The sequence below is a fragment of the Castor canadensis genome, chromosome 14 (assembly GCF_047511655.1).
Source record: "Castor canadensis chromosome 14, mCasCan1.hap1v2, whole genome shotgun sequence".
Lineage (NCBI taxonomy): Eukaryota > Metazoa > Chordata > Mammalia > Rodentia > Castoridae > Castor > Castor canadensis.
In genome coordinates, this window is record NC_133399.1 from 11038789 (window position 1) to 11110877 (window position 72089).

At 40.0% G+C, this 72089-nt stretch overlaps 1 protein-coding gene, 1 long non-coding RNA gene, 1 other non-coding gene and 2 pseudogenes across 3 annotated transcripts; 3 read left to right on the plus strand and 2 right to left on the minus strand.

The window, feature by feature from the left end:
* Positions 1-2071: 2071 nt before the first annotated feature.
* On the plus strand, positions 2072-2198 carry LOC141417141 (small nucleolar RNA SNORA17). Its single transcript, XR_012441747.1, has one exon. It is a non-coding gene; the product is annotated as a small nucleolar RNA SNORA17 (small nucleolar RNA).
* Positions 2199-7566: 5368 nt separating this feature from the next.
* LOC141410454 (uncharacterized) lies at positions 7567-8750 on the minus strand. Its single transcript, XM_074053465.1, has one exon. It carries the CDS (start codon positions 8748-8750, stop codon positions 7959-7961), a length of 792 nt encoding a protein of 263 aa, XP_073909566.1. The 3' UTR covers positions 7567-7958.
* A 138-nt stretch (positions 8751-8888) lies between these two features.
* LOC109675135 (uncharacterized) lies at positions 8889-29584 on the minus strand. Its single transcript, XR_012441281.1, has 4 exons — positions 29370-29584; positions 10962-11088; positions 10713-10764; positions 8889-9471 (listed from the first exon to the last, which is right to left on the minus strand). It is a non-coding gene; the product is annotated as an uncharacterized lncRNA (long non-coding RNA).
* Positions 14099-14355, plus strand: LOC109675134 (small ribosomal subunit protein eS27-like; annotated as a pseudogene).
* On the plus strand, positions 24326-29361 carry LOC109680416 (lactosylceramide 1,3-N-acetyl-beta-D-glucosaminyltransferase-like; annotated as a pseudogene).
* Positions 29585-72089: the final 42505 nt, after the last annotated feature.

The following is a 72089-nucleotide window of genomic DNA, read 5'->3' on the forward strand; positions in this document are numbered from 1 at the left end:
ATTTTTCATGAGCTACTACCTCCTGACTGGGGTGGAATTATACCTTCTCCAAGTTTGAATTGTTAAAATTCTAGCTCTCTGCATAAATTTATATGTCATCTAGTGTTCCCATTGTTTTTATTTTAAAGATATTTACATGCCAATCAAAATGTAATGAAGCCATAATTTTAAAATGTTTTTATTTTTTAATGTTACATTACACAGTAATGAAATTAGGTTTTTCACCAGACACATTACTTCTCATACCTATAATTTCACTGTGATTAGAATAGCTACGTTGTGGCTCACATATACAATCCAAGCTTCTCAGGATGCAGACATCAGAAGTCTGGTGGTTCAAAGGCAGCCCAGGCAATTGGTTCATGAGATATTATCTCATAAAAAAAACCCATCAACTAAAAAGTGGTTGGTGGACAGGCTCAAGATGTAGTCCCTGAGTTCAAAGCCCAGGATCTCAAAAAAAGGAATACCTACATACAAATCCTTTGGTTATGTTCTCACATATCAGTAATACATTGTTATTAATTGTAGCCACTACACTGTTCAATCTATCTGTTGAACTTTTAACTCTTATGCAAATGAAAAGACTTATGTATTTAGTCAATGTGGGAAAGTCTTCTTTTCTTTGAGTAATACTCAGTAACTGGAACCATTTCACAGTGGAGAAGCTTTTGTGTGTAAGCAATGTGGAAAACCCTCCAGTTCTTCAATTTACATGAAAATCCGCAAAAGAATTCACACTGGATAGAAACCCTACATGTGTCAACAATGTGACACAGCCTTCTTTACTTTAAGAAATGCTTCAGGACATCCACAAGTTCACATTGAACAGAAACCCTACATGAGCCTTGTGGAAAACTGTACTTCCACTGAGTGCCTTGCAAAGACTTGAACATTTACTGAGCAGAAACCCTGTTTTGGTGTGAGTATGAAATGTCTCCCATAGACTCATGTGTTGAATGCTTGGTCCTCACTTGATGGTGCTATTTTGGGAATATGTGGAAAATGTCCCTATAAAACTGTGATCCAAAATGAAAAATTCTTCTCTTTAGGCTAGGTTGAAGTATTTCATGTTCAAGGTTTGAAAGTCAGAGGACAGTCTAGGAAACTGACAAAAACATTGTCTGAAAACAAAACACAGTATTAAATAGATAAATAAATCTTCCATTTAAACTGTGTATGTCTGATATTTGTCACACCGTCTGAGAAAAGTAACCGATACACACCTCTGGTGTACATAAAGTGTGAAGGCACGCAGGCAAACCAGTCTCTTCCTTGTGAGACTGGGGTGGAAGACAGGGCTTCATCCTTGCAAAGCAGGTGGTCTACTCCTTGATCCTCAATTCCAGACCATTTGGCTCTGGTTATTGTGGAGATAGGATGACAAGAATTCTTTGCTCAGGTGGCCTCAAAGTGTGATGCCCCCAATCTCAGTCTCCCATGTAGCTAGGCTTACAGGCATGAGCCATACACACCATTCCCTTTATAGTGTATAAAGAACTCACATGGGTGAGTGACTAATCCTGATAAACAATGTGGAAACTTCATTATCACGTAAGCTTCTAGCAAACATGAGTATGAACAGTGACAGAGCTCATATCCTTATATCAACCAGTTAATGCACCAAGCAACAGAAAACACAAATGGTTTCAAATAAGTGAAAATGAAGGAACATATGTTCACACAAAGCCGCCAATGATCACAAGTCATATCATTCTCTACAGAGAAAATTGTAAGGACCCAGAAAACAGTTCTGGAGTTAATAATGCAACGTAGCAAGATGGTCCAATATCACTTGCCTTACAGAACTCCATGACTTTGTTATAGCTTCTGTAAACAACTGGACTTGAAATGAAACAGGACAGGGTTGTGGCAAAAAGATATGGGAAGAGGTTGATGGAGTGGCTCAAGTGGTAAAGTACCTGGTAGTATGAGCAAAGCCCTGAGTTCAACACCAAGAACCACCAAAAAGAAACAAAGCAATAAAAAAAACTAAGACAAAAGGAGGGAGTGAGGAAAGCAGGAACATATAGAGAAAAATAATGTTCACTGTACATCAAAGACCTCCTATGACACACCTAGAGGCCTTGCAGATGTGGTGCTGTGTCACACTTCTGTTAGTTGGTGGCACAGAGAAGAGTCTGTGTCTATGCTGTGATTTGAACCATAAACATTCAAATGATTTGTCAACTGTCACTTGAAAAATTATTCATGCTCTTATTATATACTATAAAAACTGGACTAGAAATAAAAAGAGAAAACCCTATAGAATATAGAGAGAAGCAAGGAGAAAATGATAGACATGAACAAAGAACAAATTTTCATTAGCCATCAGAACTCAAGTAGGAAAAATGCTCAATTACAGAGGTTATCAGTAAAACACAGGTTATAGTCTTACAGAAATGTAATGTGGCTCTACCTTGGCAAAAGAAAATAAATTAGATCTTTGCCAGAGCTGTCAGAACACAAAATAAATACATCTAAAAATGTCAGGCAGAATGACTCAGGATGTAAGAGCACATACATATCTGCTATTTCCAGATTGAACTATAATTATAGCTTCTCCAGGGTTGAGATAGTGTTAGAATTCTCTCTCTGCACAACCACATGTCATTTATTCTTGCCATTATTTTGACTTAAAAAATATTTATATGCTAAGCCAAATGTAATGAATCATAACGTAGAACATGGTGCTTGGAAAAATGTATACATTACAAAGGCGTGAAATTAGGCTATTAACTGGATACACTGCTTTTCATATCTATAATTATTTCATTGTAATTAGAATACCTACATTGTAGCTAGGCATCAGTGGCTCACACCTGTCATCCTAGCTTCTCAGACAGCATAGATCAGGAGGATCATGGTTCAAAGCCAGCTCAGGCACATATTATGCATTGCTCATTAATAGCTTATAAAGAGTGTTGGGAGATGGGGACTTTGTTTTGGCAGCACTAGGTTTGAACTCAGGGCCTCAGGGTTGCCAGGCAGGCATTCTTACCACTTGAATTACTCCAACAGCCCTTGTGTAGGCTGTTTTTGATACAATGTCTCTATTTACCCAGGCTGGCTTAAAAAAGTGATTCACCTGATATCTGCCTCCTGAATAGCTAGGATTTGCAGGTAGGAGGCACTGGCGCCAATATTTCAAGTGATATTTTGAATACTTTGAATGGTATCTCTTCAACTACTCATGTCTTCAAGTGTAAAATGATGTCTCATGAAAAGAACAGTTGGTTCTTTGTTTCTAAACAACTGTATCACTGTTGCTTAATTGGTGTATTTAAATAATTCACATTTTGATATAATTGATAGCTTAATAGTAGCACATTGTACCTGTTTATTTCATTTGAGGTACTGGGGTTTGCACTGAGGGCGTCATGCTTGCTAAGCAGGTGTCTACCATCTGAACCTTGTTTCCAACCTCTCTAACCAGTTGGTGGCTGGAATGTACTGTGAGAACCCAGTAGGGCTTTTGGAGGTGAAACTCTCAAAAGTATGATGTCCTCTAACCCTGAATCTCTTCCAGAATTTTCCTATCAAACTACTAGACACCCAAGACTTCAGCAGTTTATCAGCTGCAGTTCAAGTTTTCCTTTTCTTGTTCTGCTTATGAGTTTCTGTTCCAGAAAGCTATGATTCCCTGGGTTGATCTTTCTTTCTTTCTTTTTTTGCCACTTTGGGAACAGTTGCTTGCATGGGGAACTTAGGTGTTAGGGATTTTGTTTAAGTACCCCATGTATTTCTGCATTGTCATTTTAAATAATTGAGAATTTTATAGGATTTGCTTATCTCCAGTCCTAAATGGTTGGAACTATTTCCAGGTGGTAACAGTGTTCATTGACAGCTACTTAAAATTCAGGTTAAGATACCACTGTGCTGTATGCACAGCAGGACAAACCATAGAATGTTCCCAAATCCTCTCCCCCTTCCCTGCCCCCATTCAAAATCAACACTGGTTTTGTGCATTGTGTTGCATCTTGAGTAAGTTATGTTTTGGCCATTTCTCATCACAATTCCATTCATATAGCTTAGTCTGTAAGCTAATACTTTTTTTGTGTGTCAGGACTTCCAGATTGCAAAACAGTCTAGAGCCACACTTCTAATGTATTTTCCTCTGGTTTTATTGGAGATGGGGTCTTTCAAACAATTTTCTTGGGCTGGCTTGAAACCTCTACTCGCTAGAGCTCAGTCTCTCAAATAGCTAATAGTACAGGGATGAGCCACTGGTGCCTGGCTAACTAATACTTTTACATTGCATGTATTGCAGGTATTTTTATTCTACCTGGTTGACTGTAATTTACATCCAGCAATTTTCATACATTTCATTTCTTCATCCAATTGTTATCCTTAATTTCTTCCTAATAAGAAAGTTTTACTATATCCAAAATTGATTTGAGAGTACCCTCTGAAATTGTTTTAAATTTTATCTTTCCCACCCCAACTTATAATTTTCTAAGGATCAGGAAACAGATGACAATACAGTGCATGTGCCCATGTAAGAACTACTTCATCCCTGCCTTGTCTGTTCTTGAAATTTGTGGGGCTGGTGGCTTGTGCATGTAATCTCCAGCAGTAGGTGTGGCTACCTACCAAGCTTGTGGAACCGAATTCAAACTCAGTGGCATTAAAATAAAATTCCCCACCTCCCGACACATTCTACAAGCTAATAATGAAAATACAGAATATGTGCCTGAGAAGCAGAATCTGGTCATACTAGGGAAGTATGGATCACTCAAAATGGACTTAATATGGTAAACTGTGTTCATCTTCTGGGTTTTTCCTGGCTTACTGGGACATCTTAGAAGCTGGATGGCTCCATCTCTATTTCCTGTGACAGAGTTGAGGAGCATGGTGGTGTGGAAGAGAGCAACAACAATCACTGAGAAAGACTGGGCTGTTATGAGTGATTAAGCTAAAATTATACCTGTGAGAATTTTGTGGGGTGAGGTTAGGATTTAAACTGAGGGCCTCAGGCTTATTATGCAGGCACTCTATCCTCTACCACTTGAGCAACTTTGCCAGCCTTTTATTGTAACAGAATTTTGGAGATTCTGTCACTTGAATTATTTGCCTGGTCTGGCCTGGAACTGCTATCCTCCTGATCTCTGCCTCCTGAGTTCCTAGGATTACTGGAGTGAATCACCAGTACCTGGCATCTGCGAGCATTTGTGGTAGTCTTTTCCTGTTACAACTGGGAGATCAAAGTATTTGTTTTAAATGGCAACTTTGTTTTTTTTTAACTTAAAAAAGGTTTTCATCTTTGCTGTGTTCATATATGAAGAGTCTGTAACATCCTTGCTAGTGAGGATTTTTTCACCACAGTATCCTATTTTATGTTCTTCAACTGAACAGGGATGACTAGAGCCTTTCCTAAAATGTGCATGGTAGCTACTTCCCTTTATAACCATTGTCATATCTACTAGAAAGTTCATGTGGTAATGCGGACTTCCCACATTCTGAATTCAGGAATTGTCTCCTGTATGAGTCCACACATGCCTCTTAAGGGAACCAGAACAAGTGCAGGATTTTCCGCATTCTTTAAATTTATATTTTCTCAGTGTGTATTAATTCATGTCTTCAAAGGATATTGTGCCAAATAGTTTTGCCACGTTGCTCACATACAAAGAGCAACATCTTGACATCGTTTCTGTTATCAAATGTCAATTAAAGAAATGAAGGATTTCCCACGCTGCTTGCAGAGATAGGGTTTATGCCCCTTGTTTTTTCACATTTTGAACATGAGTCAGACAAGAAGGCTTTTCCACAGTGCTTACACAGTGCTAATCCTTTCATGTATTTCCATGTAACTAGAAGAAATAAAGGCTTTCCCATAGTTTACATGTCTGTGTTTTTTCTCTAGGAGTCTTTTTGTGTATCTGATGGGAAGTGTGACATCCTAAGGTGTCATCACTATTGTCCTAGCGTCTCTCTACAGTGAGAGTCATGGCATGCTTCTGAAGTCAACTGAGAGACCTGGAGGATTGCCCACTTTCTTATGTTCATGCAGGTTCTCTGCATATTCTGGCCACTCATCTCACTTGCGTCTGTAAGGTTTCTCTGAAGTATACAGTAACTAATGAGTTTATAGGTTGCTTCCTACACAGATTACAGGTCATTTCTCCCCTTTCCCAGGCTTCCTCCTCTTGGGTTATCTTGGTCCAGCCTTGGTTATAATTGTATTTAGCTGAATCCATCCAGACTTTCCAGACCAGGAAACTGCCTCATAGCATGTATCTTGTCTTCTGCTTTCCTAAGAAATCACTACTTTTTTGAAGTTTTTGGTGTTAGAGGAATGGCTGAAGAGGTAAAGTCTCTGCCTCAAGAAAAAAAAAGTGCTGCCATAAATGAACTGGGTATTAATTTAGCAGAAAGGAATGAATGACATTTTCCTCCTGCTGCTAGCCATGCTTGTATTGCTTGAGTCAAATCTCCAGGGTTAAGTTGAATTATTCATCCCTTCTTCTTTGTTTATTGTTAACATATATCATCTATACGTATTTCTTGGATTTCTGCTTTCGTTTTAACATGTGTTTACTAGTGTGCCTTACTGTACAAGGAAGTTTCTGTGTGCTTCTACCATACAATCTCATAATGTACTTTCATCCCACATATTATACTTTCTTCTCATCCCGTTCCTCCCTCCCTGCCTTTTAGATCGATGGGCTTAACTGTGTTATTTACATGGATGCCTATAATGCAGTGATTTCCACCTCAAAATGTCCCCCTTGCACATTTGTGTAAAAGTCCTACATTATGTATATTATATAAAACGTGATATTTGTCTTTCTGAGACTTGTTCATTTTTCTTAACATTTAGAGCTCTAGGTCCATCCATTTTCCTGCAATTTACATAATTCCATTTTTCTTTCTGCATTAAAAATATTACACTACATATATACACTACACTTTATTTATTGGTATATTGGCTGTATGGCATGGAGGCTGATTCCATAGCTTGCCTATTGTCAATAGCACTGTTATAAACATAGGTATTACATTCCTTCCCACATAAGCCCATGAAAGGCAGAGCAGGAGCAAGCACATAGTGTTTCTATTGTAACTGGGATTTTTTTGGTGGTACTGGAGTTTGAAAACAGGATTCCCAGTTTGCTAAGAAGACCTTCTACCACTTTAGCCACTTCATAGGCCCTGAATGTTATTGAGTATTTTCAAGATAGTGTCTCACAGCTATTTGATCCCTCTAGCTTCAACCTCTGATCTTCCAGCTCTCTGCTCCCAAACAGCTAGGATTACAGGTGATCCCAATGGAGCCAAGATATCAATTATAAAAACATTTTAATTCCTTATTGGAATACACAGCAAACAAGTATTTGCCATTTCTGTTATGTCATCTTTGAAATTAAAAATATCACTGTTTTTTGCAGGGGTCGAGCAGCACTGGGGCTTGAACTCAGGGCCTTCACACTTGTCAGGCTGGTGCTGTTACCACATGATCCACTCTGCCAGCCTTTACAATTTATATTATACAAGCTCAAAAAGTGAGTTTTAAGTCCAGAAGCAGATTTATTAGGTGTTCCATGTCTGGAAAGGAATCAGTGCTAATTCAACCACAGGCATGACAAACTTGTGCAACTAAGTGACTGTGCCCATGCAAGGGATTGACTCTCCTTATTTTCTTTCTACATTACATAATTGCGGCTTGGTTCATGTCTTTCACGGACACTCAACTGAAGGCTTTCCCACACTGGTAACATACATAGGTTTTGCCCCAGGGTGAGTTTGTGTATGTCTCAAGAGGTTCCTGGGAGAAGACAAGGGTTTCTTACATTGTGTACATTCATAAGGATTCACTCCAGTGTGAATTCGTTCATGTGTTCTGAAGTATCTGAATGAAGTAAAGGCTTTTCCTCATTGTTTACATGCAAAGATCTTTTCTCCAGTGTGAATTCCTTCATGTGTTTGAGGTCAGTGAAATAATTAAATGGTTTTCCACATTACTTACATATATAGGGTTTCTCACCACTGTGAGTTTTTTCATGTTTTCTAAGGACATTGGACCAATAGAAGGCTTTCCCACATTGTTTACATGCATAAGGTTTTGCTCCAATGTGGATTCCTTCATGTAACTTCAGGTATCTAGAAGAAGTAAAAGCTTTTCCACAATGCTTGCATACATAGGTTTTCTCACCAGAATGAATTTGTTCATGTGATCTAAGACCACTGGGCCAATAGAAGGCTTTCCCACATTGTTTACATTCATAAGATTTCACTCCAGTGTGAATTCGTTCATGATTTTTGAGGTGATTGGATGACCTAAACGTTTTCCCACATTGCTTACATGCAAAGGTCTTTCCAGTGTGAATTTCTTCATGTGTTTTTAGGTAACTGGAAGTACTAAAAGCTTTTCCACACTGCTCACATACATATGGTTTCTCACCACTGTGAGTTTTTACATGTCTTTGAAGATTACTGGAAGTATAGAAGGCTTTCCCACATGTTTTACATGCATAAGGTTTTGTTCCAGTGTGAATTCTTTCATGTGTTTTGAGGGAACTGTACGCACTAAAGACTTTTCCACATTGCTTACATACCAAGGGATTTTCTCCAGTGTGAGTTCTTTCATGTGTTTTGAGGTATCTGGAAGAACTAAAAGCTTTTTTACAATGCTCACATACATAGGGTTTCTCTGTACCGTAAGTCCTTTCATGTTCTTCAACAGCACACAAATGTGAGCTGGGTTTCCCACACTGCTTATAAATATAGAGTTTTTCTCTGCCATGAGTCATTTCATGTTTACAAAGGCTACTCAATGGAAAGGAGGCTTTTCCATACTGCTTACTTAGAAAGGCTGTCTCTCCAGGGTGAATTCTTTTGTGCCATTTAAGAAATCTGGATTCAGGAAAGATTTTCCCAGAATCCTTACACTTAAGTGGGTTTGTTCTGTATTCCTGATACTCATGTGGCTCGGGTCCACTCTGAATTCTGAAGGACAGACTCAGGGCTGGATTCCTGATGAAGACTTCTGTACACACACAGTTTTCATTTGTTCCCACTCCACTAGGAGTATTATTGCTCATAATATGATCTGCAGTATGGCCGAAGACTTCTCCATACTGAATATCTTCTTTGTGTTCACAGAATCTCCCTACCACTTGACTTCTAGAAATAATGAAAAACACATTACTAAGCTATATTTTCAAATACACACCAGGAAAAGTAATGTTTTATGGGCTGAAAGAATTTTTGACCATGCAGGATGGTACCAGGAAATATATTATCAAACAGTAGTATTGTGACAGGTATCTAAAGATTCCATCCCAGTATTTTGCAAACACTGACAATCTACTTTACATTTAAATGTATTTGAGTATTGGACATGAAAAAGATGTGAACAAAATCAGTTAGATTTTGACGTAGTTGCATAATCCTAAGAAGCTATATTGAAGATTATAGCCCCCAATCCAAACACAGAGTTCATTTGCTGCAAATTCACCACATATTCACACCCTGAAGGAAAGAGCATATAATTATTCACAATTTATTGCATGAAAGATTTTGTACATTAAAAAGCAGATTATCACTTGGGGCATCATGTTGGTACTACACATTTCTGATATTGGAAAATTTTGGATTGGAATTTCCTTTTTCTTCCTCCCTCCCTCCCTCTTTCCTTCGCTCCCTCCCTTCTTCCTTCCTTCCTTTTTTTTTTTTTTTTGTAGTACTGGTGTTTAAAGTGAAGGCCTCACAGTTGTTACGTGGGTGCTTTACCACCTGCACCAGTCTGCCAGCCCTTTAACATGTTAGTACTACTTCACTTGAGAAAGTCTACCAGCCCAAAACATCATTTTCTTCTTTAAAAATTTTACTCTAGGGAGGGGGCAGGGAATAGGGAGCAGAAATGACCCAAACATTGTATGCACATATGAATAAATGAAAAAAAAAGAGAAGTTAAAAAAAATTTTACTCTAGGTTGGTGGAATGGCTCAAATGGTAGAGCACATATGCAGCAAGCTGGATGCCCAGAGTTTGATCCTGAGCACAAAAGAAAAAACATACAATTTCACCCTGACTCTTTTGATTCTTCTTTTTTTGTGGACTGCAGTTTGAAATCAGTGCTTCACAACTGCAATGCACGCACACTATCTTTTGGGACACACCTACAATCCTCTTTGATTCTTAAGTGACACTTCTTGTTCCTTCTCTTTTCTTTCTGAATATTTTAATTGCTACATGTATTTATACACGGGATTTCACTGGGAAATTTCTGTATACACATATAGTATATACAAGTTTATTTCATCCCCTCCACCAGTATTCCTCCTCCCCCATTCCGTGCCTTAAAATAACTTCAATAGGTTTCACTGTTCCATATAAATGCATGTACAGAAAGTACATCAAATATGGTGGGGAGTGGCTAGTTCCTGTGATCCTAGCTACTAGGGAGAGTGAGACTGAGAGGATCCAGGTTCAAGGTCCACCAGGGCAAATATTTCTCAAGACCTATGTCCAACAAACCCAGAGCAAAACACACTGGAGGGATGCTGCAAGTGTTAGAATGCTTGCCTTGCCAGTTCCAAGGTCACAGTTAAAACCACAACTCCTTACACCCCATACCCACCAATAAAAGTAAATCAACCATACCCTGCTTTACCCTCTCCCCTCTCGCTGCTGACCTCCCTTTCACATGATCTGTTTCACATTCCTTTCCTTCAGTATTTAAGTTGCTGTTTGTTGTGAGTACAAATTACCTTAGATTTCTTCTGGAATTTCTGTAAACATCTTCAATGGTCTGATCTTCCTCTGTTAATTTTTTTTAATAAAATAGAGACAGAAAAAGAAAACATTTTGAATAATATTACTATAGAAAAACTACTAGATACTAAGTAGGCTTATAGTATAATGTGCCAACACCTGGTATATTCGCTGATTTTATGGTTTCCATATTCCAAATTACTCCAAAGCACTGAAGAGCAACAAGGGAATGAAGTCATCCTTACCAACAGAGGCCAGATTCTTGAAGGTTTCTACCATCACATCCCTGTACAGTTTCTGTTGTGAAGGATCCAGCAAAGCCCATTCTTCCTGGGTGAAGTTGACACACACGTCATCAAAGGTCACAGATGCCTAAAACATGACAAGTGTATTTCAAGGAGGAAGGTCAGACTGACAATAATGAAGATCTAGACTTCAAGTGTTCACATGATACTGTGTTCTCAAAGTGTTTATTCCATATCTTGGTGATTCAACATTACTCTGCATGCAAACCCGCACTCTTTCACATAGCACTTTTAATACTAGCCTGAAAATAATTGTGAAAACAACAGCAGTAGCAGAACAACCAGAATACTCCGGAATCATCCCAATTTCTTATTAAGGAGTGAGGTTATAATTTCTGTCATAACGATGAAGTGCAATTTGGCTTGCACAAGACAACATCATTAGGGCTGGTAAGGATGTGCTGAGTTCAAACCACACTCCCACAAGGAGAAAAAAGAAAAAAACAAAACAAAAACCACTTGTCCTGAGACTATGTACTCTTAGAAATGTTTGAACACAAAGTTCAACTGTGCTTGGAACTTTGGTGGCATTAACTCATCAGGTAAAATGAAAGAGGAACTGAGTGTTTCCAAACAGTCTCCATGATCAACATGCAATTTTTTTTTCCAGTACTGGAGTTTGAACTCAGACCCTATACCTTGAGCCAACGCACCAGTCATTTTTTGTGAAGGGTTTTCCATGATAGGGTATCACGAACTCTTTGAAAAGCTAGTTTTGAATCACATTCCCCCTAATCTCTGCCTTCTTTTTTTGGTGGTATCAGGATTTAGATACAGGTCTTCTTCCTTGCAAAATAGCCTCTCTACCACTTGACTCATACCTCCAGTCCACTTAGCTCTGCTAACATTGCAGATGGGGGTCTCAAACTGTTTGGCCTGGCTGCTTGGAAACCGAAGCCTCCCAATGTGAAACTGCTATGTAGCCAGGATTAAAGGGATGGGCCATTGTTTCCCAGCAGCCTATCTTGTCAAGCACTGTAACTCTCTCTTTCTTCATCCAACTGAGACTCTCTTATGTTGTACATTTAAAATTTTTCATTTGAAACTGTCTTCCACAATTCACTCATTTTGTGGGTGGAGGATAATATTTTGATTTTCTTTTCCCTAACCTGTCACATTACGTGATCATCAAGAACACACAGGGAACATTCTAAACTGTCACCTTTGTAATACCAGGAGTCTCAACACAACCCTTATAAATGCACACTCCAAAGAGGCTTTGTGGAAATTAAAGTAGTGCTAATCTCACCGCAAGAGGGAAGATCATTAGGTGACACTATTCAGAAGAATTTATTTCTTATGACTGATGTCTTCAAGAAAGCAATAAAACTAACTGAAGAGGGAGTAAGGACACTTGCTGAGGAAGGGACATTTAAGCTGAGTCCCAAAATAATTTGTTAATTTATATAGGCAGGGGATAGGATACAGAAAACATGACAGAATAAGGAATATGATGAATTTATTTCCCCTCAAAAAAAAAAATTCACTTCCAACCCCTCTCCCATGTGGGTATTTCAAGATGCAAGAGTCTACTGAAGGGTGGTCATTTTCAGAAAAAGGACTGGATGGTAAACTATATTTAATTTCAGCCAGTTTCAACTCAGCACAGTACCAGTGACAGAATGCTGCACTTCCTTTGCAAAAACCAACTGCATTAGTTTGAGAAACCACCTGGAAGCAGAAGGTAGATTTCAGGGTGAACCAAAAAGACTCCGTTTGGCAAATACTGTGCAGCTCTCCTTCAATGTTACTCTTCACAGGACCACTGTTGCTGCTATCCCTCCAATGTTTCCTTGTCCCTGTCCTCCATCTGATGTGATTTTCAAGGAACTAAAGATAACAATCATGACTTTTATAATCATTTTTTGTTTCCCCCTTTTGCTAACCAGACAATAAATACTAGTTCATGTAACCTTAACCAAATGAACTGGGAAAATGAGAAAGTCACTATAAACACCCAGAAAAAGGGTCCCTAAGTTTCACTTCCTGCTGTTTCACTGCACAAAAATATTCCACAATGAACAACATAAAAAAGCAAGGGAGTAGCTGGGTGTGGGTGGCTACTACCTGTAATCCTAGTAAAGCAGCTAATCCTATGGGGAAAGAATATGTGAAGGCAGCCAATGAAGAACTTGGTACCAGCCACTCATCCCAGCATATTGGAGGCAAAATAAGAATTGTGAGTTCACTGTCATCCTGGGCTACTTAGGTAGACTCTATATCGAAAAAAAAATATAGGAGTCTTTGGTTCATTTCCTGGGTGGGGACAGGAAATATTTCTTTTTTTTCGCTAAACACTTGTCCATACTTCATCCTGTCATACTGAAATAAACAAATGCAACAACAAAACAAAGCCAAACACAGCAGCTCATGCCTAGAATGTATTTGGTCTATGTGGAAAACAGACCTAAATGGAAAACCTAAACTTCATAGTCTCAAAGGATATGGGAAATTATTCAATCTTTGTTGCATAAAGGAATTCAGGTATGACAAAAATGCAGGCTCCATCAAAGATTTAGATACTGCAGGTTGCTGACTCTGGGGAACCATGCCTGTTTCCCTACCTCACAGGAACAGAGCTCAAGAGGAAATATGTCCAGAGACCCTATCTCAAAAACACCCAACACAGGTGGGATAGCTCAAGCAGAAATAGTGGCTGCTTAGCAAGCTGGAAGCCCTGAGATCATAACCCAGTGCTCCATCACTATGTCACATATCCCCAGACAGCCTCAATGCAGAAGGCACAGCAGAACCTCTCAGCCCGGTATGCCTAGGAAGTGTACCTATTCTAAGGATGGAAGTAGCATGTGAGAGTGGAACCAGGAGTTTAAGAGTCAGTGGAAACAGGCTCTGATGAAAAGTCAGGGCAGGTAAATTGACAGTTGTATAGGGTTCACTTTTTTGCTATTCAAGCATCCTAAGAGATGGTATGGTAAATGATGTCACCAGGTGCTGGACAAAGATATAATTTCTACACATTGTTTTCTATAAAACAAACTCTTAGCTCACATGCTGCTTGCTGGAGGTGGCTGGTACCTGAGCGATCGAGGCACATTAGGCTTGCCAAAGGACTAAACATGCCTTTAGTTAGAGATTTCTACATCTTTCCTTGCAAGAGGAAAAGAAAAATGTTTTTAAAAAATCATTGGTTCAAAGTCCAAGTTTGTATTTTATGTATGTAAAATATTCAGGTGGCCACAAGATTACCACAGCTTTCAGCCATGTGCAAACACTGCTTCTTTGTACAGGATGTTCAACAGTGCAGTGTCAGCTAACAAGAGGAGAAGCCAGGCTCATGGAAGGTTGCTCTTTTGGAAGAAAACAACACTACTGATCTATAAATCTTTCTGAATTTATGTTTTCTCACAGAAAGCCGTATAAATTAGTGAGTATCCAAGATAATACAATGTAAACCTAGTGACTCAGGAGTCACCAATCAGGAGGGTAGCAATTTGAAGCTAGACCTGGACAAACAGTTCATGAGACCTTATCTAAAAATTCACATTACAGAAAAAGAATGGGACAGTGTCTCAAGAAGTGAGAGCACCTGCCTAGCAAGCCTGAGGACCTGAGATCAAATCAACTACAAAAAATTCAAAGAAAACCAGAATAAAAACCCACTTTAATTGGACAGGAATGCAGACATCAAGAGGATGAGGGTTGGAGGCCAATCCAGGAAAACAGTTTGCCCAATGGTATCTCAAAAATCCCCACAAAAACCACCTTAAGGTAGTGGCTTCAGGATTAGAGGGCCTGCTTGGAAGCACCGGGCCTTGACTCTCAGCCCAAGTCCCATATAGGAGGAAAAAAACACTAAGTTGTTTCTCAGGGAAGTGAGTGCATCCCCTGTGACTAAACAGAGAGACAGACATCAGATGTTTGTACTTGTGCTCTTGTAGTCTACTCTGAATGAAAAACTAGACAGGACACAGGAAGGATAATTCAGTATGCACATAAATCAAAATTATACCTTTTATTTGGGAATGGCAACATAAAACAAGGAAAGGGATAGCACATATCCTTAGAAAGAGCTCACTGTCACCAAGATTTTCAGGCTAAACAGACATATAAAATTCTACAATTTCAGTCTGGAGTCAGAGCTCAGGAGACTTTGGTTGGAAGCCAACCTGGGCGAAGAGTTTGCAAAACCCTATTTGGAAAAAAGCCGTCATTAAAAAAGTGCTGGCAGTGGATCAGGTAGTAAGAGATCCTACCTAGGAAACTTGAGGCCCTGAGTTCAAACCCCAATACAACCAAAAAAAAAAATTCTATACTTTCCAAATCACTGTTTTAAACAGCCCAAGAAACCTTAAATGTCCTAGTTATATCAAATTCCTAAAAACACTAAAGAGCTTTGGGCTAAGAAAGCTATAGATTGTCTAATATTATATAAGAGTGTCCTAGGTTTAGTAAAAAGCAACACAAAACAAATAAGGTTTAAAAACACGTGAAAATGAATATACATATTTAAAAGGAACAAACAAACATGTCAATGGTCAAAAGTGACAACACTATAAGAAGACAAACAAAAAATATGGTTAGCTGAGCTAACTGTAAAAAACAATTAACCCAACTCTCCTTAAGTTTCTTGCTTCCAGCAGACCTGGGATTTCTGACCCACCCTTGGCCTGAGCCCGCACACCACTCCTCCTGTACCATAACCTTAAGGACAGGCTGACTTCAGGGGACCATGTTACATGATCCTAGAGTTGATTTTGATCCCTCCATCATGTCCCCCACAAGACTATCTTTGAATCCTGTTTGCTCCTAATACCCTGCCTTTCCACATGAGAGAGTCTTAGGCAATGTCTGCTGAGAACAGGCAGCTGCCACTAACACAACCTTGACACGCAGGCTCAGGAGAAGCAGTTTTGAAAGACAAAACCACAACTGGCTGAAACATCCACAAAAGACAGACAATAAACTGACAGTGACCTCGAGTCTTTACATTCTTCCTTGCCCTGCTTTGAACCTGTGACACATTCTGTCACCCAGTTGTGTGAATCTCCTGCCCTCTTGCTTTTTTACTCAGGTTTAAAGTCTGTACAAAGGTGAGGCTCAGAGCTCATGAGGATGTAATTAAAGTTGGGATTTTTATGTAGGACTTCCTCACAAATCGTTGTGGTGCTTCCCAAGGGACCTTGTAAGGCAGAGTCCTCCTGAGCTTTAGCTTGCTTTTAATGATCCTCACTAGGGAAATCCCAGTGTCCCTCTAAGTCCTTTCTTCTGTCAGACAAAAAGCTGCCACACCCCATTCAAATACTGTCCCTTCTCCCCATTCATTATTTTGCTTCTTAAAACCAGGTTTAGAAACAGTGAGAATAGTGACCATGATGTCACAGAGGGTTGCAGAGTCCCTCCCCTCCATCAGCCACCCTGTATAAGGACCACCATTTGCAGGTTCTTGAGTGATGTGGGGAGAACTTGGAAATCAGGGTTTATGGCCAATGCATGGCGACACGTCCTGGAGTTTACACAACCTTCCCTCCATCTTGATGACTCAGGAAAACTGGCGCCACCGAGGAGATATGGGGATCCCACTCCACAGCGCCCCTGCACAGGAGCCCTGCATAAGGCAGGCACAGCCATGACCACCATCACCATGGTGTTGGTGACACACAGGGTCGAGCTGTCCACAGGGCATCGGGTGGCTGAGGAAGCCACTCACATCACAAAGTTGACAGATGTCAGCTCAGACCCAACCAAATCCTTGGGCCCAGAGGAGCAAGGGCCAAGTGGAGCCATGGCTGCATCTGCCAGCACTGCTTCCAACTGGTCCCCCATCATCCCCCGCTGCTGCTCTGTGACCCTGCCCAAAATCTCACCATTTCCTAGTTTCCCAATGTCATCCCTAGGCTCCTGCAGTGCAAGGACACAAAACCTCTGAGGCTGGGACACCTGGAGCTTCTCAGAACAAAAGTGGACTTTCGAATAGGGCCACTACTATACTACACTAAGTGGAGTGTCATGCTCTGGGCAGTGGAGAGGTCCATATGTCCACGCTCCTCACTGGACAGCTCCTGCCAAAGATCAGTATTCCTGATCGGTTAAGGATCAAGGCCCCCTCCCTAAACAACCTGAATGACAGAAATCAGCAACCTGACTGCAAGATGAAAGTGAAAGATTCCAATCACCATTCCCCAGTCCAGGCTTCCTCCCCTTGGGCGAACCTGACCCAGCCTTGAGTCTAATTGCATTGACCCAAACCATTCCAGACGTTCCAGACCAGGCACCTGCTTCTTACCATGTCTCAGTGACATCTTATGCTGTCATTTGAAATCAGTACTTTTATTATTTTTGGAGCTCTAGGTATGGATCAAGTAGTAAAGTGCCTGCCTGGAAAAAATTGTGCTATCAAAAATTACATGGGATTAATTTAGCAACAGAGGAATGAATTACATGTCGCCCTACTGAATACACTGTCTTTCCCACTTAATTTAGGATGGGTTTTTTTTTGGGGGGGGAGGTAGTGGGGTTTGAGCTCAGGGATTCACAATTGCTAGGCAGGCTCTGTACTGCTTGAGTAACACCTCTAGGCTCCAACTTGGATTATTTATACTTTGGCCATTTTTCAATTCTATTTTGATTCATTCTTACTCTGTATACAACTTTTATACATCCATTGGCTTCTGCCCTTCACTGAGTCACTGCTTGCCTGTGGCCTTGCTTCTTTACCCCAGCACCTTCCAATAGACCCACTTTCCACAACTGGCCAATCTGTGAACCAAGAATTCTGTCAGCTTCTTACTTGGTGGATCTGTATCAGCTGTTAACTACATCCACACCTGAGATAAGACAGAGCTCCAGAGCCCTGGGGGAAAATGACCAAGCATCTCAGTGGCAAGGAGAACCTGCTCCACTCAAAGGTAGCCCACATCACATCCCAGCTAACAACACAGATGTCTTTCCATGCACCCCTGATGGAAATAGGGAGAGGCTGGAGTTTTCCAGGAACCTCCCCAGCTGTTAGGGCATGGGGATAGACTAGGGTGTCTAGGTTACTATTTCATTTTTGAATGATTCCAAAAAGGGAATTTCAAGAGGAAGGGAACTCTTATTACATACCCTTCTAGCTCTCTTATGCACCTCCAATGGGCAGGAAAAGGAGACATCTGTACTTGAATTATGTGGACTTTTACCCTAAGTTCTCTTCCTTCACATTTCTGTCTTCCTGGAAATCTCTAAAACCCTAGCATAGTTTCCATTACTCTGTTTCCAGTGAGCTTCCTGGCCCAGACAGGGTCCTCCTTTTTAATGAGATGACTCAAGAACTTGTAAACTATCTTTCCTAGGATTCAAAGGTGGTAAAAGAGCAAAGGAAGACAGTAGCAAGTAAAAGGAATTTACACTTTGGTAATGGAAGTCACACAGCTCACTTTCTCTCTTTGTTCTTTTTTTGCAGTACTGTGGATTGAATTCAGGGCCTTCACCATGAGCCACTCCACCAGCCCTTTTTTGTGATAGTTTTTTTTTAGATCAGGACTTGTGAACTATTTGCCCAGGATGATCCATCTCCTGAGTACCTAGGATTACAGGCTTCAACCACCTGTGCCCAGCAAAAGGGTACAAGGCTGTCTGATGGAGCACTGGTTCCATGTGACATAGCAAAACTCTGATGGACTGATTATTGGTGCACAGGCAACAACAGGAAAAAGAATAAAACGGAGAAAAAATTTCACATGTAAAATATATATAGCAAATTTTCCTTGTTTATTCTCAGATTATGTCCTCACTCTTACTATCACGAATATACTTTTAGCAACAGGTTTTGTTTCTTATCCTGATTTAATAAAATAGAAAAACGTAGTCAATCTGTGTACACCCCCACTTTTTTTTTAACTTGCAGCATTTATTTGTATGCATGTTTTACATCCCAAGAAAAAGAATCCCAGGATTTTCCCTCTTGTCTTTTCATCGTTTTTTGTGGTTTGTGTGCTAGCTGAGGATATCAGTGCAATGCAATGAGACTGACAAGATGAGAGCAGATGATTCTGCCGTTTTTCTACATCTTTGAGCTGTACTTCAAATTTGAGCTGATCACTTCACATGTGCTTAATTCTCCTGAGAGACTGACAATTTTCCCAGCTCTGTGCTCATCAGTGACTTGAAATTCTGCAATGTAACCATGCTTCATCCTCACAGTTACAGATCAATGACATTAGTGTGTGGCCCAAGCAGGACCAGGCTTTTGCCTGTCTTCTCAGCATGGCTGATGTTCTTTAGACCGTCAGTCAGGAAAATCTTGCACACCATATGGCAGCACACACAGACCGCAGAAAGAGCTAGTCACGTACTTCTTAAATCTCACTTGTTCCTATAATACAAAGGTCTGTGAACCACAACAGCCTTGTACTCCATCTCCCTATCATAAGCATGAGAGGGGTACCTTTCTCAATTGCTCTGGAAAGAGTCACCCTTGCATGAGCACATCCTCAAGTTTGGGGGGGTGGGTTTGGTGGGGTTTTTTGTGGTACTGGGATTTGAATACTCAGGGACTCATGCTTGCTAGGCAAACTCTCTACCACTTGAGTTACTCCACCAGCCCTTTTGTGTGTTCAGTATTTTCAAGATACGGTCTTCCCAACTGTTTTCCTGGGCTGGCTTCAAACAGTGATCCTCCCGATCTCTGACTTTTGATCTATGGGCATGAGGTATCAGCACCTGGCTACATGCTCAGTTTTTGCACTACAAGCACAGGACAAAGAGACACCCAGTACAGGAGGTCCAGTATCAAGGTATCAATTTCAAACTTTTATTCAAGGACTGTCTTATACAGGCAGAGTGGCTAAAGTAGTAAATGGCATGACTAACAAAGCACTAGGCACAGTGTTGTGTAAGTGTCACCAAATGTTGTGACTGATTTGCAGAATAAAGCCCTTGGAAAGAATCTATTTAATAATTTTACTTGATGAATATGAAGTAATGATTGATACCAGATGAACAATACAACAAAGTTGGGTTATCAATTACCTGTACATCACTATTAGTCACATAGAGAAATGAAAGTTTGAGAAATGGCTCACTATTCATCTATAAGAATTAAAGAAAGCAATTACATTGTTGAGTCAGACTCTTCCTAAAGGTAATCCCTACTGAGTAAAGTGGAACAACAATCCATTCCTTAAGAATCAACTTTGGAACCTCCAGCTACTGAAGAGTAAAGACTACACACTAGAATACTGACTTACTGGAGTCCTTATAGTTCATTTTCTTTAGTTATTCCTGAGCTTTTAGCTAAGTTGTTTACACTTATCCATTACACTGATAATCTTCAACAGTCTTCAATTCAAATCTGAATTAGGAGAAGCAATGTACAAGTCCATGTTTGAATAAGGAGGTCACAGAATAGCAGGGTTCCATGTGCTGGCCTGTGGTTCCTGGAAGCTCTCTAACAGAAATGTGCATCTCAGGAACTGACACAAAGTCTGCAGGTACAACCACGGTTCTCCCATTAGAGATTCTCGGCATTGGGCAACTGTAGAGAAGTGGGGTCCTGTTGTCCTACACGACACCATTTCCTGTTAGGTGTTCAATAAAGAGCATGAAATTAATCTTTGAAATTGAGACCATGAAGTTGCTGGTCTTGACAAAAGCAGTTTTAGTGAAGTGGCAAGAATACATCCATTTGAGAACAGTAAATGAATTCAGCAACAATGAGAGGTAGCATTTTCAGGCCACCAGTGAGATCTCAAAAGTGTTGGGGAAATGGGACAGGAGGGGCTGTGAGGCAACTATGTGTAGAGCTAGGAAAGTTGATTTAGGCAAAAACTGACAAGGGGTAAGAGTAGGAAAAATCCAGCAGATACATTATACAGTGAGAGGGGCTGACATCTGGATGATGTATGGAGGCACCATCATTTGGATTAAGGGAGAAATAAGTCCCTCACTTTAATAGTAAGAAAGAAGGGGTTAGGTACTGTCACAAATTGGTTTGGATCTGCAATTTGAAGATGAGGAAAAAGTTTCTGTCCTATGATTTCAATGTTCAGGAAACTGAGTAATTAGCTGAAAGGAGGAAGAAAGGAGAAATTTATAAAATGTTGTTAAAACATATGGAATGATGTAGTCATATCAAGAAAACTTTTGGGGTCCAATATTTTGATTCTTGTCCTCAACCAGGTTGCCCTTTATGTAAATGGCAAGAAAACTCACATCAAAAATTAAACTTTACAAAATTCATACAGCATGGAGAGAAGGAGACCAAGAGCTTTGAGTATATGTGAAAGAGAAAAAGTGTAATAATATACCATGAAATGTAAGGTAAAAAGGAAGCGAAGTATTAGGACAAATGAGCAGATGTGTTATGGGATCTAAAGACCAGAACCCTTACAGTGGGAAGTAGCAAATTCCTGGGAAGTTGTGGAGGAAGAGAAGGGTGTGTACATTTGGGATGTGGGGTGGGCAGAGATGAAAAGGTTACTGCTACTGGAAGTGACTGAGAAGCCGAATCCCCTGATCCCTGAGAATGACAGGACTGTAGAAGGAAATAGATACTGAGATCAAATTTTTATTTCTCTCTCTCTCTCTCTCTCTCTCTCTCTCTCTCTCTCTGTGTGTGTGTGTGTGTGTGTACTGAGACCAAAATTTAATGAAAGAAAAAAATAATGGCTAGGAAAATGTCTGAAAATAACAGTCACAAGAAGGTGATGGTGGATGTGAGAGGACAGAACCTCCAAGACACAAAGAAGGAGAATTTTTGTTTGAGAGGAGCACAGTGGATAGAACAGTTATGTTTTTTCCTCAGTCCTGAAGGGCAGAGTGTGCTAAGAAAGAAAAGAGAAATTCTTCTAAAAAAGTGAGTACTTAGTACTGAGATCTTCAGAGAACAACCAGGTACCAGTTCAGGTGTGAAGTGGACATTTATTGGAAAATACACGGCTCTAATGTTTACTGTAGAAGTCAGAAGTCAAGATGTGAACATGAGGGAATGGAAAGCTGAGCCGGTGTGGTCAAGAGTCAACACTCATGGAATAGGGAATGAGAAGAAAATGTAATAGAGACATGATGAAGTGTTCCTAGGTACAGCCTGTTCTGTAAACACAGGCAATCAAGAATACTACTGAGTATCAAAAGTGTACAGGTCAGCATTTTACATACATTACCTGTTTTTGGTAGATCTAGGATTTGAACTCAGGTCTTTGTGCTTGCAAAGCAAGGAGTCCACCACTAGAGCAATATTTTCAGTCCATATTTTTCCAGAGATTTTGAAGATGGGGGTCTCATGAACCATTAGATCATTTGGCATTGAACTGAGATATTCCAACTATCAGCCTCCAAACAAGCTAGAAAATTAAGTGAGTGCCACCTCTGCCTGGCTACATTAGCAAGATTAGGATCTAGGTGCATTCTTAGATGTTGGCTAAGTGAAGACTTTGCAACATGTCATCATCTACTCAGGATTTCTCACTAGAGTAAGCATGCTAATTTATATTGAATTTACCAGGGCTCACTAGAGGCATTCCCACATAATTTACATTGATGCCACCTCCTTTCCATATGTGTGCATGGGTGTATACACAAACATTTATGTATGTTTGTATGATTGTGTATATACATACATACACACACACAATTTTTTTGATGGATGTGGGGTTTGAACTTGGGACTTCATGCTTGCAAAGCAGATACACACCTCCATTTCAGTTTGCTCTGTGTATTTTGGAGATGGGGTCTTGTGAACTATGCTCAGGCTACCCTGAACTGACATCATCTCCATCATAGACTGCAAAGTGGAGAGGATTACAGGCATAAGCCAGTGGCACGTGACACACTATTTAAACTTTGTATGCTTATATCTTAGCTAGTCATGGGCTAAACAGCTTTGAAGATCAACACTTCACAATTTCATCCACTGCACAGATGTAAGAACATGTGATTTATTTCCATCCATGAAAATCACCTTAATGTTTCTTGGACACAGTACTTGGAATAGAACACAGCTAGGTGGAGAGTTTTTCAGAACTTTATCTTCTACTTTCCCTTGGATATGAGAATTTGGTGGGAGGGGGTGGAAAGGGTATTTCAGTGTAGTCCAGGATGACCTCAAATTCTGGAGTGCTGAAATCACAAGCATGCATCACTGTACCCAGAATAACATTGGTCTTTATGAGGTTTCTCTTTTTCTACCATTTTCTAGAAGCCAGAAAGAGAAGCCATCACACAACCAACACTGCAGCTCAGATTTCTTCTGTCAAATATCCTCCTTCACTTGGAAGTTCTCCACTCCATAAAGTTCTGGGACACAAAAATCATTCAGCCAAATTCTTTGCCTCATGGTAACAAGGATGGCAATTCCGTCCCAATTTACAAAAAGAGCTCCTCACTTTTGAGGCCTCCTGGGAGTGGCCTATGCTGTCTGTGTCTCCACCAACATTCTATTCAAAGCCACTTATGTATGAGCACTCAGGCTTTCCTGACAGCTGTTCTCCCCAGGCCCCGATCAGAACTGCCCTTCCTGTTCCATTCCTATAAAAAGGCTTCTCCCATAATTATATCAAAACTGCTCCCCACATCTCTCCATAACCCAGTTCCGAAGCCACTGCTATGTCAGTGTGCTTGTTCTAATAACACCCCACTTCTTTTTTAACATTCAGATTTTGTTTGTCCACATTGTGTGCATGTAATAGAATATCCAAGTTTGGGTAAAAAATAGCTAGAATTGAGGATCAAGTAGCAGTGCACTTAACAAACCCCAAGGTCCAAGTTAAAGTCACAGTAGTGAAAAAAATTAAAACAAAACAAGACAAAGAAAGTCCTAGAAATTTCTTCCTCAAGTTTTCAGGTTGGGGAAGTCCAGGATGAGGGCATCATCACTTCAGGGGGTCTTCTTGTTCACTCCTCAGGCTCACTACCACAAGCACTGTGTACAGGGATATTAATACATAAGGGCCAGACCTCATCACTTAAATACTTCTCAGAAGTTCCCACCTGTCAACACTGTTTATAAGCTATTAATGAACAACGCAGAATATGTGTGTGAGAAGCAATGTCAGGCATTACTGTGGCAAAAATGCATCACTCACGATGGCTTTCAGATTGGAAACTCATATCTCACTTTCAGTCCTCTCACTCCTTGGGTTTTATAATTAACTATTCCCTAGTTCTAGCATAATGTTTGCTTGCCCATAAGGAGCCATGTAGACTCAGTGCTGAAAAAACAACAATGATTCATGGTAGGTTAAAGATGACTCATTCACAAAGAGCTATGAAGAAGGGATGCTTGTGCCACATGCTCACGTTCTGACCCTGTGATTTTTAGAATTACTATGACTTGTTTCTTTGTCATTCTGTACACAGGCCTGAAAATGAGCAGTGGAGTGAACAATGCTATAATTCAGCAAGACTTTGATGATTCTTTCTATGGTTTTACTCTTAAATTAATTCTGCAATTCAATTGGGCAAATAGCTTTGGTCTACTTGCCAAATTCTTGATGATAGTTGATGATGACACATTTATGCACATGCCAAATCTCATTAAATGCCATCAAGAATTAGAACAAATGGGTGTTCAAGACTTTTGGATTGGTCATGTTCATCGTGTACCACTGCCGTTATGAATAAAATCAGCAAATACAATCTTTCATATGAAATGTGCCAGCTACAAACTTACCCAGGCTATGGGGCCAGCACTGCCTATGTCACCTCCAGTGACATAGTAGCCAAAGTCTATGAGGTGTCAAAGATGCAGAATTCTAGTCTTTACAGAGATGATTAGGTCATGGGCCTCTGTGCCAATAAAATGGGTGTAGTACCACAGTATCATATGTTTCTTTTTTCCTGGGGAATGTAAAGATCCTTATCCCTGCAACAATGAAAAAATGGTGACATCTTATGGATCTTCAGCATCTCCTGAAGGATGCTACAGATTCTAATGTAAAAAGTACTTCAAAGGAGTGTTTTGTTCAAATACACTGCAGGGTCATTAAGATAGTTTTCCTTTGCAAATTGACTACAAGAATTTATATCCTTACAGGGCTGCTTTTGTCGAATGGGACTGTAACACTGTGATGTTTTCATGAAACTGAGCCAAACATGGATGAAAAACCTTAAATGTTTGTCTATATACTAAGTAAAATGAGTATAAAAGACAAAGTAGTTATTCTGAAAGCCCAATCTATCAAAAGATTTCTTTGATCATGGAAGCTGGGCAATGTAACATCTAATTCATGGCCTAAATTCATGTAAAGGAATTCATACTTTAAAATTTATGACATTATGAGGGAAAACACAACTAATGAAAAAACTCTAGCTCTCATTTAATGCCTTGGATATATTTGAGGTGCAGACAAATTATTAAGAAACCCTGATGTTAGAATAATCATTTTTGAAAAATGTGACGGAAATGCATAGAACAGCATTTCAAAGAAAGAAATGTAACTTTAGTCCAGGTATTCCAGCTTGTTTTTTCTAAAGAGCACCTGATGGAGGTAGTGGGACTGTGGAAGCATTGCCAGAGGACAAAGTACATGCATCTTGTAAAAGTCTCATCTTAGCAGCGAGAGCAGGAAACCATCTGCATTTTCATTATAAACAGCCAAGTCATTAATGGTCACATTCATGTAACTATTTACCTAGATAGTATTGGCATCATTTAAAGTATATTCGTTTCTTTGTGAAAAAAGTCATTAGCTCTGCTCTAACAGGAACATAATGTGTTTTTCCCCAATATTACAAAATGACAGAAAACATGGGCAGTTTGTTGTCCATGGGGTCCTTTTCTAGTGAGAAATTATTGTTCATTCCAATAACAAACCAATTTCAATTTGATGAGTATTAAATTGGATTTTAAATGTTAAATACTGGTTTGTATTTAAGGTAGTTGCTTGAAAATTGCTTGCAAAGAGGAATATGACAATGGAGGGTGGAGCTCAGTCCCAGAGCAATACAGCACTTGTCTAGAAAGGCCTAGACACACACACACACACACACACACACAAAACCATGAAAAGTCTCTTTTCTCTTTAACTTATACAATATTGGTATCTAAGTAATTGTACTCATTCCTACAATTAACCTACCCCCTTGCAACATCATAAACCACAGTATTTTGTTTCAAGTTCAGAGTTTTAAATTTAGAGTATTAAATCAAAGCTGTAGTTCTAAAAAATTTATTCTTGACTCAAATAGCTATCAAGACAACAGTGTCAAACATTTAAAATTTAGTTCCTTTTACAGTAGATTCAGGATTTTATATCATTATAAATTTTCTATCACTTTAAAAACTGTATAGGACAAAGATGTTCTGACAAAGCAGGCTTATAATTAATCTGTATTAGTTGATTCTTTAATATTTGTTTACCTTCATGCTATCTATAACCTGTGTATCTATTCTTGGAACTTAAAATTTGCTACTGGTTGAAACATCAGTAACTCTTGGGTATCGAAATGATCTTGTTTACAGTAATACTTTTATGAAAGTTATATCTTAATAGAACTTTCTAGATCTGTGTTCACCTTTTCTATTTTTGCTTAGAACAGAACAGGTTCTAAGAACAGGTTTGAATTTAAAGGAAATATAATGGCACTTCCTGTTTTTATAAGGGAGTTGCAGTATGATGCTTCATCAGAATAAAAGTACTGAGAAGAACATTTGTAATTAGAAGTGTCCTAGCCTTTTGAAAAGGAAGGAAAAAGCTTCTGATGTTCTATTGTAGGGCTATCTTAAAAAACAACAACAAAAAAAAGTCAACAAATGGAGGATAAACAATTAGCCTGGAGGCTCACGTAAGTAAAAGATGGCTGTACATTTAGTTGTCAAAAACCTTTTACATCACGGTTGAGTAATTTTACAGCAAAATGTTAAGTACTTTTATTACTTGACTTTTGCTCTAGTACAGAAAAGTACATAGTGGTTTTAAAAAACTGTATTTCCAACAAACAACTTAAAATTGAAAAGACAAAAAGAAAATACCCAACACAAAAAAGTGGTGAGTGGCTCAAATGGTTGAGCACCCATCTAGCAAGTGTAAGGCCCTGACTTCAAGTCCCAGTATCACTAAAAAAAAAAAAGAAAAGAAAAAGAAACAACTTGCTCCTTGGGGAACTGAACCCATCCTCAGGGAATACTGAAAAACAGAAATTGGATGTTTGTATTTGTCCTCTTATAAACTGTTACTAATGAAAAACTAGAGGACTCATGAATGATCATTCACTATGCCCACCAGTAAATATAGCTTTTACTTGGGAATGTCAACAGATAAAACAGTAATGTTTTCCACCATAATAATGGTATATGAGTTGCAATATTAATCAATACAAATTTCACAAAATCAAGTAATATTATTCTTAGTAATTAAAACTACAGTGAACTAAAATCCCACTCTATGATCTGTTGGTAATAAATCAGGGAACCCATCAGAAGACATACATGATGATTCCATGTATGTTTATATTCTCATTCTTCTTAGTATGAAACAAATAACTTACTGAAACAATTGACTTTGCTTCTTCAGATCTCATCACTGTATCCACCCAGGTTCCAAAAAAGGAAACCACTGTCTTGCACTCAAATCCTGAAAGAAGTTTCTGGAATACTTAAGTCAAGCTGTATTTTATAGAAATGAGAGTCTATGCAGGAAAAAAGAGGCAGCAGCCAGGGAAAGATGTCTGCTTCACTTGCTTTACACAGGAGAATCCACATTCACAAGGTTAAAAACATGCTAATCTTACACACAAGTCTCTTCTGAAGAGACTGAGACATTATCTCCAAAAGGCTTGTGACAAACAACCAAAGTCACCCCATTCCCAAGATTTCCAGGGAGGTTAGCATCCCCATGCCTGAAACTGAGACAAAGAAACACTAAATATTTCATGTACTACACATCTACACAAAGCCTTTTCTCCACATGGAAGAACCCAAGGGTGTCCTCTCACACTGCCCTTGGCTTTCTCAATTACCACAAATTACATTCTGAGGACACTAACTCAGTGTTGCAAAACAAAGAACTATGTCCACTTGTACCCCAAAGGTTGTAATCCTGGTAAACAGTGGTGATTAAACAAGAGTTCTCCCTCACATATGAATTATACAGCTAAAACAAATGCAGTAATATTATTGGACATGGGTCACACACTAAGGGGAGAACACGTACAGGAGGAATAGGAAAGAGAAAGAAACCTAAAACTTGAAAGTGGTTGATGTGCCCACTGTAGAGGTGCAAACAAACTAATCTTAAACTGTCAGACGCCACTATGGGAAGGTGACCTGGAATTAGTGAAGAGGTCTGGTAGAGATGAACCAATGCAGATTGTAATACACACGTGCATGGAAGCAATGCTAGGAATCTCTCTGTATAGCGATCCTTATCTCAAACTAGCAAAAAGTCTATGTCTTTCATATTATCTTTCATGTTTTCTCTTCCAAAAAATGGAGAAGAGGGCAGAACAGGTTCTGCCTGGAATCCAGGAGGAAGGGAGGAGTAGGGGGTCGAAGTAGCCCAAACAATGTAAACACATATGAATAAATGTATAAACAAACAAAAAAACAAGTCTCACCGCAGCCAAGCAATTGTGGCTCATGCCTATAATTTCAGCTTCTCAGGAGGCAGAGATCAGAAGGATCACAACCAGGCTGGTCAAATCACTGCCCGAATGCTATCTCGAAAATGCCCGCCACAAAACAGGGCTGGTGGAGTGTCTCTAGTGATAGAGCATTTGTCTAACAAGCCCTGAGTTCAAACGCAAGCATCATTAAAAAAAAAAAAAAGTCCCAAGGGCCAGAACTTTATCCTAAGAAAAAAAGAGCCAAGTGCAAACAAACCCAGTCCTGTTGCTCTTGCCAGAGAACTCCTTTTTTGAACATACAACTTTACATACACACTTTTCTAATTCCAACGTTTTGCTTTGGTTAACCGAACTGATTACAAGAAACAAAACAGAAAAAACCTGCAACCCTTGCTATTTGGGAGGCTGAGATTGGCAGGATGGAGGCCAGTATGGACCAATAGTTCCCAAGACTGGATCTCCAAAACACCCAACACAAACACAGTGGGCAGTAGGAGGCTCAAGTTGTAGAGCACGACCCTTCCTGGACCCTGAATACTCAAGAAAGAGGGCGCCAGCGAGGAGACACGGGAACAGCCCCACCCATGCGGGGGCAGGAGTCGCCGTAACCTCCATCATTGCGCCCTTGGGGACCCGGGTCCAAGCCACCCACAAGTCTCTGGACGGCCAACGTGGCCGCTCACGTGACAAAGGGGCAAATGCCAGTCCCGGCTCCGGCCCAGCCCCACCCTGCGGCCCAGAGGAGCGAGGACGAGCAGAGCCGGGGGAGGACGCACAGCACATAGGGGCCACCGCAGCATCTGGCCGGTCCCCGCCGCGGCTCTGCCACCCCGGCTGAAATCTCACCATTTCCCGAGACACCCGGCGTCGTCCTTAGGCTCCTGCAGTCAGGGGACACAGAGCGGCCAAGGCTGGGAAACCTGGGGCTTCTCCCGGCTTAGACGCGGAGATCAAGTATGGCGGTTCCTGAAAGGAAGGCAGTGCTTTGGGCAGCGGGTACGTCCTAAGATCCGCGCTCCTCATTGGACAGTTCTTACGCACTCCATTCTGATTGGATGATGATCCAGGCCCCGCCCCTTGACGACGGGGTGAGAGGAGGGCGTTTTCTGCCAGGTTCTAGAACACAGAGGACAAATTCCTCCCACCGCTCCCGCAGTCTAGGCTTCCTCCCCTTGGGCGAACCTGGCCCAGCCTTGGCTCTAAGTGTGTTGAGCAGAACCAGTCCCGACTCTCCAGACCAGACACCTGCTTCTCCCCACGCCTCCTGAACATCTTACGCTGTGCTTGCAAATCGGTACTTTTATCAAGTTTCCTCTCGCTCCCGTGTAGCTGTGGTTTCCACTTGAGTGGAGACTTGTGTTAGTGTCCATTGCTTCTTCATGGAGGTTTCACTGCGCTATGATCAGAGGAGCACAGAATGTGCTTTCACCTCTCTCACTCCCTCTACTCCTCCTCACCATCCCTCCCTTCTCCCCCATTTTAGAATGAATGTGCTTCATTTTGCTATTTTTATGAACACATATAATGACTTGTTCATATTCACCTGTCATCAAATTCCCCTTTCTCTGCACCTTTCCCAATGTTTTCCACCCCAAACTGGCCATCTTGTAAAAATTCTAGAAAATAAGCATGATATAAAACCTGCACCCAGCCTTGGAGGCTCAGGCCTGTAATCGTAGATATTCAGGAGGTAGAGATCAGGGGGATAGCGGTTGCAAACCGGCACCAGCAAAGAATTCACCCGACCCTATCTCCAAAACACCCGTCACAAAAGGTTCCAGGTATTGGCCCTAATTTGAAACCCCAGTACTGGGGAAAAAAAAAAAAGTGGGACATTTGTCTCCATGTCTGGTTTATTTTGCTAAACATAATAAACTCTAGCTCAACCCATTTTTCCTGAAAGTTACATAATTGAATTTTTCCTTATGGATGAATAATATTTATATACATATATGTATATAATGTGTGTATATATAAATAAATATATAATATTGTGGGCTTTCTATTCCTTTGTTCTACTTGTATTATTATTATTATTATTTTGCTGTTACCTGCTATTTTTGTTACTGTGACTCTATATCATAAATTCAAAGCCAGGTATTGTGGAACCTGCAATTTTTTTTTTAAAGCACTATTGCTCTTTTTTGTTCAGGATTGGATTGTGTGTTTGGGTTTTCTTGTGCTTCCATAGGAATCTTAGGATTATTTTTTCTATTTTTGTGTATGTAATATCATTGGGATTTTGATGGAGTTGCATGGAGACTGTAGATCCCTTTCAGTAATATAGCCATTTTCACAGCATAAATTTTACCCTTCCATGAACATGGGGTAGGATCTTATCATTTTACTCTGTATTTTTTCATTTCTTCTTTTGTCAATGGTGGGCCTTGTGCTCAGGGCCTCATGATTTCTTGGCAGGTGCTTTGAACACTTGAGCCACTGCACCAACCTTGAGGTCAATGTATTTAATACAAACCCTTCTATGTGTACTCTGTCTCCTGTATAAGCTTTGGTAGATGACTTTCTTTCTTATCAAGGTGAGGTCATTCATGTGTTTGAAGGTCCAAATAAACCAAGGCTTTGTCACAGTGTTTACACACATAACTTTTCTCCCCAGTGTGATTTCTTTCATTTGTTTTGAAGTATCTGGATGAACCTAAGGCTTTTCCATGTTGCTTACATGCAAAGAGCTTCTCTCCTGGGTGACTTCTTTCATGTGTTTTGTGGTAACTGGAAGAACTAAAGGCTTTCCCACATTGCTTGCATACATAGGGTTTCTCTCCACTGTGAATTCTGTCGTCCTGGTCATCACTCAAATATAAGAAGACTTTCCCACATTGTTTACAAACATAGTGTTTTTCTCCACCATGAATTCATGTTTGTGAAGGCCATTCCAACAAAAGAAGGCTTTTCTGCAGTGCCTATATACAAAGTGTGTTTCTCCAATGTGAGTTCTTTCATGCCTTTTAATGAATCTGGAAGCAGTAAAGACTTTCCAACATTCTTTACATTTATATGGCATTTCTCAATATTCCTGATCCTCATATGGCTGGTGACCACTTTGAGTCCTGAAAGGCAGACTCAGGAATGAGTAGCAGATGAAGATTATTTTATACACACAGCTTTCACTTGGTTCCACTCCAGTATTTATATTATGGTTTATAATGATCTGAGGTACAACTGCAGACTTCTCCACACTGAATATCTTCTTGATGTTCACAGACTCTCCCTACCAATGATTTCTAGAAATAATGAGTTGCACATTACTAAGCTTTGATTTTCTTAAATGAATTATCAAAGAAGTAGTGGTTTTATGGCCAGTAAGAATTTTCAACATGTAAGATGCTTCCAGGACAGATATTATCAAACCAGTGATATAGTTATGGTTATCTTCCTAGGATTTGGCAAAAACTGTCTACTTTACCTATTAAAGTAGTTGGACTGGAGGTGTGGCTCAAGAGTACATTAAAACATCAGAAATTATCACTTGACTCATTATGTTGGTACTCACATTTACAAATAGGAAAACTTTGGATTGGGAATTTTTTTTTCAGTTCTGGAGCTTGAACTTAGGAACTCACACTTGCTAGGCAGGAGTGCTACCACCTTTTGAGTCATCCCAACAGCCCTTTTATGTGTTGGGTAATTTTGAGATAGGGTTTCTTGAACTATTTGACTGAGGATGGCTTTGAACTGTGATCTTCCTGATTTATACCTCCTGAGTAGCTAGAATAATGGTGTGAGGCACTGGTTTTGATAATACTGGGGTTTGAACTGAAGGCATACCTCCTGAAAATCAGGCACGTGATTCTGAAGGATAATGTTGTTTTACTCGTGTTATTGTTTTAACTATTGTTTTCACACAAGCATCAAAATGCCATGTGAGAAGTATGAATGGAGAGTAAGAGTGTGATGACCAAGATATGGAATGAATATTATGAAAGCACAGTGTCATGTGAAAATTTCTAAGTCTAGCTCTTCAGTACTGTCAGTACTTCCTCCTTGAAAAATACTTGTGATGTTTTAGGCATCTCTGAACTTTGATGATGATGTGTCAACTTCCCCCTGGAGGAGTGGGCTTTGCTGGATTCTTTACAACAGAAGCTGAACAGAGTTGTGATGGTAGAAAACTTCAATCAGCTGGGAGTGGTACAAGTGGTAGCACTCCTGCCTTGCAAGAGTGAGGTTCTGAGTTCAAACCCCAGTACTGCCAAAAAAAAAATAGCCAAAAAGAAATCTTCAGGAACCTGGCCTCTGTTTGTAAGCATGACTTCATTCTCTTACTAGTCAGTCAAGGAACAAGTCTCTCCTATTTTGCTCCATTATATGAAAAGGGAATATTCGAGTGAAAATACCAGGTATGATCATGTTATACCACGAACCTAACAAGAATCTAAGAACTGATTTTTAAAGCTATAATCATTTGTAATGATTTTATGGGTTTCCAGTTTGAAAAAATACATCAAAGGCCAGACAGTTGAAGACATGTACAAAACTCACAGGAGAAATCTAAGCTAATTTTCACTAACAAGACAATTAAATGTCCCTTAAGAATCAAAAAATTAGAAAAAAATTAAAACAAGAAAAACTTGCTAATAAGAAAGGTTCAAATTGATTTGATCTCAGAAACTTTTCTCCAAAAATGCATTCAGGCAGATCAACTATAATCAGAAAATCAAAAAATCCTAAATGTTCCAATAGTAGAAAAATCTGGAACACCAACATCATGCCACAAGCAACAATTGCTGATGGTTTAAGGAAGGAACTTTATTCCATGCCCAGATTATTTAAAGTGTATCAAATTTATGTTGAGACTTTGTAATTAAGGAGTATGTAAAAATGAATTTTGTGTTCAGATTTGGATCTATTATCAAGATATCTCATTATGTACCTGAAAGTATTTCAACATACAAATTCTTTTGATCCCAGCTGTCTTCAGGGTGAACCTCAACTACAATTACATGTGAAATAGCTAGTTAGTATCTAAAAAATACTGGGAACCATAATTTAAGATTCCCCATAACACCACCACTGCTTTGATGACATCAGTGCTTTTGCCATCTTGCAAAGCATACAGTTGGTTCACGTTGTAGAGTTCCAACAGGGCATAAACCAATTCTTCTCCTGGTAAGTCATTAAAAAACAAAGGCTTAGTAATGTCCTTTTCCTTATTTCCAGAAATCAAGCTGTAGAGAGACTGTGAACATAAAGAAGATGTTCAATGTCAAGACACCTTCAGCCATACTTTAGAGCACACTATGAATGACAAAACTCCTACTGGAGAAGAACCAAGTGAAAATCATCAGTCCTTCATCCGTAAATGTGCCATCAGAACTCACACTGGCCACAATCATGTGAGTGTGAGGAACATGGAGAAAAGTCATACAAATGTAAGGAATGTGGAAAAGCCTCCAGTTTTCCACGTTTTCAGAAAAATGATAGAACTAACAGTAGAGAGAGAAGCCACAAATATAAGCAATGTGGGATAGCCTTCAATTATTCCCTTTCCCCTCAAATACATGAAAGCTCTCACACTGAAGAGAAATCCTTTGTTTGCAAGCAATGCAGGAAAGTCTTTAGTTCTTCTGGTTACCTTACAATACATGAAAGGATTCACACTGGACAGAAGCCTTACATATGGAAGCAATGCTGGAAAGCCTTCTTTTGAGTAATGTTTGAAAACACATAGATGAATTCCCGGTGGGAAGAAACCCTTTTCATCTAGAGAATGCAAGAAAACCTTCCTGGGTTTTAGCTCCCTACAGAAACAAAATAACTTACACTGGGGCTGGCCAAGTGACTGAAGTGGTAGACCACCTGCCTAGCAAGCATGAAGCCGAGTTCAAGCCATAGTACCACCAAAAAAAAGTAGAGAAACCCTTTATAGGTAAGCAATGTGAAAAAATCTTTTATTTTTAATTAATCTTCAAAAAACTGAATGCACGCATAGCAGTGCATTGTATGTAAGAAATGTGTGAAAACCTTCAGTGATTCCAGTTCCCTTCACAAACACAAAATAACTCACAAAGGAGAGATGTCTTACAAGCAATGTGGAAAAGCCTTCTTTCTGTTGGGTGACATTAAAAGACATTCATGCACTCACAGTGGAGACAAACCCTTTGCATGTAAGCAATGTGGAAAAGCTTTCAACTGTTCCAGTTTCATCAATTCATGGAAGAACTCACACTTGAGGAAAACCTTGTGTCAACGATGCAGCAAAGGCTTCTATGCTCAAATCAATGCTGCACGACATGCATGAACTCACAGTGAAGAGAAAACACTCTTCTTCGAGGGACCTGCAAAGACAGGAACAATTACTGAGCAGAAATCCTACGTTTTGGTTTGAACATTAAATGTCTCTCACAGTCTCATGTCGAATGCTCCAGTCGGTGGCAGTATTTTGGCAGGTTTAGAAAGGTTAAGAAGTAGGGCTTCAGAGATCAAAGGAGGTCATGGCTCTGAGGACTTCGATTGCAAACTACAACACTGTGAACCTAAAAGAAATTCCCACGGACGCACGTGTAGGAGTTGCCTGTGACCGCCATCACTGCGCCTCTGGGGACACGCGGGGCCGGGCTGCCTGCAGGGCTCCGGGACGCAGAGGTGGCCGCTCACATCACAAAGGGGACGGATGCTGGTCCCGGCTCTGGCGCAGCCCCACCGTGGGGCCCGGAGCAGCGAGGACAAAGAGGCGCCAGCGGCAGAAGCGGACCCGCGTGCTAGGCTTCCTCAACCATCTCCATTTCTGGCTGGTCCTCCACTGCTTCTCTGAGACCCCGGCTGATACCTCACCATTTCCCGGTTTCCCGGAGTCCTCCCCTGGCTCCTGCAGTCACAAGGCACAGAGCCAAAGAAGCTGGGCCTCTTGGGCTGCTTTGGTCAATGGACACGGAACAAAACACACTGGAGCCTGAAAGGAAGTTGTTGCTATAGCCAGGGCAGTCTCTTCCATCCGGGTCCTCATTCCACCATGAACTAGCGCTCCTGATTGGCTACTGTTCCAAGTCCCTCCCCTCGTGAAGCCTGAGTGACAGAAGATGGAACCAAGCTACCTGGCTCTGCAGTATCCAAAGGACAGACGCCACTCGCTGCTCCCTGCTGTCCAGACCTCCTCTCCTTGGGCCAATCTGGCTCAGCCTCCAGTCTAACTGCATTTAGCTGAACCACTCCGGGCTTTCCAGACCAGGCACCTGCTTCTTACCATGCCTCGTGAACAACTTATGCCGTCATTTGAAATTAGTACTTTTATTACTTTTCTGGTGCTGGTGGAATGGTCAAGTGGTAGATCGCCTGCCTAACAAGCACAAGGCCAGAGTTCAAACCTCAGCACTGGAAAAACAAAATTCTGTGATTATAAACCAGCTGGGTACTAATTTGGCACTAGATGAGTGAATACACTTTTCTCTTGCTTGCTAGGAGGTGTTCATGTTACACTGCTTGGTATATATCCCTGGGAAAGGTAGAGCAGGATCTATAGCAGCATAGAAGTTTTACTTTTAGGTTTTTGAAGAGCCTCATCATTGTTAGGAAAAACGCCGCTCACAAACAAAGCTCACGAGAAAACTCACATCCATAGAGCAAAGTTTAATGGCAGGCCCAAACTGCCAGGCTGGAGGGGGGTTGGGGGGGGGAAGATGGCACAGCCCTGAGTCTGGGCAGTAGTGGCTTTTATAGAAGGGGGAGGGTAAGGAAGCTAGCTCATGCCCAGTAGTCTCTGGTAGAGGTGGGGCTGTCTTAGAGAGCAGGAATTTGTTTAAGGGCGGGGTTGCCATTTTAGCTGATTCACAAAATGGTGACATTATTGTTCTATCAATGATGATTTCCATAGTGGCTGCACTAATTTATATCCTACCCACAGTGTGAAAGGATTCAATTTTTCCCACATCCTTGCCAGCATTTCTTGTTACCTTGATCATCACCATTCTGATTGGAGAGAGATGGAATCTCAATGTCCTTTTGATTTGCATTTCATTTAGGGGTAAATTTGTTGATCATTTCTTCATGCCTTCCTTGACCATTTATGTCTCTTCATTTGAGGACTGTTTTCAGTTCATTTGCATATTTTAAAATGGATTATATGTCCTTTGTTGTTTAATTTTTGACTACCATATATAGTCTGGATATTAATTCCTTGTCAGATGAATACCTGAAAAAGATATTTAATCAGATGCAATCCCATTTGTCAATTCTTGCCCTTATTACCTGAGCTATTGGAGCCCTTTTCAAAAGTTGTTGCCTGTGCCCATACCTTCAAGGGTTTTTCCTGTGGTACTTTCAAAGTTTCCAATCTTCCATTAATTCCTTGAGGCACTTCTTTTGTCATTAAGTATATTTTACTAAAGACTATAGGATAACAAGGAAACACACAATGTCATATAAAACAACATGAATAACAACTCTTGGGTGCTATGCCTCCATTGTGTATTTTAAGACAAAAGAGACAACTTGCCCACATTTAATTGGGCCTGCTTTATCAAATCTCCTTTTTCCTCTACATCTTGGGGAACATCATCAGTTCTCTACACACCATTTTCCTCACTGTGCTTTATTTTGTTTTAAAATACCTCAGGTGTGTTTTTTATCTTATGTTGTCATGCTGGCATTTGAATTCAGAGCCTTGTGTTTCCTGGCAAGTTCACTCACTGCTTTGCCCACAGAGACACAAAACAATGACTTTTTTGTTTTTTGGTACTTGGGCTTGAACTCAGGGCCTACACCTTGAGCCACTGCACCAGCCCGTTTGTTGTGATGGGTTTTTTTGAGATAAGTTCTCAAGAATTATTTGCCTGGGTTAGCTTTGAAACATGATCCTCCTAATGTCTGCCTCCTGAGTAGCTAGGATTGCAGGCATTAGCCACTTTTGCCTGCTGAAAATGATTTTTTTAAATGAAAATACATCGTGCTGTGTGACTTGAATCTACAACAGACCAATATTTGCCATGTTTGTTGTGATATAACCTAGAAAATACACTATTATGTGTGCTAAATACTTGAGTTGTAAGGCAGAAAGCAAGATGATTTGGCATTCCATGGCTGGCAAGGAATCAGAACTGAATCAATCACTTGCATGAACAACTTGTGCAACTAAGGGAAGGGACAGTGCTGACACAAAGGATGGCCTCTCCTGTTTTTTTTCTATACGACATGAATGGTCATCTCAAGCTGGCCTGTTCTCTTTTCTTTTGTTTTTTTGTGTGTGCCTAATTTTTTAAAGTAGCACATTAACAATATAAGGGATTTCACTGGGATAATTTCATATACACCTACAGTGGCTTGAGGTACTTTGAACCCAGTTTGGTACTGGGTGATCTAGTCCCAAAATTCAATATATAATCAGTTTTCAAACACCATTTGTTGAAAAGACTATCTTTCTGCCATCTTCTTTCATGTTTTCCCTAAAGTAGATCATTTTAGGTTTTCCTTCTCTTGAACTGTATTCATTTCTTCCTTTACATACGTCCCTAGTACTGTGTTCTCTGAATTCTATGACTTTTGGCAAAATGTATGTTCCTTTTTTTTTGTATTCTCAGTGGTTTTTTTTTTCTAGCAGCAGTAGGGTTAACCTCAGAGTCTCATGCTTCCCAAGCTACCACTTGAGCTATTCCACCAGCATGTAACAAATTTCTCAGGTGGCATTTCTTTAACACGTGCATTATGAATAATTTTCTGCTTTAATCTCCAGTTGTTTGGAGGTTTTCCAACTGCTCAATTCCAGTTATGTTTTAGTATTGTCTGAGAGAATACTTTATGTGATTTCTATTCCTTTAGAGTTTTCAAGGTGTGTTTTGTAGCTCAGAGTGTGGTCTGTGTAGGTGAATGCGCACATGACCTTGAGAAGGATGTGTACTCTTTGGTTGTTGGATACGGTATTCTGCAATAGCAAATGAGTCCAGTTGATGGATAGTGCTGTTCATTTCCAGTACACCATTACTGCCTTTCTGTTTCATCTGACAGTGACTGATACATGTGCATTAAGATCAGCAAATACTGTTGTGCAACTGTAATGTTCAGTTCTGGGTGTTTTTCAGTCATATACTTTGATCCAAAATTATGTGGATAATTGTTAGGGATTGTTATGTCTTCTTGGAGAACTGCCTGCATTTTCATTATCCCATCCCTGTATTCCTTCTATTGTCATGAGCTTCTACTTGCTGATTGGGTTGGAATTACAGCTTCTCCAGGTTTGAACTAGTTTATCTCTGTGCATAACTTTATACATCATCTATTCTTGGCATTATTTTTATTTTAAAAGTATTTATATGCTACTCTAAATGTAATGAGGCTATAATTTAAGACTTGATATTTTGAAAAATGTATGCAGAATGGTGAAATTAGTTTCTTCTCCAGATACACTACTTCTCATACCTATAATTTCCTTGTGATTAGAGTACCTGCATTCTATCTGGGCATCAGTGGCTCACACCTGTCATACTAGCTTCTCAGGAGGCAGAGATCAGGAGGACCATGTTTAGAAGCCAGCCTGGGCACATATTCTGTATTGCTCATTAATGGCTTATATAAACAGTTTGGGAGGTGAGGATTTTATTTTTGCAGCAGGGGGTTTGAATCAGGGCCTCAGGCTTGCTAGGCAGGTGCTCTTACCACTTGAGTCACTCTACCAGCCCTTGTTTTGGGTGTTCTTGAGACAAGGTCTCTAATTTCCTGGGGTGGCTTCAAACAGTGATTTTTCCTGATCTTTTCCTCCTAAGTAAGTAGGACTTACAGGTGTGAGGCTCTGGCACTCAGCTTGCAACTGATATTTTCAATCCTTTGATTAGTATCTCTTCAACTCCTCATTTACACATAAAATCATTTTATGTGTAAAATGATTTCTCAAGAAAAGAACAGAGTTGGTTCTTTTTTTTTTCTAATCAACTGTATCACTGCTCTTTCATTGATGTGTTTAGATAACTCACATCTTGAGATAATTGACAACTGGCTAATATGATCTCTACTTCCATCCATGTTGTTGTAAATGACATCATTTCAATCTCTTCATTGTTTGTATATACTGCATTTTATTTTTAGATCCCTTTGCTGATTCCATAACTTGACTATTTTCAATACTGCTGCTATAAACATGGTTGTTTTGTTACATTCCTTTGCATATATGCTCAGGAAAGGTAGAGCAGGATTGCACAATAATATAATAGTTGTGTCTGTCACAAGAGGACAGATGAGGTTCTCCTACAACTTCGCAGGTCAACGAAGTATCTCAGGTCCTTGAGATCCACAAACATTGAAAAGCTTTTCAAGGTATCTCATAACAAGGAGTCTTGTAAGGTGGAAGTTTTAGCAAAGATTTATGTTAATATAATAGGATAAAGTATAGACAAGGGGAGGGAGAAAGAAAAAGAGAGAGAAACATTTCCTGTTTGTCACCCATGAAATGAGAACAAAGGTTCAAGATGGTGGTCCCCATATCCTAGTCTTATACTCAAGACCTGGAGGAATACATGTAGTCAAAGATAATAGGTCTGGGTGGTGATATGGGTTTTAAAATGGGGAAGGGTCTGTCCTGTCCCACCCAAATCACAGGGACAATAGGTATGTTTTAGAACTTCCCTTTGATTTCTTTCCACCCATCCAAGGATCCTTCCAGCTTCTTATAACATCTCAAAGATGACAGCAGAAGCAGGAAGCTCCTGTTTGTCTCCCTGTTCCTGTAACTTAGCATCTAAAAGGAAATGGGAGGGGACAAGCTGCTCTGGTTCTCCAGCCTTTACTTCCTGTTCCAGTGTCAGAATCTGCCCTTTAAATATTGATTAAAATACCACAGTTTTCCTGTCTCCTCATCCATCTATCCTACCTCAGTTGCAGTTTTCATTTTTTGAGGAAACTCTAGAGTGATTTCTATTGTAGTCCAGTAATTTCCATTCCCAGCAACATCACCTAATCCAAAATTCATAACGTAGAATTATGAGTGCCAGTGGCTTACACCTGTAATCCTAGCTACTCGGGATGGAGAGATGAGAAAGATCATGGTTCAAAGCCAGCCTGGGCAAATAGTTCATGAGACCCTACCTTGAGAAATACTTCACAAAAATAGGGTTGGTGAAGGCCCTGAGTTCAAGCTCCAATACTGCAAAAAGAAAAGAAAGAAAACAAAATAAACCCATCACACAAAAGAGCTAGGAGATTGACTCAAGATGTAGACCAAGTTCATGCCCCAGTACTGCCAAAAAAAAAAATCAAAATATAAAAACATCTAAAAAAAAACTCTCCTTAGTGATAAACACAAGGTAAAATGATAAGGAAAGTTCAAATATTCATCCTTTGGTCTCACCTTGGTGCAAATGGAAATGACATCATGGAGACACCCCAGAAGTGACATATAGTGTATTTATTCACCTGTGTGGTGATTCATTGATGTTTATGTTCTCACTTCATCTTCCTATAAAATAAATCATGTATTTCAATAATTCTCTTTGCCTTTTCAGACCTAAATACTCTATACACTCAGGTTCCAAACAAGAAAGTAATGAAAGAAATTCTGAAATGCTTAAGCAAACTGGTATGTCCTAGAAACAAATATTGGACAATGAAAATAAAGAGAAGAAGCCAGGCATTCAGCCAAATTTCCCAGTGAACTCACATTCAGAAGGTTAAACACATGCTAAGCTTAGGATGAGACACCACCCTTGCTCTTCAGTAAAGAATCAGACACTGCTAGATAGGAACTTTTTTTTTTCATTTTTCTTTTATTATTCATATGTGCATACAAGGCTTGGTTCATTTCTCCCCCCTGCCCCCACCCCCTCCCTTACCACCCACTCCACCCCCTCCCGCTCACCCCCCTCAATACCCAGCAGAAACTATTTTGCCCTTATCTCTAATTTTGTTGTAGAGAGAGTATAAGCAATAATAGGAAGGAACAAGGGGTTTTGCTGGTTGAGATAAGGATAGCTATACAGGGCATTGACTCACATTGATTTCCTGTGCGTGGGTGTTACCTTCTAGGTTAATTCTTTTTGATCTAACCTTTTCTCTAGTTCCTGGTCCCCTTTTCCTATTGGCCTCAGTTGCTTTAAGGTATCTGCTTTAGTTTCTCTGCGTTAAGGGCAACAAATGCTAGCTAGTTTTTTAGGTGTCTTACCTATCCTCACCCCTCCCTTGTGTGCTCTCGCTTTTATCATGTGCTCATAGTCCAATCCCCTTGTTGTGTTTGCCCTTGATCTAATGTCCACATATGAGGGAGAACATATGATTTTTGGTCTTTTGGGCCAGGCTAACCTCACTCAGAATGATGTTCTCCAATTCCATCCATTTACCAGCGAATGATAACATTTCATTCTTCTTCATGGCTGCATAAAATTCCATTGTGTATAGATACCACATTTTCTTAATCCATTCGTCAGTGCTGGGGCATCTTGGCTGTTTCCATAACTTGGCTATTGTGAATAGGGCCGCAATAAACATGGATGTGCAGGTGCCTCTGGAGTAACAGTCTTTTGGGTATATCCCCAAGAGTGGTATTGCTGGATCAAATGGTAGATCGATGTCCAGCTTTTTAAGTAGCCTCCAAATTTTTTTCCAGAGTGGTTGTACTAGTCTACATTCCCACCAACAATGTAAGAGGGTTCCTTTTTCCCCCGCATCCTCGCCAACACCTGTTGTTGGTGGTGTTGCTGATGATGGCTATTCTAACAGGGGTGAGGTGGAATCTTAGTGTGGTTTTAATTTGCATTTCCTTTATTGCTAGAGATGGTGAGCATTTTTTCATGTGTTTTCTGGCCATTTGAATTTCTTCTTTTGAGAAAGATCTGTTTAGTTCACTTGCCCATTTCTTTATTGGTTCATTAGTTTTGGGAGAATTTAGTTTTTTAAGTTCCCTGTATATTCTGGTTATCAGTCCTTTGTCTGATGTACAATTGGCAAATATTTTCTCCCACTCTGTGGGTGTTCTCTTCAGTTTAGAGACCATTTCTTTTGATGAACAGAAGCTTTTTAGTTTTATGAGGTCCCATTTATCTATGCTATCTCTTAGTTGCTGTGCTGCTGGGGTTTCATTGAGAAAGTTCTTACCTATACCTACTAACTCCAGAGTATTTCCTACTCTTTCTTGTATCAACTTAAGAGTTTGGGGTCTGATATTAAGATCCTTGATCCATTTTGAGTTAATCTTGGTATAGGGTGATATACATGGATCTAGTTTCAGTTTTTTGCAGACTGCTAACCAGTTTTCCCAGCAGTTTTTGTTGAAGAGGCTGCTATTTCTCCATCGTATATTTTTAGCTCCTTTGTCAAAGATAAGTTGCTCATAGTTGTGTGGCTTCATATCTGGATCCTCTATTCTGTTCCACTGGTCTTCATGTCTGTTTTTGTGCCAGTACCATGCTGTTTTTATTGTTATTGCTTTGTAATATAGTTTGAAGTCAGGTATTGTGATACCTCCTGCATTGTTCTTTTGACTGAGTATTGCCTTGGCTATTCGTGGCCTCTTGTGTTTCCATATAAATTTCACAGTAGATTTTTCAATCTCTTTAATGAATGTCATTGGAATTTTGATGGGAATTGCATTAAACATGTAGATTACTTTGGGGAGTATCGACATTTTTACTATGTTGATTCTACCAATCCATGAGCATGGGAGATCTCTCCACTTTCTATAGTCTTCCTCAATCTCTTTCTTCAGAAGTGTATAGTTTTCCTTGTAGAGGTCTTTTACATCTTTTGTTAGGTTTACACCTAGGTATTTGATTTTTTGAGGCTATTGTAAATGGAATTGTTTTCATACATTCTTTTTCCGTTTGCTCATTGTTAGTGTATAGAAATGCTAATGATTTTTCTATGTTGACTTTATATCCTGCTACCTTGCTATAGCTATTGATGATGTCTAGAAGCTTCTGAGTAGAGTTTTTTGGGTCTTTAAGGTATAGGATCATGTCGTCTGCAAATAGGGATATTTTGACAGTTTCTTTACCTATTTGTATTCCTTTTATTCCTTCTTCTTGCCTAATTGCTCTGGCTAGGAATTCCAGTACTATGTTGAATAGGAGTGGAGATAGTGGGCATCCTTGTCTGGTTCCTGATTTTAGAAGGAATGGTTTTAATTTTTCTCTGTTAAGTATAATGCTGGCTGTAGGTTTGTCATATATAGCTTTTATAATGTTGAGGAACTTTCCTTCTATTCCTAGTTTTCTTAGAGCTTTTATCATGAAATGATGTTGGATCTTATCAAAGGCTTTTTCTGCATCTATTGAGATGATCAAGTGGTTTTTGTCTTTGCTTCTGTTAATGTGGTTTATTACGTTTATTGATTTTCGTATGTTGAACCACCCCTGCATCCCTGGGATGAAGCCTACCTGGTCGTGGTGAATAATCTTTTTGATGTGTTGCTGAATTCGATTTGCCATTATTTTGTTGAGGATTTTTGCATCAATGTTCATTAAGGAGATTGGCCTATAGTTCTCCTTTTTGGAGGTGTCTTTGCCTGGTTTTGGGATAAGTGTAATACTGGCTGCATAAAATGTGTTTGGCAGTTTTCCTTCCCTTTCTATTTCATGGAACAGTTTAAGGAGGGTTGGTATCAGTTCTTCTTTAAAGGTCTGATAGAATTCAGCAGAGAATCCATCAGGTCCTGGACTTTTCTTTTTGGGGAGACTCTTAGTGCTGCTTCAATTTTATTTTGTGTTATAGGTCTATTCAGGTGATTAATTTCCTCTTGGTTCAGTTTTGGATGATCATATGTATCTAGAAATCTGTCCATTTCTTTTAGATTTTCGAATTTATTTGAATATAGGTTCTCAAAGTAGTCTCTGATGATTTCCTGGACTTCCATGGTGTTTGTTGTTATCTCCCCTTTTGCATTCCTAATTCTACTAATTTGGGTTTTTTCTCTCCTCATTTTAGTCAGGTTTGCCAGGGGTCTATCGATCTTGTTTATTTTTTCAAAGAACCAACTTTTTGTTTCATTAATTCTTTGTATGGTTTTTTTGGTTTCTATTTCGTTGATTTCAGCTCTTATTTTTATTATTTCTCTCCTTCTATTTGTTTTGGGATTTGCTTGTTCTTGTTTTTCTAGGAGTTTGAGATGTATCATTAGGTCATTGATTTGGGATCTTTCAATCTTTTTAATATATGCACTCATGGCTATAAACTTTCCTCTCAAGACTGCCTTAGCTGTGTCCCATAGGTTCCGGTAGGTTGTGTTTTCATTTTCATTGACTTCTAGGAACTTTTTAATTTCCTCTTTTATTCCATCGATGATCCATTCTTCATTAAGTAATGAGTTATTTAGTTTCCAGCTGTTTGCATGTTTTTGTCTTTACTTTTGTTGTTGAGTTCTACTTTTACTGCATTGTGGTCAGATAGTATGCATGGTATTATTTCTATTTTCTTATATTTGCTGAGGCTTGCTTTGTGCCCTAGGATATGATCTATTTTGAAGAAGGTTCCATGGGCTGCTGAGAAGAATGTATATTGTGTAGAGGTTGGATGTAATGTTCTGTAGACATCTACTAGGTCCACTTGATCTATTGCATATTTTAGATCTTGGATTTCTTTATTGAGTTTTTGTTTGGATGACCTATCTATTGATGATAATGGAGTGTTAAAGTCTCCCACAACCACTGTGTTGGCGTTTATATATGCTTTTAGGTCTTTCAGGGTATGTTTGATGAAATTGGGTGCGTTGACATTGGGTGCGTACAGATTGATGATTATTATTTCCTTTTGGTCTATTTCCCCTTTTATTAGTATGGAATGTCCTTCTTTATCTCGTTTGATCAATGTAGGTTTGAAGTCTACTTTGTCAGAGATAAGTAATGCTACTCCTGCTTGTTTTCGGGGGCCATTGGCTTGGTAAATCTTCTTCCAGCCTTTCATCCTAAGCATATGCTTATTTCTGTCGGTGAGATGAGTCTCCTGTAAGCAACAAATTGTTGGATCTTCTTTTTTAATCCATTTTGTCAAACGGTGTCTTTTGATGGGTTAATTAAGTCCATTAACATTAAGTGTTAGTACTGATAGGTATGTGGTGATTCCTGCCATTTAGTTATCTTAGTTGTTTGAAGGTTTGATTGTGTGTACCTAACTTGATGTTACTCTCTACTGTCTTGCTTTTTCTTATCCTGTGGTTTGGTGCTGCCTGCCTTTTCATGGTTAAGTTGGGTGTCACTTTCTGTGTGCAGGATCCCTTGCAGAATCTTTTGTAATGGTGGCTTTGTGGTCACATATTGTTTTAGTTTCTGCTTATCATGGAAGACTTTTATTGCTCCATCTATTTTGAATGATAGCTTTGCTGGGTAGAGTATCCTGGGGTTGAAGTTATTTTCATTCAGTGCCCGGAAGATCTCACCCCACGCTCTTCTTGCTTTTAATGTTTCTGTTGAGAAGTCTGCTGTTATTTTGATGGGTTTACCTTTGTATGTTACTTGTTTTTTCTCCCTTACAGCCTTCAATATTCTTTCCTTAGTTTCTGAACTTGTTGTTTTAATGATGATATGTCATGGAGTAGTTCTATTTTGATCTGGTCTGTTTGGTGTCCTGGAGGCCTCTTGCATTTGTATGGGAATATCTTTCTCTAGATTTGGGAAATTTTCCGTTATTATTTTGTTGAATATATTACGCATTCCCTTCGCTTGCACCTCTTCACCTTCTTCGATGCCCATGATTCTCAAGTTTGGTCTTTTGATGGAGTCAGTGAGTTCTTGCATTTTCTTTTCACAGGTCTTGAGTTGTTTAATTAATAGTTCTTCGGTTTTTCCTTTAATTACCATTTCATCTTCAAGTTCTGAGATTCTGTCTTCTGTTTGTTCTATTCTGCTGGATTGGCCTTCCGTTTTGTTTTGCAGTTCTGTTTCGTTCTTTTTTCTGAGGTTTTCCATATCCTGGCTGTTTTCTTCTTTATTGTTGTCTATTTTTGTCCTGAGTTCATTTATCCATTTATTCATTGTGTTCTCTCTTTCACTTTGGTGTTTATACAGTGCTTCTATGGTTTCCTTTATTTCTTCTTTTGCTTTTTCAAATTCTCTATTTTTATTGTCTTGGAATTTCTTGAGTGTCTCCTGTACATTTTGGTTGACCCTATCCAGTATCCTCTCTATAAAATTCTCATTGAGTACTTGTAGTATATCTTCTTTTAAATTATTCTTGTGGGCTTCATTGGGTCCTTTGGCATAGTTTATCTTCATTTTGTTGGAGTCTGGATCTGAGTTTCTGTTCTCTTCATTCCCCTCTGGTTCCTGTACTAATTTTTTGCTGTGGGGAAACTGGTTTCCTTGTTTTTTCTGTCTTCCTGTCATTGTCCTTGGTGTTGTTACTGTCCCTGTACTGTGTGAAATTAAGTATTTTCTAGCTTGTAATAATAACAATGGTAATACTGAGAATAGAAGAGTGAGCTGAGATGGAAAGCAAGAAGTTAAAGAAAAGGGGAAAACAAATATACAGACAAGAGGGAGAAAGCAGAACAAGGTATCAGACAAGAGAGTTTCAAAGGTATAAACAGGGAGTGTTCGTGTACTAATCGACAGTAAGCTGAACAGACAATAGAGAGACAGAGAGAGGATTGAAAATCAAAGATAAAAAAAATAAAACATAAGTATATGAAAGTAATATCTACATATAAAAATGAATTAAAATAAAATGGAAAATAGAAAATTAAAAAAAAAAACCAAAAAGCTTCCAAGTTTATATGCAATGCAATTTCAGTCTTAATAATTTGGATGTCCGTCTCAATCTCCAGTCCTGGAGTTGGTGCCTCAGATGTTGTTCTGTAGTTGTCTCAACAAAGGGGATGCATAAAGTAGAACAAAACTACACTCACACACACACAGAAGAAAAAAAGCCCCACCAAGTGTCCCCAGTTCAAATGCAATACAGTTTCAGTAAGTTTTTCGGCTTGCAGGTGTAATTCGGTTGTTCTCTCATCAAAGGTAGGGAGAAAAAGAAAAAAAAGCGTCTGGAGGCAGTTCTGAGAGTGGTATCTGCAACTGTGGCTTGCCTGCCTGCTGCTCTCAGCCTGTAGCTGGCGGCGTTATTTATGCAGATCTCTGGGGTGAGCTAGCACTCACCTGGTCCCACAGGCTTTGTTTGCTCAGAGTTCTCCTGTGCGCGGGCCTCTGCTACAGGCTTTCCCCTTTCCAAGCACTGGGAAAGGTGACACTGCCCCGCGTTGTCAGGCCTGTATGTTTATTTACAGTTCACGTGGGAAGTGGGTCTTCCCTCCTCTCACAAGCGTCCCGGCTCCTGGTTGCTGGGCGTGCCCCGCTCCCGCCAGAGCCTCTCCGGCCCGCCCGGCTCGTTTATTTCCAGTCCCGGGAAGGCTTCCCTTCCCCCAATCTTCAGCGCTCAGGGCGCTCCACCCTCTTTCCAGCGTGTCTTAACTGTTCTTATTGCTTATACTCAGTTTCTCTTTTTTTCCCGGGTGGAGGTCAGTCTGTCCAGGGGGCTATGCTGCTCTGGCCCAGGCTTGTCTGTGGGGCTACCGCGGTACCGCAAAGCTCACCTGGTTCGCGTCTTCCCAAGCCGTATGGGCGCCGGCCACTGGCGGCCCCGGAGGCCTCCTCGGTTCTCCATTTAACGTGAAGTGGAGATTCTCTGCGCAGGCTGGAGATGTGGAGGAGTCAAAGTTACGCCTTTTTTCAGTGATTATGCCTGCAAAGTGTGTCTCCAGCGTCTCTCCAAGATTTCACTATAGAAGGGTCGCTTTCTGCTTCCTCCCTCTAGCTGCCATCTTGGAATTCTCCGCTGGCTCCTTCTAATGCTTAATTTTCCTGATAGGAGTCAAGGTCAATGTGATGAGCAGGCATTCACTAGGGAGAGCAGTGTCAGTACTCTAATATTTACTGTTGTTTTTTATTCATATGTGCATACAATGTTTGGGTCATTTCTCCCCCCTCCCCCCACCCACTTTCTTTACCCCCCCATGCAGTCCCTTCCCCCGACCCCCTCGTTACCCAGCAGGAACGATTTTGCCCTTATCTCTAATTTTCTTGTGGAGAGAGTCTAAGCAATAATAGGAAGGACCTACTGTTTTCGCTAGTTGAGATAAGGATAGCCATACAGGGAGTTGACTCAAATTAATTTCCTGTGCATGTGTGTTGCCTTCTAGGTTAATTCTTCTTTATCTAAACTTTTCTCTAGCTCCCGGTCCCCTTCTCCTATTGGCCTCAGTGGCTTTAAAGTATCTGTTTTAGTTTCTCTGCGTTGAAGGCAACCAATGCTATCTGGTTTTTTAGGTGTGTTACCTGTACAGGTTTACTAGAAGTATTAATGCCAGGATAGTGACATGACTCACAATGCAGACAGGGGCTCCTATGCTGCTTTTTCGCCCTTAACAATAATTCAATTGTACATGTCAATGACTACAGGCAGAGAACTGAATGTAGAGAATAAGATCCTGATCACCAAGTCATGGATATCGAGTTTGGGGATCCGAATCATGGGGGTTTCCCATGAATTGAATAAGAGATACTGTGCTGTCTCTCCCAGTCCAACTCTCTATATATGGTGTTTTAGGAGTGTGGGACCTATAAGGATATGACCTTGATCCTCAGCTAAGAGTGTTTTAGCAGGCACATTTGTGGCTATTTCTTAAATGCTAATAGAAACCCGATACTTTCCATAAATGCTGCCCACACTTAGACCTTGGAATGGAGATTTGATTAGACCTTAGGTCATCATACCAGTTTGACAGCTTTCTGTCCTTCCATCTCAGATAATACACCTCAGAACCTAAATATGCAACCAGCAGACAAATTTACAAGGATTAATATCAGGCAAGAAAGGAAGTATGTGTGCTATGTCTCATAGGAACATTTCCAGGAATGCTATGGAATCCTATCAGTATGCCATGGATAGAGGTCAACTGAAAAATCACTGGATGTCCATGTGGAGGGCAAGGGTCTGACTTAAGTGGTTTAGTAGTTCTTCACGAATATGAGGTCAAATTCAAACCAAAGTACCATCCAAAGACATCAAAAGCTGTTTAGAACTGAGTGTGAGTGACAGAACACAGTGAGGATTTTGTGCGAAGCTGACAAGGAGACCAAAAGGAGGAAGCTGAAATAAGAGGATCACTAGTTTCAGGTAAGTGAGTTACATGGTGTGTTTTTCCATACCCTGGGCCCCATTGCAAGGTCCTGTATCAAAAACCAAAGTAGAATGCCAATGTGAGTCACGCCTCTAATCCTAACTACGGAAGAGGCACTGTTCAGGATGACCATGGTGGAGGGCAGTCCAGGCAAATAGTTCACCAAACCCCATTGGAAATACCCAACTCAAAAGAGGGCTCAAGGTGTGGCTCAAGAGGTAAAGCACCCGCTTAGCAAGGACATGACTCTGAATTCAAATGCAAGTACCACCCAAAGAAATAAAAAGAAGTGAGGCAAACACGTAAGTGTAGGGCGAGTTCTACAGACCAGCCTCACTCTAGGTCTTATCTAGCCAGTACCACAAACAGTGTTCGCACCACCTAAGTTTCATAGAGTATCAAATGTATGTATTATTTCACAGTTGGACTTGTTTGGAAAAGGAAAAATTGTGAATTGAGGATAAAATACAATTGCAAAAAGTTACATGAAAACTGGGTTACATATCTCATGTGTAGATAAAACTCATCACAAGTTTAGGTTTTCACCCCAAAATCAATCTAAATGTCAACATATTTCACTTTTAATAAACAACTCAAAGTGTAAACTCCTCTGAATGTGTGTATGTGTTTGTACGTGTGAAGTAGCTGAGAAACTTCTGTATTTTAAGGATAGGAGTGCCCATAATTATCTGACACTGAAGAGTGTGTAAGAATATAGGTTTTCTATTGCTAACAATGGGAAACCTCATATTAAATGTGTCCTGCCCTTCTAAGAAAACACACATGAGGACCTCCATATGGGTGCAGTAGATTTTGTATGAGAAGAGATATTTAGAAAGGACAGATCCCTTCAAAGGTTTTCAGCACAGTCCTCCAGTGATCTGTTTTTTCCATGAGAATGGAGTTCTCAATCAGGACCTCTACCTGAAGTCTCACCTGAAACCCTTTTGTGATGTCTTTTTCCAGTGAAGGTCTCACAAACAATTTGCCAGGGATGGCTTCAAGCTGCGATCCTTCTGCTCTCTGCCTCCTGAAGAGCTAGGATTACAGGTGTGAGACACCAGCATGCAGCCTCCAGTGACTAATTGAAAGCCTGGATTATAACTAATTGGCCTTATGGCCGTCTACCTACTGAGCAACTCTGCCAGCCGGGGTTTGTTTTGGGTATATCTGAGATGTGGTCTCATGAACTATTTGCCTGGACTGCCATCCAACAATCATCCTGATCTCTGTCCTGAGTAAGTAGGATTACAGGCATGAGCCACCATTGCCATGCTACTTTGGTTTTTTGAGACAGAATCTTGCTATGCCTCTCAGGATATCTTTCAACAAATCTTGTAGCCCAGGCATCCGAAACTAGTGATAGTCCTATGTCAGCTTCCTAAGTGCCGTGATGACCTGCCCCTGGCTCCATAGAAGTTTTGCTCTGAGACTTGGCACGATCTTCTCACTGACACTCGGTTCTACACAGATTTTGGTGACTTTTGAGGCTACTTTGGTTTGAATTTGAGCTCATACTTTCTAGGCCAGTACACTATCAAGGAACCAGACCCCCCTGCCCTCCACATGGTCATCCAGTGAGTTTTCAGTTGACTCTTTCCTGGGCATACTAATATGATAACGTGGAATTCAGGAAATGTTCCCATGGAGACATGGAACACACAGTTGTTCTGTTGCAGGACACTGATCATTGTGGATATATCTCTTGGTTCCATATAGAGGTCCTGAGGTGTGTTGTCTGAGAGTGGCAGGACGGACAGCTGTTAAAGCAGTATGATGAACTGAAGTGCTACTGAAATTAACATGCCAAGAGCCAATAGAGGGGACCTTTATGGAAGGTGTGGGATTTCTATGCCAATAGAAACCCCACAAATTTGCCCACTAATAGCAGTCCTGGTTAAGGTTAACCATCACATTCTTAAAGGTCACTGAGACTTACAACACAGTGGATAAGGTATAGTGCAGGAAGGGTGAGACAGCAGAGGCTATCCCATTCAATTCACGAGAAGTCACCATAATTCTGGTCTCCAAGAATTCACTGCATGTCTTGGCCATCAGGTTTTTTCCCTCTACACTCACGTCCTTTCCTGTAGTGACACAGATGATGAAATGAGTTATTGATGAGGCAAAGAGCAGAATAGGAGCACCGCACAGGATTGTGTGTCATGCCATGTCATCTGTAAACTCTCTCTATAATTCCTGCCTGAAAGGTGTACTCATAAAAGAGTAAACATTAATTAAGGCACTAGTAACTCACAGCTGTAATCCTAGATTTTCAGGAAGCTGAGATCTGGAGGATTCCAGTTCAAAGCCATGGTAGGCAAACAGTTTGTAAAACTCTATCTCAAAAACCCTACCACAATGAAAAGAACTGGTGGAGTCGAAACAGTTGGAGACTGTGAGTTCATGCCCCAGTGTAGAAAAAATTTAACCACAGTAACCTTTACAGTACTGACCCTGCTCTTCTTTGAAATGCATGCTCATAACACTTGACCTTCCTCCTATCAGAGTAATTATATATGCGAAGGGGCGAGGCACTGATAGCTCACATCTGCAATCCAGCTACTCGGGAGGCAAAGATGAAAATATTCTTCCTTCCAAGCCAATTGAGACAAATAGTTGGTAAAACCTCAAAGATCTGGTACAGGGGCTCAAGTGTTAGAGTAGTTGCTGAGCAAGCACGAGGGCCTGCTTCCAAACCCCAGTATCACTGAACAAAAGAGTTTCAAGGGATCCCAGCACACTCAGTGTCCAGGAATACCACATACCAACTTCAGAGTTAATACAAATAATAAAATATGTGTTATACACCAGCTGTTTTCTAAAGTTTGAAATTGTGTAACGTCTTGGAAAGGGGGTGCATACATGATGCCCCCAAATCACAGGGAGTGACTGATGAGCGAGTCTCTAGTGCACTAACTATTGGAAGCCATTCTCATAGGATTCTACTGAGAAGTCATGAAACAGGTGACTGGTTTCTGGAAAACTCACACCTGAGCCATTTGGGCACAACGAGCCAGGGTGCTGATGCCTCCTGGCTGACTGATGAGCACTCTGTTGTAGAGCTCCATGCAGATCAGCATGGCACTGTTGGATTTCCCAGTCTCCTTGGACCAATAGAAGGTTCCCCACCTCACCAAGCATGACCTGTGCATCTGTGTGAATGAGAGACAGAGGGCAGAACATCTCTATAGGAACCAATGACAGAGTACCTGTGTGGGGCCAAAACCCACAGACAAATATTGGGACTCTTATGGATCTGCTCTTGTGTTTAACCACTTCTATGACTCACAGCCCTGATGCCAACAACGTCTTCCTTCCTTTACTACCAAGTGGCAATTTGCACAAATCCAGAATCTCAGATCTTACATTGATTTTCACTTTACACTACTCAGATGGAATCTGCAAGATGCTACTTACTTACATGGTTTGCTTACCTGTCCCAAATACCCAATGTACCAATCAGCTGCAGGGCCATTCCACAAATTATCTAGAAATTACATAGCTACAGTATTACCAGAGAGATTTTTCACCAGGTGTGATGGTTGCACAAAAAAGGATATGAAACTATTTCACAAATTCATTGACAGCTGTGGCCTCTTCCATGTGCATAGCACAAGGGAGAAGCAATCTTCCAATAGGAAATGTCGATTTTCCTAGCAGTGTAGGCTTTCAATTCAAGAGTAATTACACGTCATTCAGCCATATTCTCCTATAGTGACAGCAGAGAAAATCACAGTGTCTCCAAAAAGGTAATATGAGCGTCTGAAGGCTGTCATTTAACAGTACGCATTTATTTTCCCATCATTCTGGAACATCAAGTTATTGGATGGACTGATTTCTCCTAAGATCATTCTCCTTGGTGTGTCTATTGTCATCTGGATCTCCTTGTTGTCCTGTTTTTCTGTGAGTATGGATGTACTTTATCCTTCCTGTTACTAGGGAAGTACATGAATCAGATTAGGACCCAACCTCCAAATAACTGAATTTGTATTTGTTATGCAATTAAGGGAAATATGTCGAAGCCATTATGCAGTCCGACGCACCATTTGAACGGATGCAATGAGTCCCAGTATTGGTGAAAGAAAAGAGAGGAAGATGCCAAAGGAAGACTTCTGGAAGGGTAGCTTACATTATAAATATGGCCATAAGAACAAGTGTGGCACCTTAGCCTATCGGCTATCCATGCGGACATGTACCATGTTAGCACCAGGCAGGTTGGGGCAACCCCTTCAGCCTGTCAGCAAAGAGTGTGGCTTGCGCTGCTTTTGGAGGCACTTGTGCGAACTCTGCAGTTTTGGCCGTGTCGCTGGTTGGGCCTTAGCAAAACAACCCGTGTTTTACGTGCAGCCTAAAAAAGTAAAGGATATTTTCAAGGTGTCTTAATCCCAGAGTATTGTTGCTTTGACTAGTGTTTCATTTAGCCACTAACACCGTCTTAAGAATTCGATGTGAAGGGGGCGGGGCTAAGTGGGAGAAATATCTGCAAAATGTATGCACATATGAAGAAATAAAAAAATCGATGTGAATTTTTCCGGGGGACACAATTCACCTCGTAACATGTACAAGCCTGCTGTAAATCCTACTCCGCTCTCATCTTCCAAACTTCGCTATCCACCTGTTCTAGAAGGAGCTAGGTCCTCCCTCCCAAACTGCTGCCTTGAAGGTGTCAGTGTGACCTAGCTCAGCTATGCAGCGATGGATTGGTGCGATGGAAAGTCACTCAGGGCCTCAAGCCCCGCCCAATTGGAGGCACGGCACAAGGACTGCCCAGTCAGGCACGGATAAAGAAAGTGGCGGGCTTCAACGATCTTGGGCGGCTTTTGAACTCAACGCAGCTGTCAGAGAATACCTGGGAATTGTCTCCAGGCTTTCTCCTCTGTTGAGGATGTTCAGGTGGCTTTGTCACAGCCTCTGTGGCCTTGAGAAAGGTCCGACTCAAGCAGCTTAGAGGGAGGATGCCAGGCAACCTAAAACCAAGGATAGGACATGCAGGTCAGTGTCCTGAGGAGAAGGGAGGCAGTTTGTCACCATCGGTTTGCGTCTCCCCACTCCGCGCCACTGAGTCCTCCTGGAGGGCAGCTGGACCGGGGTGGCCTCTGGCTTTGGCGGTTTGGGGTCGCGACCTTTAGCGCCTTCAGGCTGTGGGAGGGGCCGTGAGGACAGGGCGCGTGCCTAACGCTCTCCCTACTTGAGACGACGTGGAGGTGAGCCGGCTTGTGGACATGGTAGGATCTGTGTTCATGCCCACCCCAGGCTGCCTTCCTCCCGTTGGGTCCACCTCTTTTGCCCCCTGATCTGCAAATATGTGGAAAGCAGTCTTCAATACAACCCCACCACCTCCCAGTGCAGCGCTTCTGTGCTCTAACCCGAAATCTCTAAATATCCTCCTCCCAAGCCTCATTGCCCAACACCGGCTTCCCCTGTCCTCGGCATTATCAACTATGTTTTTGCTCATGGCTCAGTTCTCACACCCGCTATTTCACCCTTTTCCTTTTTCAAACGGCAGCCGTACAAGAGGACTCACGAACACATAGTGGGGTGACTCAAACCGACGGTTACAAACTGCCTCCCTTCTCCTTCAGGACGCTGACCTGCATGTCCTGTCCTTGCTTCTAGGGTGCCCGGCGTCCTCCCTAGAATATGTTTGACTCTTAGAGTTCTGAAGTGATCAGAGGATGAGGAACAAGCAGCCGGACATCCTCAACAGAGGAGAAAGCTTGGAGCTAATTCCTAGAAGGTCCCTGCTGGTCAATTTCACTTAAAGACCCGAACTGCGTCATTAAAGCCCGCCCCTTTTCCTCGGTGTCGGTGTCTGATTGGTCACCCCACACGCCGTGCTTCCAATTGGACAGGGCTCGAGGCCCTGACTGACGTTAGAGTGCACAATCCACCCCTGCGTGGTTGGGAAAGATCACAATGGCATTTGTAACACTGCAGCTTATGGAGGGAAGACCTAGTTCGCCATAGAATCGGTGGACGACCCTGCTATTGAAGATGATAGCGGACTATGAATGAGTAAGAAGGCTCGTGTATGTTATGAGCAGAAATGTGTCCTGCCCCAGCAATTTGCGTTCATTTTTGTACACAGTATTGGCGGATAAGGGAAATACGTGTCAGAGGAACAATGTTACTTGTTTAAGGCAGTTGGAAGTTGTGCTTTTCTTTTTCTTTTTTTTTTTTTTCGGCTGCACCTCAAAGACTGGTAGTTGCGCTAAGAGCGGAATTCACCCAGGGCCTCCAAAAGCAGCACAAACCACACCGCTTCCTGCCCAGCTGCAGGAACTGCCGCAACCAGCCTGGGGCTAACCTGGAACAGGAGTCATCTATCAGCTGAAACTCTAACGTGACAAGACAGTTACTATGGCCACATTTATGAGCTAATGTAAGCTTCCCGAGCACTTCCTTCTGCATCTTGCTGTCTTTTCTTTGTCACGACGACCCAGGCTTATTGCATCCGTTGCAATGGTACTTCAGACTGGACAATGCTTTCGACATATTTCCCTCCGATTGATAACTCAAAGAAATTCAGTTAATTGGGGGTTGGGCCCTAGTAGGATTCAGGTACTTTCCCTGTAACTGGAAGGTAAATAACATCGACAGTCAGAGAAAAACGCGAGAAGGAAGAGATCAAGATGACAACAACAAACCAAGGAGAGAGATCTCAGGAGAAACCATTCCATCCAAAACCTTGATGTTCGGGAATAATGAGGAAAATCAATGTATACTATGAAATGACACCCTTCAGAAGCTCATAGAGCTTTTTAGGGGACACTTAGATTTTCTCTGCTGCAACTAGATGAGAATAGAGTTGAATGACATGAAATTTCTCTAGCATTGCAAGCCTACACTGCTAGAAGAATTGGTATTTCATATTGAAGATTGCTTCTCCCTTGGGCTGTGCACGTGCATGAGGCCACAGCTGTCAAGAAATTTGTGAAATAGTTTTATACCTTTTTTGTTGTAAACCTCAATCGTTGTGAAAAAAGTCTCGGGAATTACTGTTGCTATGTTTGTCTTGTCTTGGATAATTTCTGGAAGGGCCATGCAGCTGATTGGTACAGGGGGTACTTGGCACAAGTAAGTAAGAGCAGTAGTAGCCTAGAGATTCCTTTTGAGTAGTGTAATATGAAAGTAAATTTATGATCTGAGATTCTGGATTTGTGTATGTTTGTTGCCAGTAGCAAGGAAAGGAACAAAGATTCTGTTGGAGTCTGTACTGTGGGTCATTCAAAGAGTCAAGCCCTAAAACAGATCAAAGAAGGGTCACTATATTAGAATGTGAAACTTGGTCCCACGCTATTACTCTAATTTCTGTTACAATTAGGTATTTTTGTGGTAGGGTGTTACAATTTTCCTCCAGTGGTTTTGAACGGCAATCTTTGTGATCTCTGTCTCTGCTGTAGCAAGGAGTACAGGTGTAAGAGTCCAGTGCTTGCCTCCTTCTAATACTCAATTACCCTGATAGGAGTCATGGTCAATATCATGAGCAGGCATTTAAGAGGGAGAGCAGTGTCTGTACTCTAATATTTACTGTTTGATGAGTACAGGTTTAATAGAACTATTATGCCAGGAGAGTGGCATGACTCACAATGCAGAGAGGTTCTCCCATGCTGCTGTTGCCCTGAACAATAATTCAATTCTACATGTCAGTGACGATAAGCAAAGACCTGAATGTAGAGAAAAAGATCCTGATGACCAACTCATGGATGTCGAGTTTGGGCATCAGAATCATGGGGATTTCTCATGAATTGTATGAGATCCTGTGCTGTCTCACCCGATCTGACTCTATATACATGGTGTTTCAGGAGTCTGGGACCTATAAGGATGTGATCTTTATTCTCACCCAGGAGTGTTTTAGCAGGCACATTTGTGGCTATTTCTCAAATGCTAATAGAAACCCGATACTTTCCATAAATGCCCCCCACACTTAGACCTTGGAATGGAGATTTGGTTAGACCTTATGTCATCATACCAGTTTGACAGCTTTCTGTCCTTCATCTCAGACAACACACCTCAGAACCTAAATATGCAAGCATCTGATGTATCTATAAAGATTAACATCAGGCAAAAAAGGAACTATGTGTGCTATGTCTCATGGGAACATTTCCAGGAATGCCATGGAATCGTATCAGTGTGCCATGGATAGAGGTCAAATGAAAAATCACTGGATGTTCACGTGGAGTGCAAGGGTCACACTGAAGTGGTTTAGTACTTTCCTAACCAGTATGAGGTCAAGTTCAAACCAAAGTACCATCCAAAGACATCAAAAGCTGTTTAGAACTGAGTGTGAGTGACAGACACATGTGAGGATTTTGTCCAAAACTGATATGGGGACCACAATGAGGGAGCGGAAGTAACAGGATCACTAGGTTCAGGTAAGTGAGCTACATGGGGTGTTTTGCAATACCCTGGCCTACATTGAAAGATCCTGTATCAAAAATCAAAGTAGAATTCCAAGGTGAGTCAGGCCTACCATCCTAACTACGGAAGAGACAGAGTTCAGGATGACCATGGTGGAGGGCAGTCCAGGCAAATTCTTCACCAAACCCCACTGGAAATGCCCAACTCAAAACAGGGATGAAGCTGTGGCTCAAGAGGTATAGCTTCAGCTTAGCAAGGACATGACCCTGAATTCAAATGCAAGTGCCACCAAAATAAATAAAAAGAATTGAGGCAAACATGGAAGTTTAGGGTAAGGTTTCTATCCCAGCCTCACTCTAGGTCTTATATGTCCAGTACAACAAATAGTGTTAGCACAACCTAAGTTTCATGTACTGTCACATGCATGTGTTGTTTCACATTTGGACTTGTTTTGAAAGGAACATTTGGGGATTTAGGATAAAATAAAATTGCAAAGACTTACATAAAAACGGGGTTACATATCTCATGTGTAGATAAAACTCATCACAACTTTAGGTTTTCACCCAAAAATCAAACTAAATGTCAACATATTTAATTTTTAATAAAGAAACAAATCAAATTTTAAACTCCTGTGAATGAGTGTATGTGTTTGTATCTACGAATTAGCCTAGAAACTTCTGTATTTTAAGGATAGGAGTCCCCATCAGTATTTGACACAAGCGTACAGTATTAAGGTACAATACTGAAATACTCAACACCAAGGAATGACAACACACTCCATATTCACAGAAGAGTGTATAAGAATGTAAGTTTGCTATTTTTCACAATGTGAATCATAACATTAAATTTGTACTGCTATTCTAAGACAACACACATGAGGACCTCAATATGGTTTCAGTAGATTTTGTATGAGAAAAGACATTTAGAAAGTACAGATCTCTTCAAAGGTTTTCAGCACAGTCCTCCAGTCACTTTTATTTTTCCTGCGGTACTGGAGTTTTAAATCAGGACCTCTATGTTAAGTCACTCCTAAAACCCATTTGTGATGTCTTTCTCCAGTTAAGGTCTCACAAACAATTTGCCAGGATGGCTTCAAGCTGTGATCCTCGGCTCTCTGCCTCCTGATTAGCTAGGATTACAGGTGTGAGCCACCAGCACACAGCCTCCAGTGACTAATTGAAAGCCTGGATTATCACAAATTTGCCTGTCTTGGTCATCAGGCTTTTTTGCTCTACACTCCTGTCCTTCCCTATAGTCACTGAGATGATGAAATCAGTTATTTATAAGGGAAATAGCAGAATAGAAGCGCCCCTTAGGATTGTGTGTCATGCCATGTCACCTGTAAAATCTCTTTGTAATACCTGCCATAAAGCTGTACTCAGTCTACCTGCTGAGCAACTCTGCCCGCTGTGTATATCTGGGGTATATCTGAGAAATGCTGTGTATATCTGAGAAATGGTCTCCTGAACTATTTTCCTGGACTGCCATCCAACCATGACCATCCTGATCTCTGTCCTGAGTAACCTGGATTATAGGCATGAGCCACCATTGCTATGCTACTTTGTTTTTTGAGACAGAATCTTGCTATGCCTCCCAGGATATCTTTGAACAGACCTTGTAGACAGGCACCTGAACCTAGTGATTATCCTACCTTGGCTTCCTGAGTGTAGTGATGACCAGCCCCTGACTCCATATACGTTTTGGTCTGAGACTTGGCATTATTTTGTCACTCATACTCAGTTCTACACGGATTTTGATGACTTTTGAGGATACTTTGGTTTGAATTTGAGCTCATACTCTTTAAGCCAGTACTCTATCACTTAAGCTAGACCCCCTGCCTCATGGTCATCCAGATATTTTTCAGTTGACTCTATCCTGCCATACTAATTTGATAACGTGGAATTCCTGGAAATGTTCCCATGAAGACATGGAACACACAGTTGTTCTGTTGCAGGATATTGATCATTGTGGATATATCTCTTGGTTACATATAGAGGTCCTGTGGATATATCTCTTGGTTACATATAGAGGTCCTGAGGTATGTTATCTGAGATTGGAAGGTATTTGAATTCTATACGAATAGAAATCCCACAAATATACCCACTAATACCAGTCCTGGGTCAGGTTCATGATCACATTCTTAAAGGTCACTGACACTTACAACACAGTGCATAATGTATTGTGCAGGGAGGGTGAGACAGCAGAGGGTATCATATTCAATTCGTGAGAAGTCACCATAATTCTGGTCTCCAAACATTCACTGCATGCCTTGGTCATCAGGCTTTTTCTCTCTATACTCACGTCCTTCCTATAGTCAGTGAGATGATGAAGTGAGTTACTGAAAAGGGAAATAGCAGAATAGAAGCACTCCTCTGGATTGTGTGTAAAATCTCTTTGTAATACCTGCCTTAAAGCTGTACTCATAAAACAGTAAACATTAACAAGGCACTAGTAACTCCACCTGTAATCTGGGTGGACGGCTCAGGCTCTGTTTAGCTTCGAAATGTCTACAGTGTGATTTGCAGTCTCATTCCTAGTCCATAGATTGCACTGTGTGCAAAGCATTAATTAATGCATGACCATCTCTTGCAACACGAGCACATGCCTGGTGCATCCAGGCATGAAGCAGGCTAGGTCCTGCTCCACAGTTTGCCCACTCCCCTGGAAGGTACTAACTGGGGGTTGGGGGACACCCAGTTTCCAAGGTGCTCTAGGCTCTGTCCTAGTGAACTTTAACTTTTGTTTCTCTTATAGATAAAAAGTTTGATATTTTTGATTACTCTCCGTCCCTAACTGCCTACTCTTTTACTGGTGCCCACCCTTACCTTTCTAAATTTCCTGCTGTTTGCATGTAGTCACATACCTGAGGTTTTATTTCAGGCTCATGGAATCACAGGAACTTGTGGATCTTTCTAACCCAACATCTTGTCATCTCTGCCGTGACCTATTTGAGTGAGTTGAGTCATAGTTTCAATGATTTGCCAGATATTGTTGCAAACAGCTGTCCAGGCATTTCACTTCATTGTTTTTAAAAACTGCTCATTCATTTAATATCTTAGCACCTTTATCAAAAAATAATTTGACCTTTTAATGTCTATTTCTGTTTAGATTCTATTCTGTTCTACCGGTTGAGCTTAATATTCTTTCTCCAAGACCAGCATGACCTGATTATTCCAGTGTGGCGCTGTACTTGAAATGAGCTTAGTGTCAGTCCTACAACTTTGGTGTGATTTTTCAAATTTATTTACACAATTCTAGAACTTGGCACTTTAAATGTACATTTTAGAACTAGCTTCCAGATATCTACTTAAAAATCACAGGGTTTGTGATCAGGATATCTTTGCATGTTTAGCAAAGTTTTGGTAGAATAGATATTCTTGCATCCTTAGATATTCTGGTTCCTAAGTATGGTATAGCTGTCAATTTATTTACATTTCTTACTTATGATGACTCCATAATTTGAGCAGGCAAATATTGAACATATTTTGTTCCACCTATCTTGATGAAAATGAAGATACTCTCTTGTTTCAATTTTATTTCCAATTATCCATTCCTTGTATAAAAGCCAGAATTGAATTTGTTTATATATTGTCCTTGTATCTTGTGTCCTTGCTTGGCTTACATATTAGCTCTAGTTCTTTTTCAGGCTATTGAGATTTTCTGCACAAGCATTCTTATAAGCTGCAAATTAAACCAAGTTTATATGTCTTTTTCTTCTCAACATGTGCGTCTTTTTTCCATTGGTTTCTTCAGGTCCTTTGGTTAGGATTACACTTTTTCCCCAGTTTCAGGACACATGCATAAAGCATTTCCTCATTACCAATGGCATCATTGTTCATTTGCTCATTTCTTCATAGATGCCTTTTTCAGGCTTAGGAAATTTTGACTTTGGTGAGTATTTAATCAGGAATAGGTATTGAATGGTTTCTAAAGTTAGTATACATATACATATATATATATGTATATAGTGTTTCTGTATATATGTGTGTGTGTATATGTATATATATGTGTGTGTATATATATACATATATAGTGTGTGTGTATATATGTATATAGTGTGTGTATATATATTGTGTGTGCATGTATAGTATGTGTATATATATATGTATATGTGTGTGTATGTATATAAATATATATATATGTGGTTTGGCACATCACCATGACTGATGTTAAAAGTCTGAGCCTTCTAGCTTCAAGGGAACTTCTCTTTCTGCTTAAGAGGGACAAAGTGTTTTGTGTCCCCGGGTCTTACATGTTTTCTTGGTACAATAGAAGATTCAGGGAAATGCACAGTTCCACTGTCCCATTCCTAGCTCCAGACATTCACAACTGCTTCTCCTATACACCTCTTTTGCTCCTATTGCTCCTGTACACCTCTCTGGTCCTCACTCATGCCCCATTTTCTTGTGATGACACAGTGAGGCCCATGGGAGGCAGCTTAAATGTGATTCTGTACATTGCCTGTGTTTCCCTCTCGTTGCTGGTGGGTTCTTCGCAGCATACCTAAAGAAAGACACACCATATGTAAAGAGAGTCAGAGCTGATAAATCATGAAAGTACTTTTGACTGGATTTATTTTTTGGAAAAATGTCTTTAAGACCTGCAGCATATTATAGCAATTTCAAATAATATTTTTACTTTCCTGTTAGCAGTATAATATCACTCTTTCCACCACCATTCTTCTAACTTTTAAGCAGCTTCTTATATAGTTGTTTTGCCCACCCTCCAACTATTTTTAGGCTTCAAAAGTTCCTTATTAAGATTATTGAATATATCTAGAAGATAAGCCAATATAGCATATGTTGAACCATTTTCTACCAGAAATCTCTGTAGACTATGTGAGTGTTCAATGCTTCGGTTCACACAGCAATGGGTTTTCACCATCTTTGAAGGACTGCACTATGGAGATAGCCCAGCATGCCCTAAACTGATGAGTAGATTAAGAAAATGTATTTATACACAATGGAATTTAATTCAGCCATAATGAAGAATGAAATTTTGTTATTTACAATTAAATGGACGGAAGTAGAGAACATCATGTGAGTAAAGTTAGCCAGGTTCAGAAGGTCAAAGGTTGCATGTTATACGTGGATGATAGATCCAATAAAAATACAAGCATTATCATATATACACATAAATACTACAAAATAAGTTTCCAAAAGTGGGACTGTTACAGGAGACTAAGGGAGGAAGAAAAGAATGGTAAAGAATGAATAATAGTGAAATAGATGACATCTGTGTAAGAATCAGACACAAGGAAACACACTGAAAACTATGAAACAATATAGAGTAGGGAGAAAGGGGAAGAAAGAGGAGTGGAGGGGTTAGACTGATTTAAGCCTAATATATTCACATGGAAAAGACCAAGGCAAAAATCATCACTGAACAACAGACACTTAAATAATGAAGGACAGGAATGCAGAATGGGTTGTGCAGAGGAGGGCAGCAGTGGAAGGGAGAGGGTAAACAAAGAAGAAAAGGGAGATGAATGTGGCTGAAGCACTTTCTATCCATGTGTGAACATGGAGCACATAAGCTTGTTGAAGCTATTGTAGGAAGGGTCATGGGGTAGGGGGAGAATAATGAAAGAGAAGAACCAAACCGGTTTTTAATATATGTACATATGGAAATGTCACAACAAAGCCCCTTGTAAAACTGCCATATACTAATAAAAATGTATAAAAGAGAATTGCATTGGGCTTATTGAAGTTTCTCTTAGCTTCTCTCTCTGTCTCTCTCTCACACATACACACTATCATTAGCATACAAAGAATATATTAAAGATATACATGACATTTTGATGTATGTATTGGCAAAAGACAAAGTTATAATAAGTTTAGTTTACAGGCCTATGGATTTTGTGAGCCTGGAATTAGGCCATACCTCATTCCTTAAAACACACTGTATGTCCATGAGCTCCTCAGCGAAGGTTGGATTCAGAGGGTGAAAAAGGGGTGGAAAGCTGAAATAAGGAAAGAAAAGTGGTTTGGTCATTTCAGTTATTTTTCTTATGCCATTGAGACACAAGGGACTTCCTTGGCATGCTGGCTCACGGAGCTGAGCTCTTTTCTGATTTGCTGCTATGAAGTTATTTATTTAAAATGACCTGATTTATAGTTCAGCTTGATTATGTGGCATTTAACACAAGCTTCTCCATTCTCGTTTGATCTGATCTGTTGAGAACAAATTCAGGGACTCAGTCTAAAATGATGTCCTTCCATAATTTTTATCTAACAATGTGCTTTGTGATATGATCACCACATCCCAGTTAGTTGCTATATCTGTCCACTCTCCTTCCTGTGCTAGAGTGAGGGAAGAAGATTGAATTTAGCATCTGTTCTATTATCAAATTCCAAGTGTATTAGGTCAGTATTGTTACTGGTAGCCACCGTGCTCTACACTTGATCTCCAGGCTTTTCCATCTTGTGTAACTAAAGTTGTAACCCCTTGATCACCGTCTCCCAGTAGCCCTGGTGATAACCATTTTCCCTCTCCTTCTATGAATTGGACTGTTTCAGATCTAATATATAACTGAGATCATAATCAATTGCCTTTGTACCTGGTTTGTGTCACTTGGTATAATGCCCTTCACATTCATCCATGCTGTCCTAAGTGACAGGATTTTCTTCTTTTAAGAATGAATGATATTCTATTACATGTCCTTTTGTTCTTCATCCATTGAAAGACACATAGATTTTTCCACATCTTGATTATTGAGAATGATGCTCGAATGAATGCTGGAGTGCAGGTTATCCCTTTGTCATCTTCCTTTCAGTACTGTTGGAGAAATGCCCAGGCATGGAATGTATAAATCTCATGTGGTTCTGTTTTTAATTTCTTAGAAACCTCTGTATTATTTCCATAGTGACTACACAGATTTACATCCTTAACAGCAGTGTAAGTATTCTCTTTTCTTCACATCCCAACATGTGTTGTCTTTTTCTTTTGATAAGAACTATTCTGAGACAGTACAAGGAGACATTTCATTGTGGTTTCATTTGCATTTCCCTGATGGTTAGAGATGGTATTATTCAACTATGACTTCTTTGTAACGTAACTTTCTGTATTTTACATTTATAGTTTAGTTTGTATTGTTTAAGTGTTCACATAAAGTTACATTTATTCATTAATTGTCAGAAAGGTGAGCACTGATTTTAATATCCTATACAACTTGTTACGAGCTAAAAGTTTGGTAATTTGATATATTAAGTCATAGTGCTTTTCGATTCTATCTTTTCACTTATAAAACTGGTACTCTGTTTTTGTTTATAAAGGCAAAATATTTAGGGGGTGACTCTGTCCCTAACTATATTCCTAAAATAAAATTTGTGAATCTTTTAATACACATCACTATGCAAAGTACTTGCCATGAATCTTTTAGCACTAATAGGTGAATTCTTTCCACAGAACTTGAGCATTATTTTTATCCCAGATTCATGTAGAAAAATGACTGAAGATGAAATTATAAGCATTCAAGAAGCCAGGCACTAAATACAAAATGTTTCAGAGCCGTTCTAAAATATTTTCATACCAAAACAAATTTTTTAATGTAGACGTCTCATTTTTTCTCTCTAATGGGAGTTAAGTTATAATAGCATAAAAATGAAGTAAGAGAGCTGGATACATGGCATATATTTCAGTGGACATGCAGTCAAAGAGTCAACTTAACATGGAAACCAAGAGATCCATGTAAGGCAAGAAGGCAGAAAGTCTTCACAATTGCTCAAATCTTAACACTTTATTATTTGTATTTCTACCAGATGATACTTTCGACCATGTATACATTTGGTGTTAATATATGGAAAGATAGATAATGTCTTTGGTAGCTTTCACTTCTTACTTTTCATACACCTAATGTACAGGAAAGAGATGGGAGGGATTCTGTGGAGAAAGTGGTAGTATAGCATTTGTGGCTTGTCACTGAAAGGTAACTGTGCTCTCTGTGGCCTCACAGAACATTACTGCCTTAATGGATCTGAATCCGATGACATTGTGTCAAAGGGTATTTAGTCAGCTTGCCACTACTGCTACAGGTAACTAAGGTCAATCAACTTAAATAGAGGAAAGGTTTGTTTTGGCTCTATACTTTGGAGCTTGCACTCCGGATTTGGTGATCCAGGTGCCTTTATCCTGTGGGGAGGCAGCACATCATGACAGGAGTGCCTGGTGTATAAAGCTGCTCACCTATATGGCAGCTTGGAAGTGAAGAGAGAGAGGAAGATAGCTGAATCCCACAACCCCCTACACATATACCTACAATGACCTATGGCCTCCCACTAGGCCCCATCTCTTACAGGTTCTACCATCTTTCAACAATGCCATGCTGAGGTCCACAACCTCAAATCCATGGGCCTTTGGGACCATTCCAGATCTATGCTCTCACAATGGAACACTTGGTACAAATCCATCATGACTTTATTCACCGGGTAGTCAGCATATGCAATCAACACAGATCCATCCTGCATAGGAGAAATGACATTTCTAATTATAGACTTAATTCTATCCATGTGGAATAATTATTAAGATATAAATTGACTAAAATAATGTTTTGGGACTAGAAGTATATTTTCAAAATCAACACAGATCCTTGTCTGTAATGAGATTAATTTGGTCATTTTTATTATCGGGGAATTTAAGGAATAGTCATTGTTGAGGAAAAATATTTCTAAATTATTTATTGTCAACATTTTCTTAATTCCAGTTCTCTATGTGTACACACACATGAACATTTGTCTATGTCAGAAGGCATATTTGCCTCTGTCCCTGGATGAACACAGTTTATTATTTTCAAAACCATGAACATGGGACTGAAATAGTCTAGAGAATTGTCACTGGCATATGAAGGAAGAGACGTAGGGTCTAAGGAGCACAAATAGATTACAGCTGGGGTCTGAAGTTAAGGTTGGCACAAGAGAATCCTGATATAATTAGACCCAGTGTTTGGTCTATAATTGAAGCAGTTGCAGCACAGAGAATAGACTTCAGACCATGAGAATGTATCCATGAATCCGTGAGGACTCTCCATGGAGAACTCAGAGATTACTGCTGAATGTTGTCTGTCTGACACGAAGATGGAAGGCTGGTTAAAAATACAAATCAATAAAAGTTTATTTCATTGAAGCAAAGAAAATAAGAAAACAGGTATAGACTATGGTTTCTGTCATGCAAAATTAACATTTCTGGTGATTTCATTCATGGAGTTCTATGCATATAGAAGAGCATCATGTATCATCTTGAGGAGTTAACTCATGACAGAACACAGGTGCTTGCAGAATACACAAGTCAGCAACCTTTATCTTCCCATGTCACTTTGATTTACTTTATTCTATTCACACTTAAAACTAAGGTGCTAGAAAATACAACGTAAACTATGTACAGACCAGATGTAAAGGACACATTGAACATATTTTGTTTTAATACTTCAGAGCAGATGATCAGGTGAGGTTTCAAGGATGTGTTGGGGAGAGAGAAAGGTTTCATTACTTTAGAGAGACAAATATATAAATTTGAATAGCCAAGTAATGTCACACACAAGTACAGACACAGACACATAAGCTTGTTTTCTAGAGTCACTAATTTAACTAATAAAATGGATGTGGAAATATTTGAAAAAGAAAAGAGTTACATAAATATTTTGAATACAGATTAGTTGGGTAAGCAAAGAAATATGGAAAATTAAGTAATTGAAAAGTTTTGATAGTATGCTCTCAGAATATATATACATATATATTTTATCATACTTGTATATAATGTTTTTATTATAGCATATGTTCCCTAATGATTCCAGAAGATCTTTGGAGTTGAAGGGATAGATTACAATCAGTTATCATCCCTGACATACACACACATTCACACACACACCTATCAGTTTCTCTTCTAAATACAAGCTTTTACTCAGTGGCATTTATCCTTTATCTACTTTAAATTGTTACATTTAAAAAGCCCACTGTGTGCTTAACCATGTAATCAACTATTTCACAGACATATTCATGTGTCTCTGATGAGTATCAGATACATGAAGATAACTATCACATTCACTTAATAATCAAAATCCAGAGTTAAATTATAATAATGATTGTTTTTTTAAATGACTGAAGAAGCACTTTGCAATTGAAAGATAAAACTGTAATCATTTGTCATCAATGCAATATTCATCACAGTTTTAATTAATGGTGAATAGTGTACATAGAAATGTAATAGTACCTGAATATCATTCAATAGACAACTTAAATGTTTAAGCTTAGAGTCATTTTTTGTGACTGGGTTTTACTCTGTAGCTTAGGCTAGTCTTGAACTTGTGATCCGCCTGCCTCAGCTTCCCACTCTTGGGATTACAGGTGTGCACCACCACAACCAGCTTAAAGGGATTTTTAAAAGTGGGTATTTTGCCTGGTGCCAGTGGCTCATGCCTGTAATCCTAAGTACTCAGGAGGCAGAGATCAGGAGGATCGCAGTTCAAAGCTAGTCAGGGCAAATAGTTTGTGAGATCCTATCTTGAAAAAACCATCACAGAAAAGGACTGGTGGAGTGACTCAAGGTGTAGGCCTTGAGTTCAAACCCCAATACTACAAAAAATAAACTGGGAATTTTTATTAGGAATCTCTTGTTAGTTCATGGTTATCTAAAACATATTATAAATTGTCCTAGTATATCATCTTGATCCATACAGCTAATTTTAGACTACTGAACTTTTCTTTTGTGGTAAACAGATCATGCAACAACTCCCTCCCCTAAATGTTCCATGCTTCCTTGGGTTTAGGCCCCTGTATCATCTTCTTTTCTAGGTTGGTGGCTACACTCTGCTTGGGACAAATAGCAGATGCCAAATGTGATGGGAGTCCTAGCCATGATGCAATCACACAAGATCTTAACCTCCATCTCAATAGCTGCCTCTCTTCCTGGCTAGATTTGATAAAGTAGGTTGCTATGTGGAGAAGGTCCAATGACGACGGATGCCGGTGACCACAAGCCACATTCCTCAGTCCAAAACCACAAAGGAAATTAGCTGCACAACAACCTCCTCAGGGAACCTGGAAGCCGATCCTTCCCCCTTGATAACCTCAGCACTGGCTGACACCTAGATGAAAACTCATGAGACCCTGCTGTGTGTGCGTATTAGTGACTTGCATGCATGTGTGTGCATGTGCACATGGGTGTTTGCCTACAGTAGGCAGGGATACTTTATGTGTAAGTGGAAATGTCTTACTGCCTTCAAACATGCTCAATGAAAAGAGCCATGAGAAGTTTCCTTGAAGATGGATGAGAATGGTGAACAATTAACGCAGAATTTTCCTACATGAAGATCTGAGATGAGGCTGTTAGATTGAAAGAAACTGTCAATAAGTCTTTTTTCAAGGAAAAAGAAATAACTCTTGATGTCAATTTGATTCTATCTTTCTGAATAAAGGATGAATGTCAGAGCAGCAAGAGTGGTGTTTACTCATATGTCTTAATGAATGTGGGGAAGAAAAATATCATTCTTTCCTTGTTTTTCATTCATTGAAAACTGTGCACAATTTGCTGCTCCTGTATCCCTTGGAAATGTGCAATGTGAGAACTCTGATTGCCAGTTATTATGAAACAGCATGGTGACAGAAACATTTACCACAGTCACAGTCTGAATATCCAGGATCAGCCACACACATCTACATGGGAATTGAGCTTACAAGGCATGATAAGTTCCTGTCCTGATACAATACAATCAGGGAAGCTACAAGTTGAAACTTGCTTCCGAGAGAAGAGAGTTTCACCTTTTCTGCTTATGACTCACCTTCCCACCCACATAACACATTCTCAATCAGCAACTGCATTTCTCTGTCTTGTCTAGTATGAACCAAGTTATCAGAGCAGAGAGCTGGAAACAGAACGTCAGTTGTCAATTCTACCCCATAGCTCTCACTGACAGACTTTTGAGTGTATGTAAACCACATAACAAATTCTACCCTTCCTAGTTTACCACAGTAAGACTTAAACCTATAGTATGAAATGTGTCACTGATAGAAGTCTACACACAAGTGAGCATAAACTAGGCTAGTAGATAGGGCCACATGAAAGTCCACGAGAAATTGTTGTCAGTGAAGTTCTGTGGATCCCATAGAAAGTTGTCTACTCAGCTGTCAGTCAAGCTATTTTAAATATGTATTTCAGATTCAGGCCAGATAACCAGTTGACCTTTCTAATCTTACTAACAACCATTCCAAGTACTGAGAAGAAAGTTGTTTTCAATTGAAGTAATTCCTCCATCATGTTCCGCAGTTACTCCTCTGCATCTGAATCTGGCTGTGCCTGCAGTTTTGCCCACAGCTTTCTCCATTATCACCATTGTCATCTCACCACACCCAGACTTGTCCTTTCAGATCTGCTCATCATTCTGTAGTCTATGCAAACTTACCAGATGTAAAAAAAGATTATTTAAATCAGCATTAAATGTGCTGATTCCTAATGACAGCAGGAAGCCACTGAAATGCTTCGATTACCCATGATGCTTTGGTTAGCTCCCTCCATTCTCATACTTAAATAAGCTTAATTAAGGCAGGAAGCATCTCTGGCCTGTTGTGGCTGTATCCCTTGCCCATAGCACCTTATCCTGAAAGAGACAATGAGATGTGAGTGGATAAATGAACAATAGGTAGATAGTATCATTAAGAAATTTTCAATACAGGTTTGGAGCATTATTTTTTGTTTCCTTGTTGTTTCTCAGTTTTGGGGACAAAACTGGCTCATGAATGCTCTGAATCAGTTGCTGTTATAAGCATTATATTAATGTCTGCTGAGGTCAGCAGAATATGGCTTTCCCTTTAACACAGAAACACCTGGGGCAAGATATACCTCCTCTCCAGCCCACCCCAGATTGCACATTACTCATGCGCCCTACATATTACTCACTACACTTTACTTTGACAAAGGCTTTATGACTTTAAACAGTTGTTTTGAGGAACAATGCTGATGTCTCAATGGGACCAATTATTCCTTTGCAAATATTCACAGGTGAAGCAGCTATGTTAGTCACTTCTCTAAAGTGGACTTTATTGCAGAGTAAAGTTCTTACTAACTCTAAACTTGCAGATACTTCTGACAAAGTTTGAATCATATGACTTTAAGGCCATACTCTTCAGTCTAGGACTGGTTATCAATAATGATGTTACTGACTTCAAAAATTTCCAGTAACTTTTTACTTTGTAAACTGGATTTGGTTTTCTCAACCTAGGTGTTTATAATCCATTCTGAAACAATTTCAATTTAGGATTGCCTGACAAATTGTATCAATTTAGCATTGCCATGTAGCATCATGGAAGTCAGACCAATTAACATGAATGTCTTTTCCACCCCTAAAGCCTAAAGTTCTGAATTTATGAATTTCACAGTAACTACAACTCCTTTTTCTGACTAACATGCTGGGCCCTATTTCTATGAACTAATTAAATTTTGTGTGTCATATAATATCTGTTTTGAATCTATGAAAGGTTGAATAGGGACTGTCACTTTGAGTTTCATGATTTCTGTAAAATGAAAATCATAGCACAAATAACCCTAGCTATTATGTTATAATCCCAATGCAGCAATAAGGACATTGTAACTTCTGTTTAGTGTCAATGTTTTGGCGAATTATCTTCAGGCACAGCTGTTTCTTAAATAGTGAAATCATATTGTACATTCCATGAAGATTTTGAGAAAACGAATTACTTGGGGAGAGATCCCATCATAAAGAAACATTACCTTTACATATTGCATATCTTTTTTCATTAGCATGCTAGCCTACACATCTAGTAATTACTATTGTAGAATTCAAGTTGGTCAATGTGAACAAACTTGTGAGTTACATACACCTATGTGCACTGATCTAAGTTTGGACCACTGCATTGTTTCATTAATAAACTAAGGAATTTACTTTAAAATAGCTTAAATTGTCTTTCTAGATTATAGAAACTATAAAGCAACTGCTCCTAGGCAGACGTAGGACTCTGTAGTGCTATTCCCTTTTCACTGATGCTCAGAAACCCCCAGAGCTTCACTTACTTTGAATGTTCTTGGCCAAACCAATTCACGTGCAAGCTCCAGCACAACCTGTGGCACTTAGTGTTCGGACTGATAGGCTGTTAAGTGGAAAAGGGACTTTGGCTGTCATCTCCAAAGACTGCAGAAGTATGGAAGAAAAACACTATGAGGAT

What these genes read in the sequence shown, in the direction of transcription:
- LOC141410454 (XM_074053465.1), bottom strand. Translation starts at nt 8,750, where the DNA reads ATGACTCATGGCAGAGAAAAACTCTATATTTATAAGCAGTGTGGGAAA.